Raw genomic sequence first — 72,089 nt, forward strand, 5'->3', positions numbered from 1 at the left:
CCCTTCTCTTCTGAAGGGCATCCATCATTTGCTTATACCACATGGAACCACTACAAGAGGATGTGGACAGGACACTCCCAGAATTCTGACTGGAACGAAGAAGAATTTAAGTGCAACCAGTAGCCATGGGCATGTAAAGTACAGCATAGGGAATATAGTCAGTAATCTGGTAACGAATATGTATGGTGACAGGTGGTTACTAGACCGATAGGGATGATCACTTTGTAAGTTATATAAATGTCTAATCATGATGTTGTGCACCTGAAACTAATATAATACTATGTGTCAATTGTAATTGAAAAATATATATAATAAAAACAAAGAAGTGTAAGCAGTAAAAGTTCCCATCTGAGACACTCCAGAGACAGTCTCTTCTGGGAAAGGGTGACTGGAGATTTAATGAAAGCACATTGATTGTACTGAATAAAGAAAGAGTTTTCAGGAGGATGAGTCAGCCTGGAGTCTACAAAAAGGGGAGTGGGGTCCTAGTTCTGTTCAGGGATAAGGTGCCAAAATCAGCCGGGAGCAATATGGTGGCTTTAGTGGGTAGAACCTGCATAAGCAAGCTAACAAGTTGGGCTTCTAGGACAGGAACCACAGGCCTCACAATGTGCAAACTCGCCTTGCCCCATATATGAGTTTCCTGTGGCTGCTGTGACAAATTATTATAAATGAGGGGCCTTAAAACAACAGAAATGCACTCTCTCACAGTCTGGAGGGGAGACATCAGAAATCAAGATGTGAGTAGGGCTGTGCTTCCTCTGAAGGCTCTAGGAGAGAATCCTTCCCTGTCTCTTCCAGTTTCTGGTGGCTTCAGGGTTCCTTGGCTTAGAGCTGCATCATGGCCATCTCTGCCTCCATCCTTACATGGTCTTCTTCTTTGAGTCTATTTCTCTTCTATCTCTCTGTGTGATCTCGCCTTGTCTTATAAAGATGCAAATATTGGATTTAGGCGTACTCTAGTCCAGTATGACCTCATTTTAACTTAATTACATCTGCAAAGACTCCACAGTATATCCACATTCTGAGGTTTTGGGCAGACATGAGTTGGAGGGGAGAAGGGAGGAGATACTATTTACTCTGATTCTACATTTACTGAGCAATGTTCTGATTTTATTTCTAGAGCTGACCACATCGATCTGTTATGTGGCAGTTGTGATTCTTGATACAACTTGACGTATCATGCTAGCTTTATACAATAGATGTGTTTTACTAACATCTCCAGTCATTCATTTCCGGAGCAGACTCTCTGCAGCTCCTCAATGGGAACGTGCACCCTTTGTATTTATCATTCCCTTGGCAGCATTAATATGAGCTTCCTGAAGACAAGCATGCCATATTGGTTTTATTTGCTGGTGTGTATCCTCACACCTGGCACAGTGCCTGGTTTACAGTAGCTGCTCAATTGTTTGGCTGGATAAATGAAAGTATAACAGGGGAGCATCTCTACCTCTCTTCATCTTTTGTACCACCTCCATTTTTCTCCATCGTTTCTTCCATCTTTAGGTTCGTTTTCCCTTCAGGCCACAACCATGTTCAAGTCTTCCCACCCTAAAATAAATTCTCTCCTTGATCCTGCTACTCTCTCCAGATGTCATTCCTTCTTTCTTTTTCCTGACAAAAAGAGTGCTGGTTGCTCTGTAAGCAGGGGGCAGCCCCCGTCTGCTGTGAGACATCATCTGTGTGATGGGAGAAGAGGCTGGGAAGATAGAACCCGAGAGGGAACACGCAGAGGGCAAGAGCACTCATTTAACACCTTCTGGCTCCACCCATATTTGGCTTTGACCCTGACTCCCATTTAGAATCATCCTCAGTGTGTGTGTGTGTGTGTGTGTGTGTGTGTGTGTGGAGAGGTATCCTAGAAACTAACATTTCCCATCCACTCACTCCTTTAGAGTCTGGCTTCTGCCCACACCAGTCTTCCATCAGTGTCATGACTGGTCTCATAAACTTTTTGTCCTCATGCTCATTGGCTACTAGCCACAGGATGGCTGCAGTTGCGCCAAGTATCACAGCTTCGCACTGCATTCAGAAGCAGGAAGCAGCCAGGAGGGAAGCAGGCAGAGAAGGATTCTCTTTCAGCAGGGGGGAAAACATCTTCACAGAAGTCGCCCAATGGTGTCATTAGCCAGAACAGAGGGATGGCCACTCTCTCAGCTTCATGCTTTTCTCTGGCTTCCTTCACACGAGCATTTCTCTTCTTTCTTTAGGCAAACTTCAACTTATAATTTGTATGATTATAAACTTTATAATCAACTTTACTTCCGTAATAAGATCGAGCCCTCTGGCCATCCAGCTCGTTCCAACATCCCGTATCAAGGTGTCAGAATGGCTGTGCTTCCTCTGAAGGCTCCAGGAGAGAATCTTTCCTGGTCTCTCCTAGTGTCTGAGGCCTCTTGGAGAAAATGCAGCTGGGGGTGGGGGGTGGAAACTGAGCATTTACTCAAGAGATCAAATCATCCTGAAAAGACTGAGATGCCACTCTTTTTTAAAAAATATTTTTAAAAAGTTGATTTTAGACAGAGAGGAAGAGAAAGAGAGAGAGGAACATCAATTCATTGTTCCACTTAATTACGCATTCATCGGTTGATTCTTGCATGTGCCCTGACAGAGGATGGAACCCACAACCTTGGTGCATGGGGATGATGCTCTAACCAAATGAGCTACCTGGCTGAGATGCAAGTTTAAAGTTCAGGTGTACTTTCCCTGTCACCAGGGGGTGAGTTCTCACTTGAAAATTCAGATTGGTTCTGTAGAAATAAAGAGAATATATTTTATTTACATACCAGCACAGGAATGTAAGTAAATTTGTGATGCTGCTTTTCTTACTCTTGATTTTCTTATTTCTCTTAATAGCATAACTACTCTCCTTCTCACCCAGATGGGAAACCTCAGAGTTATCTTTGCACCTTGCCCTCTCCTTCACACTTCTCAGCCAATCAGCTCTCAAGGCTTGTGGGTGTTACCTTCACAATGTCCTCATGTTTCCAGGGTAACAATCAGCAGGACCTCAAGGCTCTAACCATGTGGGCCCACGGGCTCCTTACCCCTGGGCTCCCAGGTGTAATTTTCAAAGGAAACACATTCTTTCTAGAGGCAACTCCATGAATATGCACACACATATACTCTTCTAACCAATTAATTTGAACCAATTAACTTTAGGAAGCAAAGTACATCAAACTCCCTTCATGGTCTCATCTGTTTATTATGCAGATGCTGGTATTGTTCGTTGTATGATTTTAGAACAAAACAGTGTGCCTTCTCCAGACTGGGGCCAGTCACAACTAAAAATCCAGTTTCTATGTCCTGCAGAAAGATCTCTCTTTAAACTAGTGTGTTTTATCTAGGGACATTTTTAGAATCTAACCATACTAACAGATTCTACTTCTAGATGTATTGCAAGAGGAATCTGCACACTAAAAGACATGTGCAAGAATGTTCATAACAGCTTTAGTCATAACTCCAAACTACAGACCACTCAAATGTCTATCATCGAGAGAATGGATAAGTAAATTGGAGTGTGTTCCTTCAATAAAATGCTACACAGCAATAAAGAGATCAGACTTTTGCTAAAGCAGCAGACACACACAAAAAAGAGTAAGTACTGCTTAGTCCCATTTTTATGAAGTTTGAGATAGTTCAGGACACCACTTGTGGTGATAAGATCAGAATAACAGTTATGGGAGAGGGTATCGTCTGGGAAGCAGCACTCAGGAACCTGCTGGGATGTTCTATATCTCCATCTGGGTGGCTGGTTATCTGAGCGTATAGCTATGCAGAAATTCATTGAGTTTTATATTTAAGATCTGTATGCTTTCCTTAATAAAAAATCTCAGAGAACATCCACTCCCAAATTCCCAAAGACAGTCAACTTCTCTAAAAGTCCCTGGTTCCCAAATATCTGGCACAGGAAAAGCACGAATGCCAGGCGTCGCAGATCTAAGTGTATTCTATGTGATGGTGCCCCCTGGAGCACAAAATTGATCTACATTTTACATTCCAGTTTGAAATGGAATTTCTCCGCCTTTTATGCCCTGTCTACCCCAGTCACCAAGTGAATGGGGGAAATCTGGCTCAATTGTTGGATCAGGATCATGATAGAGTGAGAGTGGAACTCCCATACAAGAAGACAGACATTCTCATGGCAAGCACACAGCTGGTTTCACAGGCAAGTGTCATCCTATGCATTATTTATCCTTCCAGCCCAAACACCGCCTTTCCTAAGCAGAGCAGAAAACCAGTGTAGCCCTGGCCGGTGTGGCTCAGTCAGTTGGAGCATTGTACTGTATGCCAGAAGGTGGCAGGTTCGATTCCCCAGGCAGGGCACATACCCAGGTTGCGGGTTCAGTCCCGGTTGGGGCATTGTATGGGAGGCAGCCGATTGATGTTTCTCTCTCACATCAATGTTTCTCTCTCTCTCTCTTTTCCTCTCTTTCTAAAAAATATCAATTAAAAAACATGTCCTTGGTGAGGATTTAAAAAAAAAGAAAGATGCCAGAACCGGTTTGGCTCAGGGGATAGAGCGTCGGCCTGCGTACTCAAGGGTCCTGGGTTCGATTCTGGTCAAGGGCATGTACCTTGGTTGCGGGCACATCCCCAGTGGGGAGTGTGCAGGAGGCAGCTGATCGGTGTTTCTCTCTCATCGATGTTTCTAACTTTCTATCCCTCTCCCTTCCTCTCTGTAGAAAAATCAATTTAAAAAAAACATATTTTTTAAAAGAAAGAAAGAAAGAAAGAAAGAAAATCAGTGTAGGTGGACAAATGGATGGATGGAGCCTTCCTTCCTCGGCAGCAGCTAGTCATGTTTCCTTTGTGGGAAGTCCTCCTGGGGGCTTCATGATGAGAACAAGCCTCTCTCATCGCCTCCCCTCCAATTCTATTGTGCCTTTGATGAAATATAATTATGTCTAAGTGGTATTCTTAGTGTTCTCCCTTGTTGAAATACATCCTGTTCTCATGATCTGTGTCCCATGGTAAAATTTTGCAGTGATAAGAGCTGACTTGTCGTCTCACATGTTCTTTCCATGGGAATTGGCAACATTAACAATGAGAGTCAAGTGAGTTTAAAATACACAGAATATGTGGATATTGGGATTTCTCAGCAAAGGCTTAATGTGGAAATGAAACTGTCGAGCCTTTCCACCTGAGAAAAAGGAATTCCTCTTTGAGAGCCAGTCCTGCCAGCCTGGGACCAGGGCGAGTCCAGGCCCTTCCACCCAGGGAAGGGGTGCGGGGTAACTGGGATGTTTTTCGGACGGATGGAGGCTCAACCTGGGACTCTAGAAGAGAATTGTGTGGTCCAAAGCTGCTGCTGTGTCTCTGCAGTTTGTTAGGATGGGAGTGTTTTTGAAGACACCTTTCTATTCCTACTTAAATGCTGTTGATCACCGTAAGCCCAGGAAGGAAGATCCATGGGTGCCTTCTCTTTGCCTCTTCCTAGAACATCTAGAACATTCTTTCCGCTTTACCCTACCCCCATCCTTATCCCTTCAGAGAACTGGCCTCCTGCTATACATTGGATTAGAGGCAGGACTGAACCTCAGCGCATTGATTGACACTGTGGGCAGGATAACCCCTACTGTGGGGTTCTCCTGTGCACTGTACGGTGTTCAGTAGCATCCCCAGCCTCTACCCATTGGATGCCAGTAGCACCCCTCTTCCTGGTGGGACAACCAGAATGTCTCCAGACATTGCCAAATGTCCTGTGGGAGACATAATGGCTTCCAGTCAAGAAACACTGGATTAAACTGAGCAGATATGAAGGCCAACACTAAAACCCAGGAACCCAGCTCCCACTTGTCTCTGCCCCATACATCTTCCAACATCCCTCCTGCTGTTAAGGGACTAGGGAGAAAAACATCCACTCCATGACTCCATGACCCCACTGGGTCGGGTAGGAATAGAAGCTATCTGATATTTTTAAAAAAGGAAAGTACCAACATGCAATATCTTTGTGACCAGGACATGTTCTGCCTGGAGGATTCACATAGGATTGCCGAGTTGGTGAGATCAAGGAGTACGTTCAACAAAACTTTCCGAATTGAATCTAAGAGCTTTAGTGTCTGCTTTGAGGTCACTGTGATGTAGAAAGAAGGGAACCTGGGAGCCCCTTAATTAAATGTTCTCTGGATCAGTTCTTGGATTTATAAGACTACCCAGTGTTTCTGCAAGGCCAGGGCAGCCAAAGAGCCACAGGGCGTGTGGTCGCAGTGAGCAGACGCACACAGGCCAGGGGTGGGCCTTCACCCTGGGTCAAAGGGCACGCCTCCTCGCCCAGGAGAGCACGCTCTCACCGCTGCGTCACATCCCTGAGCCTTATCTTGCCACAGTGACTGTGGTGACTTGATTTTGTCTGACACTGCGCCAGGATGATAGAAGTGGGGGCAGTTCGAAGGGATAGGTTTTGAAGATTGAGAAAATGGGACTTGGTGGTAGATTGGATGTGGGGTGGAGAACGAGAAGAATCAATGGGTGGAGGTTGAATAGATTCTTGGGAATGAATGAACGTCTTTTAAAACTGTTCCGTTCTTAAGTTTTCTTCATTTTTTCACTAGAGTCAGAAAGAGAAAAACAACAACAACACACTTTCTCAGGCTGAAGAACAGGAAACCGCTAGGATGGGTGATAATCTTTAGAAATCCGTGCAGGGTAGGTTTTACCCAAATGTGTACTTAATTATAACATGGCAGTTACTTGTATGTAGCAGGTGAAGTTACACACAAAACCCACACACATGAGCACACACCCAGGGCACCCTGAGCATGTCTCTTCTTTGTTTTTGTACTGATGTCAGAAGCAGGAGGGATGTGGAATGTGGCCCCACCATGAGGGATTTCCTGGGTCAGGGGACAGCCCTGGGTCAGCTGGGGTGGTTGGTCACCCTAGTTACAACAGAGACTCACAGAATCCCCAAACCCAGTGGAAATGTACAGTCCATCTAGTCTGTGATTTACATTCTGCCTACAGATTAGAACCAGCTGGAGAGTTTAAAAATATATATGATTCCTAGACCTCACAGTAGACCAATTAAAATCAGTAATACCCAGGCATTATTAGTATTTTTAACTATTTAGCTCCCCAAGGGAACATTGAGAACTGATCTAATCCAGCTCTACCCGACAGATAAGGAATCTGACGCCACAAAAGTTATTTGTCCGAGGTCACACCATTACTTAGGGCTCCTGACTCGCAGGCCAGTGCTCTTCCCACACACCGCCATCCTTTCATAGAGAATAATGACCAGGTAGGTACCTGCCATCCAGCCCCTGCCCAGTGCTGGCTGTTACCTAGGACAACTCGCCCGCACTCCCACCTGTCTGGTCCTCAATAAAACAGGCGCTTGAGCTGTAGCCCTGAGCTGTCTGGCCCACAGTTGAAATCCAGGGCTCCCCTTTCTTGCTCCTCTTCATCTTCTCCCGGTGCCATCTGCTCTGCTCCTAAGTTCCTCCAGCTCCTAAGAAATTCAGATTCAGCCCCTATTCCTTGCACAGGGATTCCCTTTGCTCCTGTTTACTGATTTGACCTCAACTGCTTTGACCCCAGCGCTCTCTCACTTCAGCTTCCGGTGGTCCCTTAGCGCATCTGCCCTGGACACCTGGGGTCACAAACCCATCTTGGCAGCAGTCTGCTTGGCCAGCACCCCCGCCAGGCGGGGCTAAGACGAACCTCCTTTCATTATAGAGATTGACCCTGTAACGTAAGCCCCTTCTTGTTTTCGATGCCAGGGCAAGTACGCCTGGCTGTCCAACCGCTTACTGTGTGGCACTAAACAAGCACCCCTGCTGAAGACGTAGAGTCCAGAATAAAATAAAATGCCCCTGAAAGGTCAGGGCTGGAAACTCAAGCCTCAGGCCTGGCAAACCTGACCGGGAATGGCTCAACAGTTACCCTGGCCAGGAAAAAAGTCCTGAAAAAATGGTGGCGATGATGACAACAGTAAAGGGAGTTTGTGTCATTCACATTGGACGAAGGAAAAGAAAAAGAACAGGTGAAGAATGAAATTAGAAGCATTGAAATACATTTCTAGGCCCAACACCCCTGCCTGGGGTGCCATGTCTGCAAACCAAAAACTTAGGTGACATTTGTGTCCCTAGAAAGGCTCCGCTTGACCAGAAACATAGACTATTCAGTCAGCTGATCGATCCCTATATGCCAAGCCAGCTCTGGGTCTTCTCACGCCAAAGGTGGCTGTGTGGCCCCAGCCAATCAGATATGTCCTACCGGCCTCTTTCTTGTCCTTGACTCTTTATCCTATAAAAGCCTCCTGCGTCCACCCCATTTTCAGTCCTCAGAAAGGAGTCGGTCCACTTCATGAGTGTTAAATCAAGTTTGTTTGGGTCACCTAACTCGTCTTCTTTAATCATATTTTTCAACAGAGGAACAATGAGCAACCTTTCCCCAACCAGGAGTCTGCATGCAGGGTGCATGGCCCCCTCCCTCCCAGGATCACAGATGTCTTCCTAAGGACAGTGTGGTCTTAGGGCCTTCTGGGGCTTTGGGCCCTGTGGTCCTGGCACCCTTGTGGCCTCTCCTCGTTGTCTGCAGTGGTTTAATGTGGTTTGCTCCACTGTCATTAGTGTTTTCTCCCAGTCCTTGTGGCTTGACTTGGAAGAGGATACCCCGCCAGTGGTCTGTGGGCTGTAAACTTGACCTCCCTTCAAAACCACACGGGCCCCGTTCCAGACCCATGGAACCCGAATTCCTGGGGAAGCCATCCAGGAATGTGTGCTTCTCAGAAGCTCCCCTCGATGATTGGGAAGCACAGGTAGTTTGGGAAATGCTGCTCTGGTGAGTTTAGAGACGACTTCTCTCTGTCCAAGCTCTCGTTCCTGCAGTAAACGCCAGGGTTCCCCAAGGTGGGCGCTTCCCGCTCCGTGGCTTGCCTGGTTCCGGAGCAGTCGGTGCAGCGTGGGCATCACGCATTCACCTAATAAGGTCTCCAGGCTGAGTCTGGGGCTACTGTGGCCTTGCACTTCCTTCCGTGAGCCCTGTGCGTGGCTGGGTGGAGCTTTAGGTCAACAGCCCCACTGTCCCTAGAGCTTAGTTTGAATGGTAGGCAGGCTGCTTTTATTTTGCTTTTTTAATTTTATTTAAAATTTAAGGAATGAGTAATATCAAACGCATGCATGCCTTTTAAAAAATGTATCTTTGCCGAAACCGGTTTGGCTCAGTGGATAGAGCGTCGGCCTGCGGACTGAAAGGTCCCAGGTTCGATTCCGGTCAAGGGCATGTACCTGGGTTGCGGGCACATCCCCAGTGGGAGATGTGCAGGAGGCAGCTGATCGATGTTTCTCTCTCATCGATGTTTCAAACTCTCTATCTCTCTCCCTTCCTCTCTGTAAAAAATCAATAAAATATATTAAAAATATATATATATCTTTATTGTTGGAAAGTGTTACAGATGTTCCTTTTTCCCCCATTGGCCCCTCCACGCCGCACCACCCCCGACGCCTGGCCTTCACCACACTATTGTCTGTGTCCATGGTTGTGCATAAATGCATTCAAGTTCTTTGGTTAATCTCCTCCCCTCCCCACCACCACCTTTTGAGATTCCATGCTTTAGTCTGTTTCATGCTTCTGTCTCTGGATCTATTTTGTTCATCAGTTTATTTTGTTCATTAGATTCCACATATGAGTGAGATCATGTGATGCTTGTCTTTCTCTGACTGGCTTATTTTGCTTAGCATAATATTCTCCAGGCTCCTTCATGCTGTCTCAAAGGGTAAGAGATCCTTCTTTTTTACAGCTGCATAGTATTCCATGGTATAAATGTACCACAGCTTTTAAAAAGTACATATTTTTTTATTGATTTCAGAGAGGAAGGGAGAGGGAGAGAGAGATAGAAACATCAATGATGAGAGAGAATCATTGATGGGCTGCCTCCTGCATGCCCCTTACTGGGGACCAAGCCTGCAGTCCTGGCATGTGCCCTTGACCGGAATCGAACCTGGGACCTTTCAGTCCACAGGCCGTCACTCTATCCACCAAGCCATACCAGCTAGGGCAACCACAGCTTTTTTATCCACTCATCTACTGACAGGCACTTGGGCTGTTTCCAGGTCTTGCTATTGTAAATTGAACTGCTATGAACATAGGAGTGCATATATTCTTTCTGATTGATTTTTTGGGATTCTTGGGATATAGTCCTACAAATGAGATCACTAGGTCAAATGGAAGTTCCCTATTTAATTTTTTGAGGAAACTCCATACTGTTGTCCACAGTGGCTGCAGCAGTCTGCATTCCTATCAGCAGTGAACTAGGGCTCCCTTTTCTCCACATCCTCGCCAGCACTTGTTTTTGATTTGGAGATGGACAGGTGTGAGGTGATACCTCATTGTCATTTTAACTTGCATCTCTCTGATGACTAGTGACTTTGAGCATTTTTTCATATGTCTCTTGGCCATCTTTATGCACTTTGGAAAAGTGTCTATTTAGGTCCTTTGCCCATTTTTTAATTGGATTGTTTGTCTTTATTTTGTTAAGTTGTATGAGTTGTTTATATACAGTGGGGCCTTGACTTACGAGTTTAATTCATTCGGAGACGGAGCTCGTTAAGGAGCTTGTTAAGGAGCTCATTAACTCAAATCACTCTATCAACTCAATGCAAAAAATTGGCCGAGAGACAGCTGGTATCTCAAAAAGCTCGTTAGTCGGGACACTCGTAAGTCAAGGCCCCACTGTATTTTGGAAATTAACCTTTTATCAGATATATCATTGGCAAATCTGTTCTCCCATGCAGTGGGCTCCCTGTTCACTTTGTTCATGGTTTCTTTTTCTTTTTTTAAATTTTTTTAATATATGTTATTAATTTGTTACAGAGAGGAAGGGAGAGGGAGGGATAGAGAACTAGAAACATCGATGAGAGAGAAACATCGGTCAGCTGCCTCCTGCACACTCCCCACTGGGGATGTGCCCACAGCCAAGGTACATGCCCTTGACCAGAATCGAACCTGGGACCCTTGAAGCCGCAGGCCGACGCTCTATCCACTGAGCCAAACCGGTTAGGGCCATGGTTTCTTTTGCTGTGCAGAAAACATTTAAAAAAATGAAACTAGACCAACTTACACCATACACAAGAATAAACTCAAATGGATAAAAGACTTAAATATAAGTCCTGAAACCATAAAAAAAAAAAATCCTAGAAGAAACCCTAGGCAGCGAAATCTCAGACACCTCTCGCAGCAATGTGTTTGCCAATACATCTCCTAGGGCAAGGTAAACAAAGGAGAAAATAAACAAATGGGACTGCATAAAAATAAAGCATATATCCTTTGAAAAGGAGCCCATCAGCATTAAGCCTGCAGTATGATCACCGATCCACCAGGGGGCTCCCAAGTCTAGAACTGCACCTTCAGCATCACAGGTCTTGTCTCTGTTCATGTCAAACCTGGGGAAACTGCAAAGCACTACCAGGAGTCCCTGGGCTTTCCTGGTTGGGTCTCAGGAGAGACTTTGACACTTATTAAGCCATGATTGCCATCTCTCCACGGATAATGAGAAACGTGACTCTTGGGAGGATGTCATCCGTGTGAACCATGCAGAGGAAGGAAAAGGATTGAGAGACTTTGGATTAAAGTGCTCCCTCTCCCAGGGTCTTTGGATTTAATAAGTTTTAAATCAAATTAAAGAATGAATTCATTACAATTAATTTAAATTAACTGATTAAAATAACTTTTAAACCAAATTAAGAATCATCTTCAGTGTGAAATGTTAGCCATCAAAGGATAGGAGATGATTTTGGAGGGCAGCAAGACTTTCAAATTCGGGCACTGAAATGCCAGACCTTCTGACTCCTGTGAACACTGATTCCTCCCACAAAACATACCCACTGGTGGGGAGAGGAAGATATGAGCATCTGAAACTCTAGGGGTGCCGGCTGGACATGGAGGCAGACAGGCTGCAGCAAGAATGACCGAGGTCAGACATACGGAAGGACCCAGAGAAGGGAGTTCATAAATCCCCGATGGGTGACTGAGGAGAGATGGAGTTGATGAGCCTTCAGAAGGCAGGGCGTGTGTTCTCTTCACTTGCATTTTCCTATGAATAAATACACTCTGGTTAGCGGGGCGACTTAATAAGAGCATGGCACATGACTCAGGCCCTGATTCTGCCGTGTAGCTGTGTGACATCGGACAACGACTCCATCTCCCTGTGTTCAGTTTCCTCGCTTGTAAAATGGTGTTCAAAGTATCACATGACCTCACTCATATGTGGAATCTAATGAACAAAATAAACTGAGGAACAAAATAGACCCAGAGACATGGATGCATGTCGCAGATGGCAGAACCTCAGAGGGAAGACAGGGGAGGGTGGGTGGGTGGGAAGTGATCAACCAAAGAACGTATATACATGCATAACCCATGGACACAGACGATAGGGTGGTGAAGGCCTGTGGCAGGGAGCGGGGGCGGGCTAGAAGGGGTCAAGGGGGGGACGGGGGACATGTTATACTTTCAATAATAATGATTTTTTTTTTTAATAAAATGAAATGAAATGGTGTTGATGTGGAGGGGTTGTCACATGCAAACGTTTCATAGCAAATAGGCAAAGTCCCTAAAACTTCTTTTTTCTAATCCAAACTCCATGCTCTTTAATCATTTCTCATAAAAAGCCTCCTTCCTAGACCCTGGGTTTCCTGACTCCCTCTGAATGAGCATCTTCAACTTCCTTCAAGCGTGTTGCCTTAACGAGGACGGTTTTCCCAGCGGCTCTGGCAGCGCAGAGCGGCTGCTCTCCATGCCATTCTTATGGTGACCAGGATACTCAGAGTAGAGTGTTTTGTTTTTTGGGGTTTTTTTGCAATAAAGGCAATTAGTTAAGTGGATACCCCAATATATGATTTAGTTTTTCTAATTTTGTTTGCTCAGAAATAAGATCATAAATAAGAAAGATATATTTTGTTCCAAGTTGCACAAATATGCTCACTTTAAGCTATTCTGTCTTCTGAGTATGGGACTAACATTCCAGCCTTTCAAGGTTATTCTGAATCTTGATTCTGTCACACACAGAGGTTGTATCGTTCAGTATTGGAAGGGACCTGGGGAATCAACTTGATCCTCTTATTTCTTCATTTTTTAAATCCTCACCAGAGGATATGTTTTTATTGATGAGAGAGAGAGAGAGAGAGAGAGAGAGAAAGAGAGAGAGAGAGAGAGAGAGAGAGAGAGAGAGAGAGAGATTAGTTGCCTCCTATACTTGCCCTGACCAGGATTGAACCGCAATCTAGGTGTGTGCCCTAACTGGGAATTGAACTCGCAACCTCTTGGTGTACAGGACAACACTCCAATCAACTGAGCCACCCGGCCAGGGCTAATCCTCTGTTTTGTGGCTGTAAAGAGAGATAGGCAAGGAATTCCCAGGGCTGGCTGACTCCTTCAGCAGCCAGGCTCACCCTTTGGAGGTAACCTCCTCCGGAGACAGCGGCTGCGTGAGGCTCAGAGAGAGGGATCCTATCACCAGACTCCCACTCCTGGCAGAGTGTGAGGCATTTGACCAGGCAAAGGGGAGCAAAACTGCACTTCAAGGGTCCCTGTAGGGCGGCCCCTGACCCAGCGCTGTGGTCAAGATGGACTGGAGGCCTACCTTGTATTTGAGGGGCCACAAAAGCCTTCCCACGGTTTGGTGTGTTTTTTTCTCTCTTAGGCAAGGGGATGGAGCTCCTGTAATGACTGAGACTGGATTTCCTGCCAGCTCAGTGGAATGGCAAGCTTGATTTTAATTGACTTATTGCAAGTGAAGGTGATACTTCCTGCACCCCTGTGTTAGTGGCTAATTTATTCCTGAGACGGGTTGTAAATTCCCAGCAGGCCTGGAGCACAATTCAGATGGATGGGAAATAAATGTCTGATTGTTTCCCTCCTCCTTTCATTCAAACAGCCGCCTTAGGCATTTGTATGTGATATAGGGATACAGAGATGAGAGGACGCAGCCCTGGCCTCGGGAGCCCCTGGTCCATAAGGGAGACAGGCAGGGCAGCAGCCAGGTGCTGTACCAGGTTCTCTGGGAGAGGAGGGTGGAGAGGTCGGCACAAGCAGGGGACAGAGTCCTGCCTCCTAGTCCAGGCCATTGTTATTACCTGTTGGTACCTGACTGAGCATCACCTGGTGTTTGGAAGGTGCTAATGGCACAGAGTGGGGGCTTGATGAGAGATCATGGAGACATTGTAAACCTGGGTTGAAGCGGTGTGACTAAAGTGGAGTTCATCAGAGCCCGGGAGTACATTGCTCCCACCTTCAGTCTCCATCCGGGCGACTGCTCCCACCGGGCCTCTCCTCTGTCTGGCCCTAGCTTTCAGTCGCTCATTCATTAAATTTGCATGGATTAGGAGTCTTCTGGGTACAGACAGCACTGAACTGGACGAGAATCAGATCAACTGTGAAGAGGGCGGATAAAATTAAAAGTGGCATTAAAAGCAAACACATACATACATGTAGACATCCATAGAGTAAAAGTGGCCTCAGCAGTCCCCAAGTCCCAGAAGGGAAACAAAACAAGACTGAACTCCCTGCACTGTCTCCCGCAGGAAGGGGAAGCCGGACCCCGTAGGATGGGAGCCACAGAGGATGCTTTGGCACGAAGATGCTTGAAACCATGAAACAAGGGAGCGAAAGGACACGCTCATTATTTTTTAACTGAGACAGAATTGACATACAACATTATATTAGTGTTAAACAAACAAGACAACGGGCCCAAAATGGAGTCACTTATGCTAAGCCCCATGTCACCGAACAGAGATTTAACTTAATTACAGTGTCAGCTCCCCAGAAATGGAATATTAAACTCATCCATCCGGAGCCCACTGATTGGCACTTGTTAAGTAACCTGCCTGAGAAAGCCCTGCCATCGCCTAAATGAAGGTGACCTTGTCACATCACTTCTGCTAGCACCACGTCCGTGTGCCGGCTCCCTCTGCCTTTAAGAGCATTTCATTTCATACCGCGTCTCGGAGCTCCTCTCTGTGCCACGTTGGATGCTGCCTGATTTTTTTTTTTAATATATTTTATTGATTTTTTACAGAGAGGAAGGGAGAGGGATAGAAAGTCAGAAACATCGATGAGAGAGAAACATCGATCAGCTGCCTCCTGCACATCCCCCAATGGGGAAGTGCCCGCAACCCAGGTACATGCCCTTGACCGGAATCGAACCCGGGACCCTTCAGTCCGCAGGCCGACGCTCTATCCACTGAGCCAAACCGGTTTCGGCTTGCTGCCTGATTTTTGAATCATTGAATAAAGCCAATAAGATCTTTAAAATGTGCTCAATTGAATTTTTTTAAAAAAATATATATTTTGTTGATTTTTTTCAGAGAGGAAGGGAGAGGGATAGAGAGTTAGAAACATCGATGAGAGAGAAACATCGGTCAGCTGCCTCCTGCACACCCCCTACTGAGGATGTGCCTACAACCAAGGTACATGCCCTTGACCGGAATCGAACCTGGGCCCCTTGAGTCCGCAGGCCGACGCTCTATCCACTGAGCCAAACCGGTTAGAGCTGAATTTTGTTTTTAACCTTAGTTTGGGGTGTACAAAGTAACGATTTGATACTTGTATATATTGCAAAACGATCGCCACAATTAGTCTAGTGAACATCCATCAGCGCAGTCACACACTTTTCCTCTTGTGATGAGAACTTTGAGGATTTGCTCTGTGAGCAGCTTTCGAGTGTGCAGTACAGTATTTGCTAGCCACGGCCACCACGCTGGGCTTGGCATCCCCAGGACTTGTTTGACAACAGGAACTCTGTGCCTTTTGACCCCCTCGGATTCATTCCTATTCTTAAGCTCCGAGACAACAGGGGAATAAGCACATAGGAGAAACTTTTCACCAGCTCCCAGGACACAGGTTATCAAATGCAGCGTTTCTCCTTTACACAGATCTCCAGCAGACTCTTCGGAAGTGGTCTCGCCCCATCCTTCCTCCACTGCCCTGCGTCTCTTTGCAGGAGAGTAAATTAATAAGTCAGGAGTTAGGACCCAGAGATCCGTTGTAGCCTCGCAGGACCTGACAGCTGACGGGAAATCAATGAAGTGTGCTTCAGGAACGTTACCCTGATGTGAGATGGATAGAGGCTGCTGTCTCCCACTTCAGGTGTCTGCGCTCCCCTTGGGTCAGGCTCGGAACCACTGCCCGCCCCTTCCAACACCCCTCTCCCGGTGGAAACGCTGTGTGATTGAAAAGGAAGAAATTTTCCTTCTAACATGACATCATGACGCCGGCAGGTTGCATCCTGGTGCTCGTCGTCCTGGGTGTCACTCCCTCAGGTAAGCTTAAGCTCCGGTTAAACTGAATGAAAACTTTATCACTGAGGAGTTATTCAAGCTAGGACGGTGGAACCATGGTGCTGAGAATGTTAGAATTACAAAGTGTCATGTATAGGTACCTGTAGGGTAACCGTTAGGATGTGGCTTCGATGAATAATTCTATAAAATCTGTAGATTGCTAAAGAAATCATACCCAGGAATCTCATAATGTTTATGCTTTGGTCATTTATCATGCTATTCCTTTGAATCATTATGAACTTGGTAGGAAGACATAAAAGCAGGGGAAATATTACCAGATGCACTGAATGTCACTCAGAGAATTGTTAAAATACTTGGCACAGGAATGTATTGGATTGACATTTTTATATCCTGCCTACTAATAATCATCATATCTGTGTATAGATACTTTTGTCCAATCTATCTTGTAGACTTATATAAATATTTTAATAATTTTGTGTATATGGGCATATTTAGTATGTTTGTACATCACAATCAAAGATGTATATCAAATGTCTGGGAATATGTGTGAGCCTTTTGTGACTATTGTCCACCTGAAAATTGAGACATTTTTAATAAAGAGGGAAAATAAAAGGAGAGAGGAAGAGAGAGGAAAGGAAAAGGGAAAGAAGCAGAAAACTGAAAACTTTAGGAGAAAGTGGTCATTGCACCTGCCGGTGTTCTGGGTTTTGAAATCATTTCACTTTGTATGTAACTTAGGAGCAGAAAACCCTTCCACTGCACCAGAAACCAGTGAGAGCCAGGAGCCAGATGGTGAGGAAACAGTGTCATTCATTCCCTTAGCAATTTGTATTTATTTGTCACTAGTATTTTTGCCACGTTTGATTATTGCAATTTTCAGATGGAGAACCAGAGGTTCTGACATAGATTTGCCTAAACCCCGAAATAAATCCTTGATGTAAAAGGCATAGGCCCACGAGGCACACACACACCTGGACACTATCATATCTTCAACACCGTAGCCTTTCCTCCTGCTGGGACTCAGAAACAGAGTGACTTCCAAGTGCAGAGAGCATGAAACCCACTCTCCAGTATCACTACATTTGGTCTCTGCAAAGCCCGAAATGCAATTTGCCAATCACAAAAATAGTAATCAACTTCGGTGTGTGTTAGCATCTAATTAGTGTGCATGCTTCTAATGGGTTTTTGCCTTAACTTACTATTCTATTTACTATGAAAAGATTGATTCTTATCATTTTTTCTCCAGGGAAATCATCTCACTGGTTAGCAAGGGCAGTGAGCACAAACCCTCTTGGTTCACCCATGCATCCTCCTCCCTGCACAGTGACAGTTCCATAAAAAATCTGATTTGGAGGAAAACCTGGCCCTCATCCCCATTGTGTAGGCTGCAGGCGTTTGAGAGTGTATACTGAGCTGTATACATCGATCATAGATCTATAATAAATCTATGTAATAACCCTAGGAACTCTCATATTTGTGAATATTTCTAGATCCACTGGAGTCTATTTCTATATTTAGACCTGTACACCTTTCCTTAAGTCCTTTACTACTCATTGTAAAGAAACCATTTCTTTTGGTCACACAAATTACAAGGAGGAACCCCTCCTTTTTATGTCTCTGGCTTCGGTGAAAAGGATAATCGTGCATGGCCACGTGACATTCCTTATATTGCTAAATCATGCTCTGTGTGTTTGTGTCTGCTCCCAGAAATAGGGACTGTATCTTATTTATCTCCCCAACACTCTTACCACCTGATGACGTGGGTTTATTCATTCAATAAATATTTACTGAGGATCTCCTGTATCCTAGGAATGGTTTTAGCATGTGGGATGCAAGAGGGAATAAAACACAACCATTCTAATAGCCTCTCCTGCTAGCAAGAATCCATTAAATACGTATATTGGCTTTCACTCTGCAGGCTAGCTCTATGTGTTAACAGAAAGGGCTACTGTGTTTGTGGTATGCCTTTTTGGGGGACAAGGTGATGATCATGGAAAGCAAAGCCAAAATATACCAAAAGGTGTCAAAACAAAAAAAAAAAAAGCACGTCTCTCAAACATACTTGCTGAAGTTTGAAATTCTTCAATTATTTCCTTACTCTCCCAGCTGAGAATAAACAATGAAGTGCTGTCTTCAATAAAACCGTAAGTAATCACGGGAAGTTTCATCTATCGAGTCTTATCAGTTATTCATACGTTGGTGGGAGTGAGTTTGTCAGGATGTTGCTGAAGTATGGATATGAGGGTGAGGAGGGAGCAGCAGGTCTGAGAGCCGGGAGGAAGGAGGGGAAAGGAGATCAAGAGACATAAAGAGAGCACAAGGTCACGCTGTAGCTTCCGAAGAAACAGTCCTCTGCCTCAAGCTGCTGCTGGGTGCCTCATCCAAATGAATCTCTTCCGATTCCGATTCCACTTGCTGGGGCGGAGAGAGCTCTCACCTCCTCACGGGGGTGCCTCCTGTCCAGTCCCTTGATAGCTTTAGGCACCTTTACCTGGACGCCTGCTCTGCTTCCGTAAGTGGCCGCCAGGGGTGAAGGTCTGTCCTCTAATCAATGGTGCATCTTCAACTTCGGCTCTCTTTCATTGCTTTGGGGCAGCAAACATCTGGCATTAATAGGTTACCTTGTGTGGCTGTTTCGTGAACGCAGAGATCCTAGAAGCAGGGGCGTGTGAGTGTATGTAGGGCCCTTACCGATCTCCAGCTCTGCATTTTTATTGGGCGAGGTTAAATGCTTTGCTTAAGATCCTGCGGCTTGGAGTCAGGACCAGAACTCATGTCTCCAGATCTGAGTGCAGGCCTCTCAGTGTTAAGTAAATATTTGTTGGATTCTCATTCTAATGAGTGACAGGTTTGGCCACCGGCTCAGCATCCTGAGCCAAGAGCAGCGCTCCCTCCTGGAGCGCTTTCCCAGCCCGGGCTCCCCTTGGAGGAAATACACAAGGGCTCCCATCCCTGCCTGTCCCAGTCCCCTGCATGTGCTCTCTCTCTGGTGCTGCCTCTCCCAGCCCCTGCTTGTCTAGTCCCAAGGGAAAATGAGACAAGACTAAGCAGGGCAAGGGCGAGGGCGAGGGCGAGGGAGAGGAGAAGAGAAAAAGGAGGGACTGGGGTTAAGGGAGAAACCAAACGCCTTTTTACCAAAAGAGTTGGTGAAAGGCTTTAACAGGCAAACAGGCAGCACACATCCTCTGAAGATGTGCGCTAGTCTAAGTGTGTGTGTTGGGGGAAGAGGGATGAGCATGCAAAGCAGAACTCAAAGCAAGGAAATGTGGGAGGACCATGGTTAAGTCTTCTTGGAGGACCACCTCCAAGAAGAGTGATCATAGAGCGAGGTGCCCGTTCTAGAGGTCCCGGGGAAAGCAGTCTGACGGTGCACCAGCAGATTCGAGGAGGATCACAGTCACCAGAGTTAAGCGTCTCCCTAAGACCAAACGAAGATGAACTGTGACCTGGTTTTAGAACATCATTCCTCCCGGCAACAGGTTGCTTTAAACAACACTAAAGTGTTTTTGGAAAATACAATGCTAACAACAACACAGCAACAAAAATAGCGTAACAATTAGCATCTGTTCATAGAGGTGAATTGTTGGAACAGTTTTTATGTGACAGTAAGGAGCCCATAGTGGCGGGAACGTCTTTTGCCTCCTCAATCTTCAGAGTCTCATAGGCTGGTGGAAAGACTGTGGACTTGGGAATCAGGAGCCACACCCACCACTTATTAACTGAACGGGGTGACCCTGGGCAAGTCACTCCCCCTCTGGGTACCCCCAAACCTTCACCTGTAAAATGAGGGCTTAGATCTTCTTGGAGGTCCTTCCCAGTTCTGTTGTCTTTGCTTCATTATCAGTTCACTTTTCCTTCTTCTTTAATTAATGCTGAAGTAGTTATGAATATAAATGCTCTCCCATCCTCCCGGTCAGGAAGCTGACTTGGTGGGGGGCAGTGGCGGGGGGGGGGGGGAAGCAGTGTCACCTTCTAAGAGAAGCTTCTTGATTTTGTCCATTTATCTTATTACTAGAGGCCTGGTGCACAAAAATTTGTGCACTCGGAGGGGAGGGGGTCCCTCAGCCCAGCCTGTGCCCTCTCACAGTCTGGGACCCCTCGGGAGATGTCCACCTACTGGCTTAGGCCTGCTCCCTGGGGGATCAGGCCTAAGCTGGCAGTCAGACATCCCTCTAGCAGCCCAGGAGCCCTTGGGGGATGTCCACTTGCCAGCGGGGACCAGGCCTAAGCTGCAGTCTGACATCCTTAGTGCTGCTGAGGAGGCAGGAGAAGCTCCCGCCATCACTGCTGTGCTGGCAGCCATCAGGGTGGGGGTTCTGCTGGGGTGCCTGGCCAGTCTGGGTGAGGGGCTGATGGCTGTTTGCAGGTTGGCCACAGCCCCCAGCCACCCAAGCTCCCTGTGGAGGCTGGCTGGAGGCAGGTATCTGGGATTTATTTATCTTCTATAATTGAAACTTTGTTGCCTTTAGCAGAGGCCACAGCCGGCCAGGGCAGGCGGGAAGCTTGGCTTCCTCCATAGCCAGGGCTACCAAGCCTCCTGCTTGCTCCAGGTCTGTGGCTGCCGGCTGCCATCTTGGTTGGGTTAATTTGCATATAGTCACTCTGATTGGCTGGTGGGTGTGGCTTGAGCATAGTGAAGGTACCGTCAATTTGCATGTGTCTCTTTTATTAGATTAGATATTGGCCTTGCCTAATTAATTTAAACTATATTCATTGGCAAAAATGTTGTTTACACACAGCTTTTCCGGAATGCATTTATTCCTTAACACAGGCAACACCTGTCCTGGTAGTCCTGAGCACATCTGTGATTCTGTATCCTTTAGCGCTGGGATCCCTCAGCCTCCTTCCCCTGTGCACAGAAAGCGCGATTAGGCCTTTTGTGCATTCATTCATTCATTCGTTCGTTCATTCACTAAACGTCATACAATATTTACTGAGGCCCTGGCCTCAAAAAAAAAATCAATGGTGGAAGCACTTTTTCTTCCTCATAATGTTCTAGTCTACAAAGCAGACAAACCAGAAACATTTCCAGGGCTGTGCTCTATACCTGCTCCAATAACATCAATGGCTCCAGCTTTTATTTTCAGAGAGTTCAGGAAGCTTGAAGATATTAGGCAAAAGCATGACACCTTTGGCCTGTCGGGTCTATTTTGGTCAATACAGACTGTAGGAGTCAGCTTGGGCTGCCATATCAAAATACTCTACTACAGACTGGTGGCTTAACAATTTATTCTCACAGTCCTGGAGGTTAGGAACCCATGATCAAGGTGCCAGGAATTCAGTTTCCGGTGAGAACTCTCTTTCTGGCTTGTAAACAGCTGCCTTCTGGCTGTGTCCTCACGTGGCTACTCCTCAGTGCTTGTGTGAAGGGAGATCCCTGGTCTTCCCTCCTCTTCTTATGAGGACATCAATCCTGAGGAGAAGTGAGGTCCCACCCTGATTACCTCACTTCTCCTTAATGACCTCCTGATAGGCCCTATCTCCACATACAGTCCCATTGGATATAACATGACTTCAACGTGAAGTTGAAGGGACACAAACATTCAGCCCATAGCAGCCAGTACAGATTTGTGCTTTCCCTCCCTTGATTCAGACAGCCACTCACCCTCTGACACTGGACACATGGATCAAAGCATATACAGGTCCCTGAAGGAGCAGACCTGCTCATCTCCCTTTGGACCCACCTATCCTCAAGGAGGGTATGGCTTCGGGGGTGACCAATGCCAGGAATGTCAAGATCCTAATTTTAGAAACCCCAACCCAACATGCAACCCCACCTCCCTTCAAAACAAGAGTAAAATTCTCCTGCCAGGAGAGAGATCTCTTTCATGTCCCAAATTATAATGGCTCAGGGTGGTCCAAGCTAAGAAGTGTGTGTGTGTGTGTGTGTGTGTGTGTGTGTGTGTGTGTGTGTGTATACGCATGAGTGTGTCTTGGTTCAGACATTACTCAGTGTCTCAGCTCCCTGGAGTGTCTCCATCTGTTGTGAGATGCTGTCTTATGTAATATTTACTCATCGGGCTGAGGTTGGTCACGAGGGCTCTCGGGGAAGGTCAGTACTCTGTCACTCTCAGAAGGTGGAACTGCTCTCAGATGCACGTGACAGCGGCCCCAGCAGCTTAGCTTTTCTCACACACCATGAAATTTGGAGGCAGGCAGTCCAGGGCTGCTGGGGCAATCCTGCCATGCCATCAGGGACCCAGGCTGCGTCAGGCTTTTCCGTTCTGCCCTCTTGTATGTGCAGCTTTCATCAGGCCCACTTGCATATTGGGTGGCTAATTCTCTAGACATCGTGTCCCAGTTCCAGAAAGGAAGAAGAAAGGGCAGAGGGTAAAAGATGAAAGGTGAAAAGGTGCAGGTTGGATTGAGTCCATCCCCTTGAGTGAACCTCACTCAGTGGCTTCTGTTTGTTTCTTACTTGGCCACAGGTGTCATACGGCCATTCCTAGCTGTAAGGGAGCCTGAGAGGGGAACGTTCTAACTGGGCACCATGCAATCCTGAATAAAGTAGCATCGGGTAGTAAGGAAGAAAGGGCAAATGACTGTTGGGCAGAGAACTAACAGTGTCTGCCACAAAAAACATTCTCCCCCTTGAAGGAGGGGCTGCCTGCGCAGGGGAAGCCACAGAAAGGGGAACAGCTGTGGCCCCCATGCCTCGCTCTTCTCCCTAGCAATTCACCTCTGGCCCAAACCCTCCAAAAACTGCTTGGCAAACAAAAGCCAAGCAGATAACTGCGTTGTCATTCAATGTTTGTTAGCTCGGCTGCCACTGTGTGCCAGGCAGTGCCCTAGGAGCTGGGGAGACAGCCCTGGAGCTGGCATTTCCTAGTGGGGCAGACAGACAATAAACAAATAAACATATAATATGATCAAGCCTCTGACATAAGAGAAATTTCCATAAAGGGATAGAAAGTGGGGAGAGATTTTTAGGTCCTGTAGCCTAGAATGACCTCCTTAAGGAGAAGGCATTTGAGCAAAGGGGAAAAGTGAAGGAATGAGTGTGGGGCAAGACCTTCCCAGAGTGGAACCACACTGGCCTGTTCTGGAAAGAGCAGATGGGCCTGAGGCACTAGAAGGCAGGGGGGTTGTAGGCAGAGGGGAGAGGGTAGCAGCCACAGAGGGCCTGGGAGACCATGGTAACAACTTGGGATGTTTTTCCTCAATTTGATGAGAAGCCCCTTGGTGGGTTGGAGCAGGGACCTGACATGCTTTTCAGCTTTGAAGCAATGTCTCTAGCTGCGGGGCAGGAAATGGACTGGGAAAGGAACAAGAGTGGGAGACGTTAGGAAGCGGAACTGGAATCAAAGAGAGAGAGATGATGGAGTTCGGGATCAGGGTGGTGATCCCCAGTGGAGACGGTGGGACGCAATCATTGTTGCGATGCATTCTGAAGGAAGTTAGACAGGACGTGGGGTAGGGAAATTCTGGAGGTTCAGCCTGAACAATGAACACCTCTCTCCTCGAAGGCTTCGGGGAATTTCAATTTCCTCCCTCCCGTCCCGTTTCCAGGAAGGTTCTAGGGCCTTTACAGAGTGCTGCCCTGGCAGCCGCCCAGCCTCGCTTGCTGAGAGTATTGAAGCATCCAAGTTTAAATAAATAAGCACAAATGTAAGGTTTTATCTCTCTCTGTCACTCATTTGCATTTTAATACACTTTCTAAAGCAAAGGAGAAAAGAGTGGAAGCAGTCACAGAGCCTGTCCTATCCATACCCTTGTTCACTCCAAGGAGCCGCAAGGATGCATTTCGAATTTCTACTCCCTTAATAAGCTGAAGGGAATGCACATATGGGGAATGCATACGATTGTGCTTTTCTTCCTACTAAGAACTCTGGGGTTTTGATCTGGTAAACTGGGGAGGGGGGGTGTCTTGCATGTGATCATTTCTCATAATGTGTATCTCTCAGTGGGAAAAAAGGTTTTCCATGGTAAAACATACCGTGCAGGATGAATTGCTGTAGGATATTAATAGGTTGCTGAATATATGAAGAGGGGGCTATACTTAAAGCAACAACAAAGAGCTTCCTTGTTTTAAACTTGATAGGATAACACTGAGAAGAGACAAAACATATCTCTAGACTGCATTCCTAAGCCATTTCTGCAACTGGAGGGTTAAAACTTGAAATTAGGGAGTTTCTCAGGTTCTCCCACCTTTAGGGGCAGAGAAGAGCCGCTGACCCTGGTTGTGGACCAGGGGAGGTCTTCATGAAGGAAGACGTTCTCAGGAAGAAGTGAGAAAACCATGCAGGGCACGAGGCGGGGTTGAGTGGATATGTGCTGGAGGGCTGGAAAGTGGTCCTGACACACTCCCTTCATCGGTCCACTCATTAAATGGATATAAAATGAGCACCTGCTATGGGCCAGGCACTGTTCTAGGTGCTGGATAAGCATCATCAAATAAAACGGATATTGTGCCCGCCATCATGGAGCTCAAGGGGAAGATGAATAATGACAAATATTGTAAACGACAAATTGTGATAAGATGTATGAAGGGGCCCAATGGGCAGTGATAAACAATAGCACATGGACAGAGCCCATGTCTGTAAGGAGGTGAATTGTGAGGTAGAGAGTAAGGGGATGACTATAGATGATCTTTTGGGGTCAAGGTGTTGACCTCATGATGTGAAGACCCCGTGAGAGTCAAGTTCTGGGTAAAGTTTACAGTCAACTTTTAGCTGTGTGTCGTGGGTGTGGAGAATGGTTAAAGAGAACCCTGCTGCCCTCAAAACTGTCTTTGCTGAATTAGGCCGTGTAGGAATACAAGGTGTCCCCCAAAAATGTGGACACACTTTAACAGCTGATAGCTCAATTTTGAAAATGAAAGGTATTTTAATAAACACCGCCTTTATAATTATTTAATGCGTGTATACATTTTTCGGGGACACCCTGTATGGGAAGGTTCAGCCATGGCATGCGAAAACAACCGGTATGCCTCTCCCATTAATTCAGGTTCCCTTATGATTCTTGCAGCAGCCGCAGAGTTCCGTTCAATAGCCGAAACTGAAGACGCCCTCCTCAGACATTTATTCCAAGGTTATCAGAAGTGGGTTCGCCCTGTATTAAACTCTAATGACACCATAAAAGTACACTTTGGACTGAAAATATCTCAACTTGTAGATGTGGTGAGTAATCCTTGACATGAACCCAAAAAGAACATGCATTCCTTAACCTCTTTGTGAGTCTGAGATTTTATTTTGCTTTCTTTCCCCATGGCTGCCATTTCGATTTTAAAAATAACTTACTGGGAGAGAAAATCTGCCCCAAGAAGCCAGTGAAATGACCCGAGGAAAGAATGAGGAGTGTCACAGGGTGCATTTTCACTGCGACACTGTTAGTGCGGGGCCTTTTTGCTGGAGGGGGTGGATATGGTTGCGAGGATGGATGGGCACTGCAGCTGATGGGTTTGCTGTGGGCACCCGGGGTGAGGAGGGGAGGCAGGAGAGTAGGAGAGCTGAACCCAGGCTAATCCAGAGTCCTCTCAGCTGAGGGAGGGCTGGCAGGGGCAACTGCAAGGAGTGAGGACAGATAGATGATGACAGCCAGAGCCAGTGCCTGGGCAACCCCACCACCCTCCTGGGGCCCCTCAGGCGCCCGCACCTTTCCCTGACCTCACCCACACTTTAGGATTCTTTGCTAATTTTCTTGCTGAGCTCATACTTCTGCCATGATTGCGTTCCTGGAAAATCGGCGAACTGTAACAACCCAAATCCTGCAAAATCATCCTGCTGTGGTCCCCAGAGTCCCAGAGTAATCCTCCCACGTTACCCAAGCCCCCACCTACCACACACTCACCCACCCCAGCTGACTCAACGCCCAGGAGTCCTTCTAGAAAATCGTGCACAGCCCACTCCAATTTAGCTAATATTTAATTCTACTTGGCATCCCGAAAGTGCTTCCTGGGTTATGCAATTACATACAAATACCACCACAATGAACCGCTACTTGCTTTAATTATTTTTTTTTCATTTTAAGCAAAATATGCATAATATTTTAGGGTCTCATGCATTTAAATTCTTAAGTTGAGAATTCTTTACATTTTGAACACCTCAAAGGTAAAATTCAGAGAGTTCATTCTGACAAAAAAAAAAAATCCAAAATGCACTTCACTTAAATTGAATTTACATCTTTTTATTTGTCATTTTCTTAGGATGAAAAGAACCAGCTGATGACAACAAATGTGTGGCTCAAACAGGTAAATGTTAACTCAAGAACTGTACTTGCCAACCTGATTATCTCCATTCTTTAGAAAGGCTCCTATTTGAAAAATAATTATTTTAAAGGGCATATTGGGTTCTTTAGGGAGATATTTGGGAGCAGGTGGGTTTCTTTTTTAAAAAATCTTTCTTAAATTTATTTTATTAAATATGTTTTTGTTGATTTTTTAGAAAGAGGGAAGGGGGAAGGGGGGGACATCGGTGGGTGCCTTCCGTATGACACCCCAACTGGGGATTGAACCCGCAACCTTTTGGTGTATGGGATGAATCTCCAACCAACTGAGGCACCCAGCCAGGGTGATTCTATTATTTTTTAATTTTCTTTTGCAAGAGTCAGAAAGCAGGTCTTGGGCACTCACAGGGGTGCCTTCTTCTGTTGCTGTTCCTTCTGTTGGACTGTCCACTGGGCGTGCGGTGGGAGGGTGACTGATCATGAGGCCTGGGCACTGGTCCCTGGGCTACTTGGAGAAAAGGGGGTAAAGGCTCCAGGGTGCAACTTTCCCCCATTTAAGGCACTGGACTTGGATGAGAAAACTGATGATGTTAAGTTCCCCCTCACTCCATCGGTCCTCCGTGGGAAAAACCTTTCCCCAGGAGTCTTGTTGCTCCCTACAGAGAAAAAGCAGGGAATGACAGGAGGAGTCCACCATGAATTTCAGAATAAAGTGACACCTCAAACAAAACGATGAATATGTTTTTCTGATGTAACTGAAAATGCGTTCGAATGGTCTTCAGCAGTGATGGCGAACCTTTTGAGCTCAGCGTGTCAGCATTTTGAAAAATCCTAACTTAACTCTGGTGCCGTGTCACATATAGAAATTTTTTGATATTTGCAACCATAGTAAAACAAAGATTTACATTTTTGATATTTATTTTATATATTTAATGCCATTTAACAAAGAAAAGTCAACCAAAAAAATGAGTTCATGTGTCACTTCTGACACGCGTGTCATAGGTTCGCCATCACTGGTCTTCAGCGCTCTGCCTCGGTGATTGCTTTAGCTCAACTGTGGCCTGTTTCCTAAAACAGAAGCATCTGTCCCCAGGAGCTCGGTCTCCAGTTGTCAGGAAATCATTACCTTTCAAAACCGGATGTTGCGCGTGTTATCTGAAAGAAGAAAATATTGGCACTTCCTTGAGGAGGCGAGAAGGCTGGTTTAATTGCTTATTTTTTGTTTTTGTTAAGCAATTACTCGTTAGCAATTACTCGTTTTTTTGTTTTGTTTTTTTAAATATATCTTATTGATTTTTCACAGAGAAGAAGGGAGAGAGATAGAGAGTCAGAAACATCGATGAGAGAGAAACATTGATCAGCTGCCTCTTGCACACCTCCCACTGGGTACGTGCCCGCAACCAAGGCACATGCCCTTGACCGGAATCGAACCTGGGACCTTTCAGTCCACAGGCCGACACTCTATCCACTGAGCCAAACCGGTTACAGCTCGTTTTTTAATGAATGTTCAGATATCACTTAATCTCCCACAGATTTAAAATCTTCTTGGTGGTGCTATCTTAAATATCTCGCTCAGTTTTAACATGCAAACATAATACTGTTGATTTCTTTATATTGAAATAAGTTAGTTATTTATTCCGGCTTAGTGGACATTGTTTAGATCTCTCTACTAATAGTTCATAAGGAACAATGGATAAAGGGAACTGTGAGGGGAACCCACAAGCTTCATTTAGGGTCATCAAGTTGCTTCTACCCAAAAACTTTGATCAGAGTGAGAGCATAGTTACTGCTTTCAGTTTCTCTGATTCTTTCATTGGCAGCTATGTTAGCAGCCTATGAAATAGATCTGCATTTTATTTTACTTGCAGATGAAGATCTTCAGGAGAAAATAATAAGCTGAGAATGTAGGTATAAAAACACAATCTAAATAATCCGTATTGTCCTATGTACTTACCTCTATCTTCAGAGACTTATCCCACTTCAGAGGCTGTGGAACTTGGAGGTATTTTGAGTTAATAAAAATCAAAAGGAAGTCCTGTATTTGAACTGGCAGGGGAGAGAAGAAAAACTTCTCTGTAAATAGGCTGAGGAAGAAAAACAACAAACAAATTTACTGCTTCACACACTCCTCCTTCTCCAACTGCTCCTCACGGTTAAGCTCTTACTGATCTGCCACATAAAACACTGGTCCAGGGACCCTTGTCCTGTGAAATTGAGATAGTAGGTGCCTTATACTTTCTTGAGGTTTTGAAAGCAAGAAAACATCAGCCAAAGAACAAGGTTAGATGTGAAGGGAAGAAGCCATGGGCTCTTGGGCCTTCACTGAAGCTTTGGAAATGACTCCCAGCAGTTAGGCCACCGGAATCAGGGACCTGGAGAATGCCTCCAGGTCAGGACAGAATCAAAATCTAAAACCTCCAACAAAACGGAGCAAGAGGGATCTGTAGGAGGGGGGCCATCTGACACTTGGAAAAGCCAGCCTGCTGACTTTGGGCCCGCTCCAGAGACGTGGGTTGCATTTAATGTGCAAAGGTTGTCTTATCTCTTATCTCATATGCGTTCTCGGCCACTCTTGATTAGCAAAGCAGGTATCCTTGTCCCCATTTTCAGAGATAGAATCTAAGAGCTCATCTGGCTGGAACCTGGGTTTCCCTGGTTTGGGCCTTCTCTGCCACACCCAGCCTTTGCCCTATAAACATCAAGATCTGTTTCTAAATCATAGGAGGAGTCGAAATAGCAAAACAACCGCACATTTCATAGAATTGCAAAGAAAATGATCAAAACTGCTCCACTCACACAAACTGGATTAGGAGTGAAATGTCACACAGGTATTAGTAAGTACTATCTTATGGCACAAACAATACGGGAGCAAAAAAGGATGAATTCTATGGCATGAGTGGCAGGCAGGGGAGGCTGCATGGAATAGGAGGCATTTGAACTCGGCCGTGATGTCACTTTATGGGGTTTAAAATTTTTTTTTTTTTAATATTTGTAAAGGTAAAAGAAAGATGAAGGGTACCAAAAAATGGACAATGAAAACAATAAAATGGATGTAAAAAGAAAAGCTATCACTGGTGTTTTACATGGATCTCAGTTTCAGAGCAGCTAATAACAATAATACCTAATATTTACTATTGCGTGCTAAGTGCTTAGGCACCAAGCTAGGTGTTTCATGAGAAAGAACTCAGTTAACTCTCACAGCCACCTTATAAATTAATTTCTTTTAGGATTCCCACTTTGCAGATGAGAAAACTGGGGGTTGGTGAATTGAAGTGTCCAATTTCCACACTGCTAAGTGAAGTCTGGCTTACACTAGTATAGAGAAATCACTCCCTTCCTCAGATGGGAAAGAGCTGGGATAGTTCTCACAGTGCTATCTATCTCTGTAAAGGCTAGTTTCTAACCCTGTCTTCAAAGGCATGGATTCCTCAATCTCTAGGACATCTCATGGACTTGGTCTAGAAAGACAGGAGAGAATGAAGTAAGGATTCATAGCATCTTTCATTCATTGCACAGGGTTTATTGAGAGCCTACTAAGTGCCAGATACTCTGTAGATCTTGGACACACAAAGAATAAAACAGCCCTGCCTTTAAGGAGAGAAGACAGTTTTAATTGTGTTAAAAAAAAAACAAAACCAACTACTGTAATATGATCAACACTATAAAGAAAGTACACATAAGGAACTGTGAAAATTAGACAGGGAGAGCTTCCAAGGGGAGGAGATATTTAAACTGGGTCTTACAGAATCGATAGTTATGTAAGCCAAAAAGGTGAAGAAGTTGTGAATCACCTGAATAGCATTCCCAGTAACAAGACTTCCCAAAGCTCTCACACTCCTCTCAGAAATCCTTTCCCTGTATAACTCTACTAAAATTACTCTCTAATTTATATCTATGGAGAGGATAAAATGCGATGTAATTGGAACAAGAGTATGTTCCATGGTAGCATACACAACTGAGATACCTGTTTTTTGTGCTGTTGTGGTTTTTATTGTTTTTTTTTACCCTATTCTTCTGTGTTAGCCTCTATTTCCACAGTTCTTGGTTATATTTAGACATTCCTCTTCTTTCCTCTCAAGCACAAATTTAGAGACAGCCTGAGAAAGTCCTTTATGTGGAGCTATTTTTACTTCACTTTATTGATTTTATTTTGCAAATTCATTTGTCTTCCTCCTTCGTGCTTCCAGAGAGAAGTCAAAACCCTGCAAATTATAAATAGATTATTAACATTGATTCACTGAAACTGTGTGAGAAGGCACGTAATGCCCTAGCCATTCAGATTCTGTTTTGTCATGTTCAGGGCAAAAAAAAAAAAAAAAAAACTGCATCGCAAGCACCTTAAGCGTAATGGAGATGAAACCAACCTTTCATTATGACCCAAGGGTCCGACCCTTTGCCGAGATGGTGTTATTTGAATAATCACAATGACGACGGATGTCAAATTTACTCACTCAACAAGCACTTACTGAGCACCTGCTCTGTGCTGGGCACTGGGCAAGGCACTGGACTAGGCTGTGGGGTAAACACCAATAAGACAATATGATTCTGAGTGAGCTGGCTCCGCTGTAGCTGAGAGCAGTTTCCTCTCCTCTCCCCAGGAGGGTCCGAGGAAAAGAGAGCTGCCTGAATGTCTGCCAAGGCCGACATCTTAAACTAGTGTTGTTCCTCCAACAACTGATTCCTGTTTTAGGTCAACAAAAAGTTCAGCAAACATAAGGAAGGTTTCTTTGGATAGATCCCTGGGGCTGGTCTTTGAGGAGAAAGATACAAATCTGCTGTAGAAGGGATCGCCGCGCTCTAAATGTCTGAGCGATCTCCTCAAAGCCTGATTACCTTGTACAACCTGCAGTGGCACTTCCAAGTCCCTGAATTCATCTCAGACCTTTACTTACTCACCATCTTATTTTCCTGCCTGTTCTACAGCCTCGCCCTGATCTTAGCAAAATAGGCCAGTTTGGTCTTCTGATTCAAGTGGACCCTGAAGAATAATCAAGCAGAAATTTAGGTGTCAAAAGGCCGGCGATATAAACCTGGGCAACTTATTTCACCTCTCTGACCCTCAATCTCTTCATCTATAAAATGGAAGCAATGCCTAGCTCACAGAGTCCTTGGGAGGTTACATGAGATCCTGTGTGTGAATGTGATACACACATTATCTGGCATGTAGCGGGGACTCAGTAAATATCATTTCCTTGTGCCACCTTTGTAGGCTTTCTCATCCTTTCTTTTTTGCTTTTTATTTAATTTGTTGGGGTGACACTAGTTAACAAAATTATATGGGTTTGGGGTGCACAATTCTACAACACATCATCTGTATGCTGTATTGTGTGTTCACCACCCAACTCAACTCTCCGGCCATTACCATTTATCCTCCCTAAACCTTCCTTTTCCTCCCCTCCCCTCCCACCCCACCTCCATCCACTGGCAATCCCCACACTGTTGTCTATGTCCATGAGTTTTTTCTCCTTTTTTTTTTCTTCTTTGCTTTCACTCATATGTGGAATCTAATGAACAAAACGAACTAACAAGCAAAATAGAGACAGACTCATAGATAGAGAGCAGGCTGACAGCTGCGGGGCGGGAGGCTGGGGTGGGTGGGTGGAGGGTTTTCTCATCCTTAATGACAAATCCCATCTGTTGGCAAAGACAATTCATGGATGTAATGGGAATATGAGACATATATGATATGGCATGTTGCTGTATTTAAGATTAAAATGAGTCAACATTAATTTGGTTTTAAGAAAATCTCATCTGATCTTGAGATAACTGAACTACCCAGGGATGTCCTATTCAGGCTGCAAATCACAGCAACAGCAAGGAATATTTGTCCCTGACTATCTAGTTGTCTTACTATTAAACTGAGAATAATTTGAAGAATTTATTTATGGTAAAAACAAACTCTTATGATTTAGGTTTCAATGAAATTTCATTCTGAATTGTGGTAACAGGTAGACATTTATGAGTGATATTTCAGGTAATACATGTAAGGAAAGACCAACTTTAAGGGGATATTCATGACAGGGATTTGAAATTGTACTTTTCCAAGTTAGGAAACCTAGACTTAGAGTATTTTTCCATTTTTTCTTAGTGGTAGATTAACTTTGTTATTTGGCCCCGACATGCCCCCTACTCTCCTGTTTCCTGCAATAACACAGCCCTCCACTGGGAGCCGTGGGAAGTGGAGCTGATATTTGTCAAGGGCTCTGAGAGTCATGGCTAGAACGTGCTCCACAGACACAGGATATTATTTGTAATCTCTTACTTTAAGAAGGGAAGAGGCAGGAAGTTAACCTCCAGATGCTCCTAGAGATTCCGGAGAGAACAGGCACCTGCCCAGAAAACCTCACAGCTCCTTAGAGGACAAGATAGAGGATTTGGGCTCTGGAGCCTCATCCTGACCCTGCGAGTCTAACACGACGTGGTCATTGGGGGCACGGGGCTCGGCCAGCGTGGCAGTGGACTCACATCGCGGTAGAAATTCGGTGAGGCCCTCTGATGGGCATGTCAGGGACAGCGTCCGATTCCCCAGGTCTGGCTACAGAAGGACACCGAGCTTGTGAGGGGTGACTCTCTCCACCTGCAACTAATAAAGGACAATCCACATGGGGAGCCCAGGGCTTCAGTGCCCTTTCTCTCCTGGGTGCACCCAAGTAAGCAGCCGTCACCAAAGTCAGCTAGCCCGTTGTCTTCACTGCTCAGGAACGCAGCCTGAATCCACTACAGATCTCTTTACATCCTCCTCAGGGCTCCCAACGCATCCCTCACACGGCTCCATCTACGGCAGATCTCTGCACCCACCGCCCACTGCTCCTTCTTACCCTTCAGGTCTCAGCTGGAGGGTCAACTCCTCAGAAGTCCCTTCCCTGCCCACAACTGCACCCCCTTCCCCTTCATAGCAAGGACCCCAGGTGTGGTCATCAGTTGTCTCGTTAGCTTACTTGTTTACTTTCTGAGGTAGCACCAGGCCGGAGTACACGGTGGTGGTGTGTGTTCCGCACACACAAGCCTGGCACGCTTGTGGAATGCGTTAATTCCCCCCAAACTGTGAGCCCCATAATATACCACTACCTCTCTGTGAACTCTGGCCACAGCTGTTCATAACGTGGTTCTAGGGCCAGTAAGCAGGGCAAAACTTTCTGGCTGAAAAATCCCTCGCCCTGGGTCTTGGCCCAGTTCTCTTAGGACAGCTGGTAGAGCCGGTGTTTGCTCCAAGGCAGGGGCCCCAGCATATCAGCCGTGCACCTTCCCCCTGTGCAGGGCAGAGCTGGGCATAGGTGAATACCGGCTGTGCCTGGAGTGGAGAGAAAGCTGGATCCAAGAAGCAGATGATTTCATTTCCAAAAATCTTTTGGTCCAAAGGGAGGAACTGTGGAGTTGGGCTCATTAGCTGTGCTCACTAACATTGTTTTCCAAGACTGAGCTAGAATGCAAGGGCTCAACTCCAGTCAGTCTGTCTGAGAACGTGTCTGTCTGCTGTGGGGCTCACTGCCTGTGTGCTTGCAGCATGCTGCCTGCTCAGGGTCCACTGGGATTCTCCCCAGGATCAGCCGAGAACGTTTTAGGTGCAGGTGACAGAAAGCCAGTGGCTTTATTTATGGTCATTAAAAACTGGAAAGAATACAAATATTTTACCTGGAGAATGGATAAATAACTTGTAGTATATTCAGAGTATTATGCTAAGCAAAATAAGCCAGTCAGAGAAAGACAAGAATCATATTATCTCACTCATATGTGGAATCTAATGAACAGAATAGATCCAGAGACATAGAAGCATGAAATAGACTGTCCAATCTCAGAAGGAAGGCAGGGGTGGGTGGATGGGTGGGTGGGTGGGAAGAGAGCAACCAAAAAATTTGTATGCATATATGCATAACCCGTGGACACTGACAATGGGGTGATGAAGGCCTAGGGCAGGGGTGGAGGTGGGCTAGAAGAGGTCAGTGGGGGTGAAAGGGAGCATATGTAATACTTTCAACAAAAAATATCTTTTACAATATTAAAAATTTTAAAAATTGTGGTATATTCATACAATGGGAGACTTCACTAATAAAAATGAACAAATTAATACAACATAGAAGAATCCAAAATCCATGTGATAAGTAAAAAATCAGGATCATAAGGCTACCTACTGCATGATTCCATTGATATGGCATTCTAGAAAATGCAAAATTATAGGATCAGAAAATAGACCAGCATGCCAGGGGCTGGGGATGTGGGAGGGGTTGATTACAAATGGGAAATTTATTGGGCAACAGAGTTGTTCTGGTATCCTGATGGTGTTAGTGATTATACAACTGTTTGCATATAGAACTATACACAAAAAAGGTGAGTTTTATTGTAAATAAATTTTGAAAACATAAGTGAGGTAAAAGTGAGACAGACAGAAAATGCGACTCTGTGTTTCCCTCAACATTGCTGAGATTCAGACCTGCTGCTGATGGTAAAAGTCTCCTCAGCAAGAAACAAATTATTCATGGGAATGAAATTATATTTGCTTTTCAAAATGGACAGAGGAAAGGGGGAAAAATAAGCCTGTGAATACCAAGTAAACATGGTAAATACTTTATTAGTTTGGCCTTTTAAACTGTCAGTTTTCATGGGCATGGTTTTTCCATAAATTGTCATGCAATTTTTATCCCTTAGAGTGTAGAATTTTTAAATTTTTTTAAATATATTTTTTATTGATTTCAGAGAGGAAAGAAGAGGGAGAGATAGAAACATCAATGATGAGAATCATTGATTGGCTGCCTGCTGCACGCCCCCTACTGGGGATCCAGCAGGCAACCCAGGCATGTGCCCTTGACTGGAATCAAACCTGGGACCCTTCAGTCCATAGGTTGACACTCTATCCACTGAGCCAAATCAGCTAGGGGGCATGTAGCTTTTTAAAGACTCATATTTTAAAAAATTTGTTTTTCAAGGATTGAGCCTCACAAACACTGTCTAAAATAGAAAATATCTCATCTAGAGTGTGTAGTTCTATCCTTTTCAGGCATCCTGCTTATTGTAATATTTTACCATCCAGTCAAGTCATCCATCTGCTGACTCCCCATTTTTTTAATGACGAAGCTGACATCACTGGGCTCCAGGAAGCCTTGCACTGGGCATACCCTTCTAGCGTTCTGAAATGTCGTTTAGCATTATCCTACATCATTACTCAACTGTCCACATGAGGGACAGTAGAATAGAAGAATTTAATTTTCAGGTCAGATTTCATAAGATTCTGGATCCAAAATCTTTTTAAGGAAGTCCATTTCTACTGTAATTGGGTCATCCATATGTCATCCGCTTAACCTTCATAATCAGATCAATTAATGGTCACGCTTGTTAATCTGGGTCCATCAGCCCCTGTAAAACATGCTATAATTTCATTCTATGATGAGAACAAATATGTAAGCATTGGAGGCTAACACTATTAGGAGTATAATTTGAAACTGTAATTGGGTGCTCATAAGATAAGTTCAGATTAAAACTTAAGAAAAAATATTCTTGGAAAATATTTTTTCCTTGGATAAAAGTTGTAATGTCATCAAGAGTAGTCAGCAGATCCTGGATGTTTCATAGGAACATACCGGGGGGATGTTTGTTCAGGACTCTTGAGTGACATTCAAAATTATTTGTACCCTTTACCGTGAGATTAAAATATCACTGGACCAAGTCTCCTAGAAGAAACTGAGTTAGATCTATCATTGCTTTTTGTTTCATAAGAGAAAATAGGTTGGAAAAAAAATGGATCATGAATCTGTGTTGTTTGTTGCTGAGCTTCTTCATTGAGAGGTAGATGTAGCAATTTTGGAAATCCCAGGTAGGATGGGTGTGTGGGCCTGGGCAAGACCAGAGACAGGCTGGCTCAAGCCCTATCTTTCCAACTGCCACAGATAGGGTCATAAGACCTAGTAATGCACTATGTAAGTAAAACACTGGGCTAGTAAATTAACATAAACTTGAAGATTCCAAAGTGAAAAGCACTGACTGTTCAGAATAAAATTACAGTGTGCTAATTGTATGCAGGAATGGACAGACCACAAATTACGCTGGAATCCTGACGAATACGGCGGAATTCATTCCATTAAAGTCCCATCAGAATCTCTCTGGCTCCCTGACATAGTTCTCTTTGAAAAGTAAGTATCAGAGAAGAAAGGGACACTGGGCAGGTTAGGACCAGAAATAGAAAAGCCTGATGTTGGTAAAATAATGAAGAGAAATGCACAACTTCAAGTAACGAGGGAACTGTTTCTTTTTGAGTTATTGTTTGACCCTATAGTAGGAAAGTAATAAAACACAAATAGTCCAGTGGTGGGCAAAAAAACAACACACACACACACACACACACACACACACACACACACACACACACACCAAACGAATAAGAGCCAGCTTACCATTAAAGTGAAACTACTTTTGCCACAGTGCTGATGGGCGTTTCGAAGGCTCCCTCATGACCAAAGCCATCGTGAAATCGAATGGAACCGTCACCTGGACCCCTCCTGCCAGTTACAAAAGCTCGTGCACCATGGACGTCACGTTTTTCCCATTTGACCGGCAGAACTGCTCCATGAAGTTTGGGTCCTGGACTTACGATGGTACCATGGTCGACCTCGTTTTGATGAACGAAAATGTCGACAGGAAAGACTTCTTCGATAATGGAGAATGGGAAATACTAAATGCCAAAGGGATGAAGGGACACAGGAGAGACGGTCTGTACTCGTACCCGTTCATCACCTATTCCTTCGTCCTGCGTCGCCTGCCTCTGTTCTACACCCTCTTCTTGATAATCCCCTGTCTAGGACTCTCTTTTCTGACGGTTCTGGTGTTCTATTTACCTTCTGACGAAGGGGAAAAACTTTCCTTGTCCACCTCTGTCCTGGTTTCCCTGACAGTTTTCCTTCTCGTGATTGAGGAAATAATCCCTTCCTCCTCCAAGGTCATCCCTCTCATTGGAGAGTACCTGTTGTTCATCATGATTTTCGTCACCCTGTCGATTATTGTCACCGTGTTCGTCATTAATGTTCACCACAGATCTTCGTCCACTCACCACCCCATGGCCCCCTGGGTTAAGAGGCTCTTTCTGCAAAGACTTCCTAAATTACTTTGCATGAAGCACCACGTGGATCGCTACTCTTCCCCAGAGAAAGAGGAGAGTAAACGGGTAGTGAAAGGTAAAGTCCTAGGAAAAAAGAAACAGAAGCAGATGGGGGACGGAGAGAAGGTTCTGGTTGCTTTCTTGGAAAAGGCTGCTGACTCCATTAGATACATCTCCAGGCACGTGAAGAAGGAGCATTTTATCAGCCAGGTGAGTCGACAGTGTTCAGAATAATGCTGCCTGCCACTGAGCTGCGCCAGAATGAATGTTCTCGCTTCGATTTACAACAAAATTGCTGTCGTTGTTTAAAATGTGGCATTATTAGCTATCTGCTTTACATGTACAAAATTTAAAACAAACCCTGACACAAATTATGGATTTGGGCATGGATTTTTAAGGAGTTCACAAAAACAGAATATGAAAGAGTGAAGCAAGTCTGGGTTAAGCGCTAGTCCTTATGATTAGGCTTAATTCTATTTAAAATAATTCAATTCTACATTTTAAATAGGCTATTCTGGTCTCTGGTAATTTCTCATTTTTTTTATGGGATGATGGATATTTCTATCCATAGTATTTGGAAGTAAAGGAACAGAAAGTGTTAGATTTTTAAACTAATATGAAAAATAGAGTGTTACCATGATCTCACTCATTTGTGGAATATAATGAACAACATAAACTGATGAACAAAAACAGATCCAGAGACAGAGAAGCATCAATCAGATCATCAAACATCAGAGGGAAGATAAGGGGAGGGTGGGAGTAAGGGGGAGAGGTCAACCAAAGCACTTGTATGCATGCATATAAGCCTAACCAATGGACACAGACACCAGGGTGGGGGTGAGGGCATGAGTGGGGGTGTGTGGGAGCGATGGGGGGATAAGGACACATATGTAATACCTTAATCAATAAAGAAAAAAATAAAAGAGGGATACAACCAATATTTTGGTGAGAGAAAAGAGTGTAGTTATTTAGCCTACAGATTTGAACAAAAAATGTGTGTCGAGGTTGTGAATTTCAGGCTCAAAACAGTCCTGGACTCAGATCTATGACTTGAGACATAGGACATAATCCTCATGTAGTAGAAATAGGGCATTTTTCCCCTTTAAAGATGATAACTGGCCTGTCCTCCAGCCTCGCTGCTTATTCCTGCTCTGACCTTGCCCTTAACAGCTTGTTGCCCATCCCTCCCGACTTCCCTTCCTCCAAAGGGCCTTGGTCTCCTCTCTCCCTCATGAATCCCTGCCATCTCCTGGCCAGGTCTCCCCCTTGGCAGTGTCCATCCTTCTGGAGCTGTAGCAGCCAAGCCCACATGTGGGGTTGAAGAAAGATAGGCTTGTGACGTTGAGCCACGAAAATTCTTAATTTATAAATTTGTGGTTCGTTTCATATGTAATATCAGGAAGCATCACACTGAGAGATATTGGCTTTTTATTTGTGTAAAAAAAAAGTGGGTTTCCCCCCGTTTTAATCAGCAATGCTTACAAATGCATCAACAATTCTGTGTTTCTATTGTACGTCTCCAATGTTGGTGACAGTGTTCACAGGCCGTTTGGCTTGGGCACCATTAGGGAAGTGACCGGGAAGAATCCAAGCCTATCGTACAGGCGATGTGTTAGGTGTGTTTTGAAAACTGCAAATCGGAATATTACCCTCTCTAAGTGCCGTGGAACAAATCCGGAATGGTTGCCCCGCCTCCTAAATGGAAGCTATCTTTTTGTCTCTTTCGCAGGTAGTACAAGACTGGAAATTCGTAGCGCAAGTGCTGGACCGCATCTTCCTGTGGCTCTTCCTGATAGTCTCGGTGACGGGCTCCATCCTGATTTTTACCCCCTCTTTGAAGATGTGGCTATGTAGCTACCACAAGGAACAAGTCTCCAGAGCGATCTAACATACCTACCATAGAGACCAAGTCACGCCATGGAACTGACATCCAGCTGGCACGTATACACAGCACCCAAATGCACATGCTTCTTGGAAGGGCCTGTGTCGTCCTCAAGGAAACTGAACCGTGGGAAACGTGCGTTTGCCCACAGTAAATTCGTGGTGGCCATTAGCGTGGGCCTGGGTCTAGTAAAACAGAACCTCTACAGGCCCCTGCCTTGGCTTCAGGGCGGAGTCCACACGCCGGCAGCACAAGGATGTCCCCAGGGACTGGACTGAGGCCTAACAAGACTGAGGCCCAAGAATTCAAGGAGGCCTCGGTGAAGGTATTTGTGTGGGCAGACTCGGGTCTCCTGCGCCCTGTTCTTGGTGGCTTTGCCTGAGATACATCTTGGCTGCGTGTTGTGGATGGACAAATTTCAACAACCATGATAGAACTTTGGGGCTCCGTGTGTAACCCACATATCCATATTTTTCTGCACGTTTTATTGGAATTTTTTAAAAAGGAGGCAGCATGGTGAAGTAGAAACTAGGGCACAAGGACTCTAGACCAGCCATTTCCCAGCTGTGAGCTGTGGGACCTCAGGCACATCATTTGCCCTCTCTGGTCAGTAAGAGGTTATGACTCATCACTTTTGACACTCTTTTCCACTCTAAAATTCTATTCTTTGGATATGTATACTGCAGCTTTCACAATTTTTAAACTACACAGTTTCTAATTATAACTTTGATCCTTTGGGAAAATGAATCTGCTTTCTCTCTACTGTAGGACAGAATTTACAGAAAAATATTGTGATGAAACCAAGGATTCGATGCCCTAAATCCCTGACAGGATTGTGAAATCAAAGGGCAAATCACTGTTCATTTTATTGAGAATGCTATTGACTTTAACTTTATTTAACTCATTAGTTTGCTAGGTAAATGGCAAAACTAATCTTAGAAAAATGCATTTTGATTAGAATCTAGTCTCAAATTTTGAAAAATACCACATGAAACACTCCCCAAGCCTCCTTCTGACCAGGCACAAATACAGCAAAGGTCAAACCTTTATACATGTGCGTACAGCTTATTCCTCGTTGCAGCTAAATTGGGAGGCAACACCCGCTTCCAATATGGAAAAGGATAAATATTTATATATCACAATAACCCTCAGAAAGTAAGTACAAAAGAGAACTTTAGAGCAAATAAATTTTTATTTCAAATGTATAGCAAGAAAAACCCTCTGTGGGCAATCTTGCCAGCTAATTCCAAGTGGACGCAGCAGGACCCACACAACTCTCCGCCACACGTGTGAGCATGTGGGACAGACACATGCCTGGGCACACACGTGCAGGCACACACACTCGTTGACACACTGGGCATGCACATAGGAGTGGGCACACACAGAGCTGTCCTAATTGTTCTCACTCTCCAGATCTTTGCTACCACTCCACCTCCTCATGAAGCCTTTATAGAGCACATGGGCCCCACTGAACTCCTTGTCTCTGAAAATCCATGGTGTTTTCAGTTTCTGCTATATGGTTTAGAAGGCAATTGTTCTTTAGTATTTCATTAAGTGAATTTTATGGCCTTGCCTATATCATAATATAACCCTCTGTTATATTCCCAACAGCATCTAGTAGAGCTGTGTACATAGTCAGGACTCAATTGATTAATTAAACCAGTACCAGCAAGTTTGCATTGGGGTTTTCATTTAAAATAAAGACAAATTTTTACTCTTGCTCAATCCTCCAATATTTCCAGCTCTCTGTGTGTGATCTTCAGCACATACCTTAAACTTTTTCTCAGATTAAAATGTTTTTAATGAATAATTCGTGGACACAGACAATGGGATGGTGAGAGCCTGGGGTGGATTGGGAGTGGATTGGAAGAGGTTAATTGGAGGAAAGGAGGACCTATATAATACTTTCAAAATTAAAGATTTTTTAAAAATTGTTTTAATTTTTTAAACAAGTTTTTAGCTTGGCCTGTGTGGCTCAGTAGTTGAGCATCGACTTATGAACCAGGAGGTCACTGTTTGTTTCTCAGTCAGGGCATATGCCCAGGTTGTGGGTTCAATCCCCAGTATGGGGCCTGCAGGAGGCAGCTGATCAATGATTCTCTCTCATCATTGATGTTTCTCTCTCTCTCTCCCCGTCTCCCTTCCACTCTAAAATAAATAAAAATATATATTTTAAAGTTTTAAAAATACTATTATCATACTTAGAAAAATTAATAATTCCATATTTAAGTTTCCATCTCTCAAGAACAACCAAAATTTATAGCCAGATTGTCTACAATAGGATTTAACCCATAGTGATGTGCCTTTTAAATCTATTTTAATTCTTGTCACTGACTTGTTGAAAAACTAGATCAGTTTCCCCCAAGAATGTCTCATGTTTCGTATTTGTCTGGTTGCTGGCTTCTGGTGTCATTTAGCTTGTTCTTCTGTCTCCTGTATGTTCTGAAAATTGGAAGTTACAACTGTAATTCCAGCATAATACTTTTGACAGAGTACACCAGAGATGATGATGCATAGTTTATGCTGTGTTGTACAAGGAGACATACTATCTGGCTTTCTAGTCCTCAGTGCTAAGAATAATCCCTGGGGTAAGATGATGACAGCTGATCTCTCCACCTGTCCAGGGATACATGTAGTGGGATCACCTGTGTCCATGAACCACAGCAGTTATAGACTCTTACCTTGGTCCCTTTAAAGATGGCCTCTAACCAGCGACACTAGAACCCTGTAATTCCCAAAGAGCAGTATCTCTATGCTGGGAAAGACCTTTCTGGTCGTGTCATAATTCTTTCATGGAAGCACCTCCTATTTTGTATTAAAGTGTATTTATTTCATTAATAGCCATGGTGACTCTCATTTGTGTTTAACCTGACACATATTCCTTCTTTGTATTAAGACTTTCTGCTCAGCGTGGCAATAAAATCATAGTGAAAATCGAAGTAACATGATTCCTTTGGTTCGTGGACAATCTTAGGTTTGGGAAAAGTAGCCGAGGGCGGCAACACATCCACGGATGCACACTGTCGCACCTCCGGGCAGTGTAAGCGCTTTGGGGCAAAGCAGCCTGGCCTGTCCTCAAGTGAGACATGGCCCTGAAGGCTCGAAGAGGGCTCCAGCTTTGGGCAACAAGAGGAGATCCGTGCAGGACAGAGGAACTGCAGTCTCCAAGGGGAGATCATAGAAAGAAGGCCATAAGTTGTGAAGATGAGCAGCCTCCTAACATCCTCTTCACCTGCAAAATTCCACCCTCGGAGGCTGGAGGAGTGGGGAGGGGTCAGCCTTATTGTTTCTCCTGCAGGAGGGATGCTCCTGCCACCCAGAAGGATCCAGTGAGAATGTGTGACTGCCCCTCAACACGCCTGCTAAGCATGTGCCTTCACAGGCCTGGCCTCCAAACTCATACCCTCAAGAGGGTTCTACTTTTTCATAGGGAGGTTTACAGGTGGTTTGATGGGGAAAATCCTACGTTGGTCTGTCCCACACATTATAGGATCCCTACCCCCAGGCCCTACATGACAACAGCCCTTTTAGACTTTTCCAAACACCAACTAGAAATATGCGTAGGTGTGTGTGTGTGTGTGTGTGTGTGTGTGTGTGTGTATGCGTGCATTTGTGTAAAACGCATGTAATAGCATCTCCAGAATGGCTGGTACGGCTGGAGGATTCAGATGATAGTTCCAGTCAAAAGGGGGGATGGGCAAGGGGCCATGCTCAGTTGGTGTGCTCCTGTTCTTACTTCCCAGCCCCTCACCACACGCAAGAGGCACACCCTAGCCTTGGGGAAGCTGGGTGGAGTGGGGACATCCCAATAAATGCTCTCTGGGCCCTCAGATGGTGCCTCTGTGTTACTCAAAGTCGACATCTTCCTTCTCCCACCGCTTGCACCTCCCTCCACCCGACTTTGCCCTGATGAATATGGTGAAATGTGTTCAATAGTGTTGGTGAGGGTGTGAAGAAAAGGAGACCCTGGTGAATTGTGAGTGGACATGTAAAACGATGCAGTCACAATGGCAATTCCTTAAAAAATTAAAATTAGAATTACAGCAAAACCCAGCCATTTCACCTCTAAGTACATACTCAAAAGAATTGAAATCAGGGACTCAAAGACATATTTGTGCATTCATATTCACAGCAGCATTATTCACAAAAGCCAAAAGCTGGAAGCAACCCAACCCAAGTGCCCACTGATAAATGAATGTATAAATAAAATATTGCATATACATACACAAAGCAAAGAAACTCTGACATGCTACAACATGGATGAAACTTGAAGACATTATGCTAAGTGAAATGTGCCAATTGTAAAATGAGAAATACGGTATTAACCTACCTATAAGAGATACAAGAATAGTCAAATTAATAGACACAAAGTGAAAAAGTAATTACCAGTGCAGGGAGGAGAAGCATGAAGAGTTGTTGTTTAATGGATGCAGTTCCAGTTTCGCAACATGAAAGAGTTCTTATGGATGAATGGTGGTGATGATTGTACTATATTATGAATGTTTTAATACTTATATGAATTTTATACTTAAAAATAGTTAAGATGATAAATTTATGCTATATGTATTTTACCATCACTAAAACTGTTTTTTTGGTTAATCCTCACCTGAGGATATTTTTTCCATTGCTTTTTAGAGAGAGCTTGGAAGGGAGGGGAGGAGGGAAAGAGAGAGAGAGAGAAACATTGATGTGAGAGAGACACATCAATTGGCTGCCTCCTGCAACCGCCCCAACTGGGGCCAGGGGTGAACCTGCAACCAGGTACATGCCCTTGACCGGAAATAAAATTCTTGACCTTTGGGTATGCTCTAACCACTGAGCAACATCATTCAGGGCCATTAAACCTTTTTTAAAATTAAATATTGAATTGGTTTGATAGTAAAAAAAAAAAAAAAAAGGATCAAGTAACAACCAATCCAATGTAAAGATAGAAAGATAAAATAATAGGTACTTCAATCACAAATATGAGAGGGAGTAAAAATACTTTAAAACAGAGTAATTCAAATTCAATACCTCTGCATGGTGTGCCACGTACTGCCTTATGCTCCAGCGTGAGACAGACAAGGAAGCATTAACATGGGGTAATAGAAACCATGGTGAATCAGCGCAATGAAGATTATGAAATCTTTGAAACTATACTTCAAGACTATATAACATCATGAAGGAATGTTGCTAATATAGTGTTTTGAGAAACCAGAAAAATACAAAATTGCAAGGTAAAATTGAAGTGTAAAAAATTATATGTGGCCCGGCCAGCATGGCTCAGTGGTTGAACATCATCTTATGAGCCAGGAGGTCATGGTTTGATTCCCAGTCAGGGCATATGCTTGGCTTGTGGCCTCAATCCCCAGCAGGGGACGTGCAGGAGGCAGGCGATCAATGATTCCCTCTTACTCTCTCTCTCTCTCTCTCTCTCTCTCTCTCTCTCTCTCTCTCTTCCTCCCTCTGCCCCCCTTCCTCTCTAAAATTAATAAAAATATATTTTTTTAAATAAAGAAAAAGTATAGATGCATATAGGCAAGGACTAGAAGGGAAAAGGCAAAAATAAAAGTAGTTCATTTGTTAGGGCAGATTTCTTTTTTCTGCTTTAAAATATGTCTTTTAAATTGTTCAGATACTATTTATACAACAAACAAGAAGGTAATAAATTTGAGTGGACTAAAACAGAGTTTCCAAAGGGTTCCCTCTCAGAAAAGGAATTGCTCCAAAAGGTACAGGTCACAATTTCTGACAGAAGAAATAAGTTTATTTTCAGTCTCAGCTACAATGAACAGAGGGAAAAGACAATGAAGGTTGCCTTGGGTTTGCCTGGCCACCCCCTCCATGTTTTCCTGTTTTGATTGCTCTAGTTCCTTCCCCAGGTGACACTTAGTCCTGGAGATCTGTGTGTCCGTGTTTCCCTAAAAAGCTGGGACTGCTGGGGGCAGCCTATTTCTGTCACCTTTGCGATGCCTAGCACAGTGCTGGGTTACCACTGGTTTCTGGCCGGATAAATGCTAATTAAATACAGCCTGCTGAGATCGACTGCGACCACCTGCCATTACTTTGTGCTAACTACTGTATGAAATCATGCTGGTGTGTGAGCTACATCACAGACACATGCACCAGAAAGCAAGCCCACAAGAGTTCACGAGCATTGCATACGTCAGCAAGGGCCACGCTCGAGTTTCGTGTCTGGCCTGTGTCATTCTGCTGATCAGCAGCATAAACTGGAGGGACCGCAGAACCCCTCTGTGGTGTGGCTTGATGCCGATGACGTGGTTCGCTGTGTAATGACTCATTATGGCCCTGGAAGCTGAACATGTCCAGACGAGAGAGGCCTGGGGGTGCTGCCAGCTCTGGGCTCCAGCATCATGCTACAGAGGAGGGCACCCCGGCTCCTCCTTTTCAATCAAGTGCTCTTTTTCCGTCCAGTCATCAGCTTCAGTAGATGGGGCGCTTAGATGGGAAGCTTTCTGTCCCTTTCTTTGTGGTAGGGAACACACAGCACATAGAGCATCTGCAAATTTCAAAAGATCGAATCCTTAAGATTTTCCCGTGTTCCCCAGCAGCGGCTGGAGAAATAGCCCTGCAGTTCCAAACACGCAGACAATGACAAAGATCCAAAGAAATACTCTGTCCACCACCATGGCCACATATTTCCAGCCATCTTCTACCTGAAAGCCAAACAAAACAAACAAACAAAAAAATCAAATCAATTTTAAAAAAATCAAAACCATAGGAAATGTGCTCTGTTTCACAAATAAGCTTCTTCCTTTTCAAAGAAAATGCTCCTGGCAAATTCTAAAGCAAATATTGGTATTATTTTGGTTAACTCTACAGAGCACGCAGAAGAGCTTTTGTTTTGCCTGAAGAGGGTGGATCCTCACACCCCATTAGTGCTTTGGGCAGCTGGCCACAGAGCAGGCAGATCTCAATAAGCCAGGATCCCGTGGGCCAAAGGACCGTTCTGGACTGCAAGGAGCACTCCCAAGAAATAGCTGCTCAGAAAGTGCGGTTCTCGTCATTGGCATCAGTGGATACCTGTCCCCTTGGCAAGTCTTGGGAAACGGGTTTGAGGCAGGGAGGGTAGGACATGCAGCATGAAGGAGGACGCCCTTATCAGGAGCAGGCAGCCCTCTAGGCCTCGGGATCATGCTGCTGATGGAGAGTTCATTGCCTTTCTCGCAGCCTTCCAGTGTTTGACCTCCTAACCCAGTGATGGCGAACCTTTTGAGCTCGGCATGTCAGCATTTTGAAAAACCCTAACCTGACTCTGGTGCCGTGTCACATATAGAAATTTTTTGATATTTGCAACCATAGTAAAACAAAGACTTATATTTTTGATATTTATTTTATATATTTAAATGCCATTTAACAAAGAAAAATCAACCAGAAAAATGAGTTCGCGTGTCACTGTGACCTAACTTCTGCCAAAATCTCCGTTTGTGTCTTGAGAGCCCTCCCTGGTGGTGATTAAGTCAACAGCAACTCTCCCCTAGATTTTACGAAGGTGTCACCATGGAGGGGAGTTCTGGGCTCACTTGTCCTGTGATGCACCCCACCCCCACCTGAGTGACACGCAGTCACAGTATCGTCCCCCGCACCCCCAGGACAGACTTTAGATCTTGAGCTATCCTTTCGCTAGGAGATACGATGCTGGTAATTGCAATATGAGGTCAAAATCAGGCACCCAGCATGAGTTTTCAGATGCCCTCAACTAGTCACCCTTATGGTATGGAAAGTGGGTGTGATTTTCTTGATCTCTTTCTTTGGAGGATGGAGGATGCCCATGGTACTATAGTTAGACTCTAGGCACCGGGAGCAGAATACGTTGATGCTAAAAATATCCCTGGAGCTCATTCAATCAGCAACTAAATCCTTCTGAAGTAGAATAAGCAGGATTGAGCTGTGAAGGATTCACCCCCACTTTCCCCCCACTGCCGTCAGATTGCAAGCTGCTCTATAGTCATTTCTCTTTCCCCTCCGTGGGCAGCGTTCCCCTCTCCACCTCTTGCCTGACACTTTCTTGTGCAAGAGCTTCATTAGTTTCATTAACCAAGGTGGCCCTGAATGTTTATTTTAACCGGATTTCACTTGAGTTAACATTGCTGGAGGTGGAGATTTGCTCTAGGGCTGCCTGGCCCCAGGTCAGTCCACCCATAACTGTGTAATAACAGAACTGGGTCTTAGAGTAATGCTGCCTGACCCTCTGGTAAACAGAGCTAACTCTGACCATGTCTATAAAGTGTCCCTAGTCCTGCTGCGGGTGGACAGGCTAGAGGAGACATGCATTTACCTCCTTTGTTTCATTTTGGTTCTTCATGTTTTCTGCTATGAATTGAACACTGTTAATCACATCTTCGACTTCAGGTGAGTGCTCCGTATTTCCTGTCATCCACTGTAAAGGCTGATGACTTAATCTTCTCTTGCTGGTGGCAAGCTGATGTGATTTATGGCAGCGGCAGCATTCTTTCAGAAGTTTGGGTTCTCTGCGATTATCAAACTTGACTTTGGTAGGCCTACTGGAAATGCTTTTGGGGTTTTTATCAGAACTTGTCTTCCTGGTCTTATCCAGAGGTCTCTTCATCATCAGGATCTGGGGCAACAGCTGGAGGAAAACCATCTTCACCCAGCTGGGCATGGTGTGTGTTGTTGGAGTGCGATAGTGTATGTTCAACACAAATACAGTCACCGCGATGGACAGGGTGACAAAGATCATGGTGAACAGGAGGTATTCACCCACCAGGGGGATCACAAGAGATGTAGATGGGATGGTTTCTGTGATTACCAGCAAAAACACGGTCAGAGAGAGCAGAACTGAAATGCAAAGTGTCACTTTTTCACCACAGTCAGAAGGAAGGTAAAAGACCAACACAGTTAGAAATGAAATAAAGAGACAGGGGATGATCAGGTTAATGGTGTAAAACATTGGCAACCTTCTAATGTAAAAAGAATAGGTTATATCTGTGTATATCTCTTCACAACAGTTGTATTTTATGTCATGCTTATAGCCAGAAGCATCAACAATTTCCCATTCACTGTTTTCCCAAAACTCATTCATATCCACTTTAGATCCAATGATCAGAAGATCAATTTCAGCTTTGTCATATGTCCAGGAACCAAATTTCAGGGAACAATTTTGATGATCAAAAGGAAAAAAAGTGATATCCATAGGACAGGAACTCTTAAAAATAGCTGGTGGAGTCCAGGTTATCATGCCATCGTATTTAAGAAGAGCTTTTGTCTTGCCTTTGACTTGGAAGTCACCAACAGCACTGCAAAATAAATCAGACCATTAGTAATATCCCCTTTGCTATGTATGAGTCAGCATGTACCAAAGGCAACTTTAGAGACTCCTGCTGTCCACTCCCGTACTTGTTATAGAGAACAATGTCAGGCTTCCAGATCTTATCTGCAGGAACACGAATAGTCTCAATGCCATCAAATTCCATTGGGTCCCAGCGCAATTTGTAATCATTCCAGATCTAAAGGAAATAGAAGTCAGCTTTAAAAAAAATTTTCTTAGCAAATTTCTTCCAATGTTAATTCTATGTTTGTTCAGCAGTACTTTTGAAAAATTAAGTTCTTAACTGAAGAGTACATTGGGTTCTATCAAAAATTGGGAAATTAAATCAACGAAATAGGGGGATAAGTAGCTGAGCTAATTTTGGAAAATATAAATTATCTAATAAATAGTGATTATTAATTAGCTGGCCATGGTTCTAGGCTCAACTTCCATGTTCCATGTACTATATTCACACTGGAGTACAACTCATTTCTGAGACTGGAAAGGTTGTTCAAGTGTGCGATGATGAGTTTGTTACAAAATCTGAGTGAAAGATTAATACAAGGGAAAAAGCAAAATGGTATAACCTAAAACCAGCTGGTGGAACCCTAACCCATATGCTGTCATGCTCAGCTACTGACTTCTCCAGGATTAGTTGAGCAGGTTCAAAGAGAGGGCAGACACCTGACTCTGGAGCTCAAGCTACAGATGAAAACAGAAGATTTGTGAGCAGAAACGAGAAAGGACAGAGTTTCTGTCTCAGAGAACCTTGTCACTAGGTTCCTGCACCTGTGGAGCTTGCATCAAGCCAGCTATTCACAGAGCTGAACTTCAGGCTTTGGAGAAAGGTGATATTGTATGCTCTCTCACAAGGTGGAGATGGAAAGAGGGGATGCTACTGGATGATTATCCATCGGGCATTGTTAGGCTGACCCATGAGTAACACAGGTCCAAGAAGACATGTGATGTAGATACATACATGACGTAGCCACAGGTTGGTTTCCATGATCTGGTTTACTTCATCCTGGGAAGAAGAAACAATATATTTAGCCTCAAATGTATTGTTAATAGAGGTGGATCTTAGAACAAGAATTACTACTAAAAAGAGCCAAATCTGAGTTATTCATGTTAATAGAGGGAAACAAAGAAGATTGAAAAGTCAACTTATAAAAAGCAGCCAGAAATATGATATTCCACTTCTGACCTCAACCCTGTTGACTTTGAAAGAAAATGTGGCTGAAAGACTGTCTTTCAAATGTGATTTAAGACTCGCCACTTCTGTGAAGCCTTTCTGTTCACCATAGCCTATAAAGGTTTCTGAGCCCATGAAAGGAAAGAAGGGAGAGCAGAGGGAGAGTGGGAAAGAGGGAGGAAAAATACCACAGAAGGTGATAGGTATCTGAACCTGGTTCATTGTTTTGATGGTCTTCTCAATTTCCTGAAAAACCTCCCTTCCTCAACACTCTACAGCAAGCATGTCAAACTCAAAGACTAACACAGACCAAATAAAGGAGTCATGCAGCCCGCGGGCCGGGAGTTTGACATGCTTGCACAGGCTCTGAGTCCTGAGCCCAATTGCCCTTTGAAATGTCAGCCTCAGCTCAGCATAGAGTTTTCCAGCAGCAACCTGCCACTCCTTCACAGCACATCACCCAAGCCCTGCGAACCACAGAGGGGTGGGGGGGCAGGGGGGGAGTGGACATACTCATACACCAAAAGGTCATCCACCCAGTAAACCTGTGGCCAAGTCATTCTGTAGAACAGCAAATACACTCCATGTAGAAATCTCTAAGGCCAACCTGGCAGCTCAGACAGTAACAGAGGGTGTAGATTAGAACCTTCTAGAAGAGAGTTGGTGACTGTGCATCCTGGCTGTACTGCATCACTGAGCTATCTCCAGAGCTCACCATGGCTCAGTGACAACAATGAATATGGTCCACAGGGACTTCTGGTGCCTCACATAAGAACAGATAGCCTTCAACACACCAAGAAGAATGGTTATATTGTCCAGCCGGTGTGGCTCAGTGGTTGAGTGTCAACCTATGAACCGGAGGTCACCAGTTCAATGTTCAATTCCCAGTCAGGGCACCTTCCCTGGTTGCGGGCTCAATCGCCAGTGGCTAGTGTGCAGGAAGCAGTGGATCAATGATTCTCTCTCATCATTGATGTTTCTTTCTCTCTCCCTCTCCTTTCCTCTCTGAAATCAATAAAAATATTTTTTAAAAAAGAACAGTTATATTAATATCTGGCAAAGTCTTACTTCTGAAGAGGAAAAACAATTATTAAAGACAAAGAGGGACATTAACATAATGGTAAAGGATTAGTCCACCAGGATGTTAGAATGATCCTGACTGCACACACATCAAACAACAGAATCTCAAAATACATGAAATAAAAACTGATAAAGCTGAAAGAAGAAACAGACAAGCCCCCAATGATAGCTGGAGATTTCAGTCCCCCTCTCAGCAACCAACAGAACTACTAGAAAATAGCGTAAATATAGAAGATCTGAAAAAATAATCAACCATAAGATTGACATATATAGAACACTCCACTCAAAATAGCAGCAGACACATTTTTTTCATATTATGTGCCATAATATAAACCTCAACAATTTTAAAATAATTGAAATTATGCAGTGTGCTTTCTGACCATCTGAAATCAAACTAGAAATCTGTAACAATTGCTTCTTGGCCTTTTGGCTAAGATCAAGTATAGAAATCAATAACAAAAAGATATGGGAAAACCTCTAAATCCACGAATATTAAACAAGTCACTTCTAAATAATCAGTGATCAAAGACAATGTCTCAAAGAAAATTTTTTAAAATACATGTAAGTGAAAACATATCAAAATATGAGGGAAGTAACTAAAAACAATGCAGAGAAGACATTTTATAGCATTAAATTCTTACATAAGAAATGAGAAATGGTCTCAAATCAATAACCCAAAGTTTCTATTTCAATAAATTAGAAAAAGAAGCATAACATAAACCTAAAGCAAGCATAAGGAAGAAAAAAATAAATGTAAGCGCAGAAATGAAATTGAAATGGAAAACAATAAAGAAAAGTAATAAAACAAGCTAATTCTTTGTGGGGACAGCAAAATAGATAAACTTCTAGCAAGGTTGACAAAAATAAAAAGAGAGAAGACACAAATCACCAATATCAGGAATAAAATAGTTATCACCACAGATCCTGGAGCCATTAAAAAGAATAGAGAAAACAGTACTAAGAATAATTTTATCATACATTCAACAGCTTAAAAAAGAGACCAATTCTTCAAAAGCCACAAACTATATAAATTCAAAGATGAAGTCAATCATCTGAATAACCTATATCTATTTAAAAATGAATGGCTCATTTAAAACCTCCCAGAAAAGAAATGTCCAGTTCCAATAGGATTTCCTGGAGAATTCTACCAATACGTAAGGTAGAATTAATACCTTGGACCATGAGGCAACACTGAGGGAAGAAACCACAGGCTAAGGACGGTGAAATAGGAAGATAGAATGAACCTTGGCCAATGTCACCATGCATGGTTTATGTTTTTAGCATCACAGTCCATGTGATTGACATCCCCTGGAGCTGTGTAGTGCATGACCTGAGCAACTACAACATGTGGGGCAACTGCTGACACCACGGAGTCACCTGGTGTGAGCCTCCTGGACTGTTAACCTTTGGATTTCTGTTACACAAGAAAGAAAGAAACTTTTTTATTTAAGCTGTGGTTTCTGTTCAGTCTCTGATAGCAGCCAAATGCAAATGTCAGAATCTCTATTCAGCGGTCCCCTACCCCGCATCTTCAGAACAATGTCCTGAAAGGATCTATCAGCCAGAGGTTTGAAGTGATGCTGTGTACACTGAGGCGGGCCTCCTCACAGAGTCTAGGTGAATCTCAGTTCAGCGTTCCATTCCTAAGAACCCAATCCATACAAATATGGCTTCCAGTCCAGTACTAAGCTATCTGGGGGAGGGCAAGAGTAGGGGGGAGGAATCAGAATAGGAACTAAATAAAAACTTATTAAAGGAATGAGTGGTCCCCTCCAGGTGAGAGTTAACATCTATTTCCTTCCTTCCTTCCTTCCTCCCTCCCTCCCTCCCTCTCTCGCTCTTTCTCCTTTCTTTCTCTCTTTCTTTTTCTTTCTTTCTTTCTTTCTTTCTTTCTTTCTTTCTTTCTTTCTTTCCTTTCTTCCTTCCTTCCTTCCTTCCTTCCTTCCTTCCTTCCCTCCCTCCCTCCCTCCCTCCCTCCCTCCCTCCCTCCCTCCCTCCCTTCTTTCTTTCTTTCTTTCTTTCTTTCTTTCTTTCTTTCTTTCTTTCTTTCTTTCTTTCTTTCTTTCTTTCTTTCTTTCTTTCTTTCTACAGTATACACACACTTCCAACCTGGGCCAAAAACTAGAGGACCAGGCCAGGGTCAGCCTAGGCCACAGGGAAGCATGGGTTGGAGAAACACGGTGGGGCCTGACTTCACTTCTGTCATGAAGGTCTTTCCCCAGGTATACCTAGAGAGACACCACTGTTCCACCCAGAGCCTAGTCTAGGAGAAGGAGGCCTCCTTCCCATCCATGGGCTGGGACCGATGTGGTGAAGGTGGCTCCCTCCTTCTGTGCACTGTTGTCTCAGGAACTCTCTCTAACACCACTCTCTGGAAATGCTTCAAACGTCCCTTACTTCCCAAGCCTGCCTATTCATGGAATTTGGTCCAAATCCTGCACCTCAGGCCGGACCTACCTCCCCGCCCGTCCCCCGCCCCCGCTCCGCCATGCCTTGGAGCCCAGAACCCACCTCTGTGTTAGAGTACCAACCACCACTGCCTCCTTTTCCAGCAAGTAGGGCATGAAGAGTAATTAGTCAAAAGAAAGGACTCTAGTCCTATTTGCCCTTGAACATGGTAGCAATAAATTAAAATAAGAACTCCAAATTCCCATCTGGTTTTCCAGGTCTGGATGGAATCCTATAAGTAAGAAGATGATTTTTTTCTTCTTATGTCACATAGAAGCCATAAAGCAACTTTGTGTATGGAGTAGAAGAGCATGAGCTTTGGAGTTAAACGGGGCTGATTCAAACAACACTTCCACCGCAATTGCAGGAGCTTGGGAAGAGCTGCTTAACTGAGCTCCTAGCTCCTCAGCCGTCAAATGCAGCAGATGGCCGCCGCGCAGACAGCCCCTGGTGCATCACAGGGGCACAGTGAGGGAAGCTCCCTCTGCCTGCTCCCTTCAACTTCCCCTTCACCTCTTTGTTTCACAAACTGCCTCTAAAAACACTTCCAGAACGATCCTGTGTTAATGTGAATAATTATAGCATCGGTGGGGAAAGTCTCTCCCACAACCGGACGGCTGCGCAGGGCCAGCAGCCATGAAGATTCTTGTCCGTCTGTATTTTTATAATTCCCGTGTCTCCCATGTGCAGGAAGTAGAAGAATGGTTGGGGACTCTGACCCCTCAGAGTCGGGGCTCCTTGAAGCACAAGTGGTGAACCTGAGGCACTTACCACGTTGGCCAGCTGTGTGATGGCCACTTCAAAATGCACCCTGACGGGCTCAGAAACATTTTCCACGGGCCTGATGAGCTGGTTATAATGCGAAAACAGTTTGTGAAAGAGTCTCTCCTCCGAGGCACAGCCTGCGCCATCTGCATGCCAAACAGAGGGGGAAAGTAGAGAAGCAGAGAGGATGCTGGGGAGTCTCTGGCGGCTTCCGTCACTGGGGGGTCAGGCAGTGAGGAGTCCAAGACAAAAACAGGAATGCTTACCTCTCAGGACTATCGCCAAGGAAATGATGTTAGTAAACGCACTTTTCAAAGTCTGAGGCACCACAAACATAACGAGAGACATAGCTCTCATCTTTGCGTATGTCACTGAAAGCAGCTCACAGTCTTACTGATCCAGTAACTAAGGGATAGTCCTGCCCTTTCCTGTCAAAATAGTGACCCCCCCCCCCCACACACACACACCTGTTTCTTCACCTAGCAAGGTAGCTAGCTGCAAACTGAAATAGCTAGTAAGATCATTAAGGTCTTCACAAGCCATACTCTTTCTTAAAATCAACTTTGAAATTTAATTATTGTGGGGATTTGTGAGAATGCAAGGCTTTTAAGGCAAAATTACTTGAACTGTTTTTTAAAATAATGCAAAATTGGTTCTTAAATAGCATTTTCAGTTGCTTAATTTTAGACACTAGTTTAATGCCTACCTCTTTGTGTTTTTCTAAGAATGCATTGAAAGTAGGTTACTTGCTTTCATTTGCCATAATTCACTTCATTAATACCCTCTATATTTTCCTTTATAGATTTCAAATTTGACAGCTGAAATATTATTCTATCAATTTGTTGACAATATTGACACCCTGAAAGAAAAAATCATTAAAGAAACTGAAAAATTAATTAGGTAAAAATGAACAGAAGGACAGGTGTTATAATATTGAATAAAAAGAGTCGTTTGACAAAAGCTTTTGGAAACACTGAAATTTCAGCAGAAAAGAACAATTTTAAATGTAAAACATCATTCTTGACATCATAATAAATAATGGTAGAAATATGTTTGTATAAAACAGACAATCAAAAATCCTCCCCATTACCCATTTCCCCCGTGAGGCATTCTTTTCCCTTTGAGACATTTTAGAGAAACCCGCCGTGAGTCTTGAAGAGCAAATCCCTGCACAGCCGGCAGCACATGGCCGTGCGGCTTTGTCCAGGCAGAGCAGCTGTTGTCCGTTTCTAAGTCTCAACTTTTAAAATGAATGATCTTACTCTCAGGACACATGTCAGCATCGTAATATGACATGTTTCCCAAAACAAAGATGCCTACCTACCAAACGGAAGAGTTCATACTCCGAGTAATAGTAGCCGCTAACAAATAGATCCATTTTGAAAAAGTATTAAGTACAAATACAAATAAATAAGTTGCATACATCCGTGGCACAGGTGGGTAGAAAACTGCGTCATTATTATTATTACCATGTTTTAATTGGGAAAATAAAATAAAATAGGGTTTAAAATGCTTCACCATCCTCCTCATCCCACCCCCAAAATCCTATTTTCCACGTTAAACTTAACCAATAAAAAATAGGTTAACAGCTGTAACAACAGTAACTCCTGTGCAGACACTCCATATTTCCCCGTAGAATATTTCATCTCTCTGCTCAACCAAGCACAACTAGAAGAGTAAATATATGTAACTAAGAAGAGATTATGAGATAAAACAGAAACAAAACCTACCTTTAAAGAAAGGTATGAATACATACAACCAGAGACACAAACCACAGCGAAGGCACCCCTGGCCCTTGCTGGTGGTCAGCATGAGTAAAACACACTGTGATTGCTGTTTCTAGCCGAAGGATTGTGGAAAGCAAAGAGCTGTCTGACAGCCACGCGCATCAGACCTCAAAATCGTCAGAGTCGCACTGCAGTCCATGTGTGTCTTCTGCAAAATAAAAACATCCACAGACAACACGGTGGTTCCCAGTCGCCGAGACTGAGGCCAATGAAAAGGACAAATCAAAAGAGCTGTCTGATGTCGGATGAGTCACCCCATTTCCTGTCACCCTAGATCACTTTTCATGCGAGAACTGTGAGGAAAAGCAGGGAGGGAACGCTAAGCAGACAGGACAGAGGGAGGATGGAAAACATTGCCTCGGCTCAGGAGGTATTTTTGTAGCACAGTCTTAACCTTAATTCTTAGGGGTATAAACACACATTTACTGAGCTCTGACCACAGGTAAAATGTATGCTAGGTCCCCAAAAAATGTAAACTGATTCACTGAGTTCTCTAACTAAGGCTTAACCTTGTTATTAGAAAACTTTCTAAAATATGAGTCACTCTTTCTGTCTTAATAAGAGTGTCTTATAGAATTTTGTCTGACTGCAGGGCTTCTAGGTTAGTGATCATCAATCAGATGAAATGCCTGAAAGCGAGAGGAATGATCTGAACGCAGGATGCCACCTGGACAGTTCTGTTTATTTAAACATCCTTGTCATCAAGATAGATGATAGATAGATAGATAGATAGATAGATAGATAGATAATTATTCAGCCATGAGTAAAGGAAATCCTGCCATTTGAGATAATATGAATAAAACTAAAGGACATTACTAAGTGAAATAAACCAAACAGAGAAAGACAAACACTATATGGCCTCATTTATATGTGGAATCTAAAAAAGTCAGACTCACAGAAACAGTGATTGCTCAGAACTGGGGGGTGAAAGTAAGGAGGTTGGTCAAACGGTATGAACTTTCAGTTATAAAATGAGTAAGTTCTGGTGATCTGATATACAGCATGATGGCTACTGTATACTTGAAATTTACTGAGACTAGATCTTAAGTGTTTTCATCTCACACACACACACACACACACACACTCACACACAAATGATATCTGTTGCCATGTGTGCAAGAGGTCCTTTTGTGGCGACGTTAGGAAAGAATTACAAATGCACACGTGTGGAGAAGTTTAAACGTGATGGTAAGATTTTATTGTGAATTAAGAATTAACACAGCTTTGGTGACCTAGAGGGTGGGCAGGCTCTAGACGCATGGCCCCAAGGCTTTTGTTAATTCTCCTTCTATCTTCTTGGTTTAGGCCAGTGGTCGGCAAACTCATTAGTCAACAGAGCCAAATATCAACAATACAACAATTGAAATTTCTTTTGAGAGCCAAATTTTTTAAACTTAAACTATGTAGGTAGGTACATTGTTATTAACTTAATTAGAGTACTCCTAAGGCTTAGGAAGAGCCACACTCAAGGGGCCAAAAAGCCGCGTGTGGCTCGGGAGCCGCAGTTTGCCGATCACGGGTTTAGGCCATATAAGGTCCTGCCAAGGCATTAGGGGTGAGTTAATTAAATGTTTGACCAAATATAGCACGCTAATTTTTAAGTTGATAATTTTGTATGGCCCTTGAATGATGCTATAAATACCCCCATGTCCCTTGGCAGAAAAAAGGTTCACAACCCCTGGTTTCGGAAAAGGACAAGAACCATTGAAATTACCCAACCCAAACTTTTACTTTTCACGGCCTTGGATTGGGTTCTCCTCCCAGTAAATGAATTCTATTGGGGTTTCATCCCTCTATCCAATCCAGTTACCTTTCCAATCGTTCCCACACGAGGCCCTGCCCCTCTGTTTCATCACCCTGACTCCCATTTCACTTGTTCAGTTCATTGCCAAGCAGAGGAATTTCCTCCCCCACTTCCCTTACCAGGCTTTTAGCATTTCTAAGGAGGATTCCTGTCCCATTCTGTGGCCTGTGGCAGCACCCTTGGAGTGTGTTAATGGGTCTGTTTACCGGTACGCTAGATGGAGATTCTGTTATTATTTGTTGCTGCTTCCCAGTTTATTAAAATTATTTTTTTTTTTTTTGCTTTTCCCCTTATATTAGTAACTATAACTGCCTACACTGACATAACTAAGTGAGATGATGGATATGCTAATTAGTTTGATTATGGTGATCACTTCATAATGTGTGTGTGTGTGTGTGTGTGTGTGTGTGTATAATCATCACATTGTACACCTTAAATATATACAATTTTGTCAACTAGAGGCCTGGTGCATGAAATTCATGCACTCAGGGAGGTCCCTCAGCCCAGCCTCTGGGAGCCCTCAGGGGATGTCTGACTGCCATGGAGGCAGGAGAGGCTCCCGCCACTATTGCTGTGCTCACCAGCCCTGAGCCTGGCTTCTGGCTGAGTGGCACTTCCCCTGTGGGAGCGCACTGACCCCCTGGTGGTCAGTGCTCATCATAGCGACCGGTTATTCCACCATTCAGTCTATTTGCATATTAGCCTTTTATTATATAGGATTATACCTAAATTAAGCTGGGGGAAAGAAAAGGAGTTAGCCCTGAAGATGATCCTTCAGCCCTTCCCAGTCAAACATTCTGTGACATCATCACAAATATAGCATACTTTGCAATTGTACAGAGTTCAGACTAATGACTTCCCTCAAAATTCTATTAGTCTCATATGTCTTAAGGGCACAAAACAAGAACTAACATTTATTAGCACCACATTTAGACCAGACGCTGGGCTAGGTGCTTCAGCTATGTCATCTTAAGATGTTACTCAAGTTCTCCCCTTAGCAGATGGTCCTTGGCTGAAGTGTCCTGAGGAGTTTGGAGAGAACCTATGATGATAAAGAGAAAAATTCTGGACAACACTTTACCATGATGGTTAAAATGCCACCTCACACCCCAAATTGGGCAACGCCTCACTAGTTTTCAGGGTAAATCCCAAATCCAGTTGGCTGTTTATCCAAATCACCAACATTACCCTCAACCGTTTCTATTGGTCAGGCTTTCACTGACATTTTCTTCATACTTTCTAACTGTTGTTTTGTGTCTTTGCTTTATCCAGCAATCCCTCTCTATAACTGTCACCTGTCAGCTTAAAGAACGACTCTAGTGGGCTGTCTTCGGGACTGTTGCTGGATACTGTTTCATGTTCAGATTCTAGTGATTAGTTTTTTAGGATATAGTTGAACTGTTGCAGATAAGCTTCCAGGCGGCACAGAAGAATTAATCAGCCAGGCACTCAGAGGGTATTCAGAAGAGTAGCCTTTATTTGCAGATGCACTAGTGCCGTGACTCAGGGAAGTCAGTCTCCAAATCCTGAGCGATGAATATGGACGAAGCTTTCCCTTTATACCCTTAGTTCCTTTGTCCCCCAAATATGGATCAGGCTTCTGGACTTTTCACGGGCTTTGCAGCCCACCGTGAGTTGGGATAGGGGAAGTGAGATTACACTCAGAGGCCTGTCTGATGCCAGCTCTGCCAACCCACTCGGGGGTTGTATATGGTTCATTGTTTATAGCCTCTGTGAAATGGGAATGTTCCTGGAAACAGGTTCTGCAAGGCAGGCCAGGCATCACAGATAAGAATGGAGCTTATTGGCTAGCAAGAGTGTGCGTCAGAAGGCAGGTTACTGGCACAGATTCAGATAACTAGCCCCCCAAATGTCTTATTTTCCCTTTCAGAACCAGCCAACATTTAGTGTTCCTTGTGGTTTACGGAAGTAGAAAGGTTGAAGGGAGGTAAGAAGTTAATGACCATCAGAAGAACTTCAGTTTCTCCCTTCCCTTCACCCTCACCCCCATGCCTTTGACCTCCTCACTCCTCTTTGCCAGTTCCTAAAGGAAAAAGGAAGGAGCAGTGGATGTGAATTTTTTTCCAGGCCATAAATCTGATTAAAACAATAGATCATATGCCTTTCCCCCAAACCCATCCATATGCATATAAAACAAAACTTGACCTGTAATTTCTGGCCCTCCATGGGTCTGCCCTATGGGTCTGCCCTCCAGACACATGGAGGGCAACCCTGGGTGGAAAATAACCACAACCGGTTTCATAGTTTTCCAATTTCTGTCCCTAGTCACTTCATGCCACCCCTTTTTAGAACAACATATCCTGAAGACCTAATGCAGTGATGGTGAACCTATGACACGCGTGTCAGAGGTGACACGTGAACTCATTTTTTTGGTTGATTTTTCTTTGTAAATGGCATTTAAATATATAAAATAAATATCACAAATATAAGTCTTTGTTTTACTATGGTTGCAAATATCAAAAAATTTCTATATGTGACACGGCACCAGAGTTAAGGTAGGGTTTTTCAAAATGCTGACACGCCGAGCTCAAAAGGTTCGCCATCACTGCCCTAATGTGTCCGATAATTGATGGGCTTCTGAGAGTAACTGATGGGTTCCTTTCTTGTTTTTGTTCACAGAATCTAACTTCAGTTTGGAGGTTTTCTAAGAAAAAAAGTAATACTGTTTAATATGAAGCTTCTCTCATTATTTCAAGCTCCCCTCCCACCCAACCCCAACCCATTGCTCAATTAAATCTATTGCCAAGTTCTGCTCTAAAAATAAGGGAGACTATTTGGTGTGATTATATAAAATAATCTTTATTTGAAGTTTAAGAGGGTTTTGGCATAGAAACTGCATGAATGAACATTTTGTTGACCTTTCTCCAACTGTCAGTTCTCTTTAAACTCAAACGAGAATACTCTTTAGTTTCCCTAAAGAAACGTAAAGGAAATAACCCTTTAAACATGTATTATTTATAAATCCACTGCAGCAAAAACATCATCAATAATTTAATGATCCCATATGCTTGATTTTGTAGGAGTTTTTTTAAAGCCACTGTCATTAAAACTCTCACATGTTCAATATCCCCAGTCAGGATTATTTCACATCCACCCCACTTGACATTTCTCAGGCAGGAAAAACAAACAGCAGTAGGGTAAGTATTCAAATTAAATGCTAATTGTAGACCACAAAGAAACCTTAAATCTATAGTTCACAAGAGGCTAAATTTAACCCTATAGTGGCCACATTTTGTCCACCTAAATTTTAAGGATCAGGGAACCTGGGTTGGGGAAATGCAGTAAAAGAAAGTCAAAACTATGTTGAAATGTTAAGACTTTGAAGACTAATTATAGCTACCTTCCAGCACTCTCTAACCCTAACCCTAAGCCAACCATGGCAAGCCCTTTACATTCTCTCTTTTAATCCTCACAGCAACCCCATGAAGTGAGATTCACTTTTGTAAGTGAGGACGCTGACACTTAAAGATCCCCATCTGTCATAGCTGTTAAATGGCTGAGTTAGGTCCTCTCTAGGTCTGTCTGAATCTAAAGTTAATGCTTTAACCTTAAAGCTATCCTCAAGTGCTTTCAGATCCATGGATACTTTATATGCTTAATATCTTTTTAGAGGGTTGTTATTGAAATGGGCCATGGCTAGCACTAACTTGGTTATCATTCGCTGTGGATCCCTCACATGAGCTGCGGAAACCAAGACTAACTTGTAAAGGGAGTTGAAATAGTGGACATAATGCCAGACGACAGAAGTCAAAGGCCAGGAGACCGCCCTGCTTAAGGACAGGCTGACATAGGCAAGCTCCCAACTCTGGGACAGTGGGGTTACAGCCACAGCCATGTCCTTGGGGTTGCTGGTGTGGCTGTGCCATGAAGCCACTAGGCTAAGTACCAGTGAAGGGCATGCTGGGCCATCCTCTTCCAGCCAAAATAATTCCTACACAGACTTCTGGGAATTCTGTAACTTCTCTCCAGCCTTTTCACTTCACTAAATGGGCAGTAGTTACCTCTGGGTCCATCAAGTTGAAATAAGAGACTTATTTCTTAGATCATAAATTCCCTAAAAGGAAGAATCAATTCAAAGTTACCATTTTCCTAGGACCTAGAGGCTATTATATAAACACTAAAGGCCCAATGCATGAAATTCATGCAAGGGGCTTGGCCCTCCCAGCCATGGCTTCGACAGGAAGGTGGTCTGGAAGGTTGTTCAGATGTCCGTTCCAATTAGCATATTACGCTTTTATTATTATAGATGCATTGCACTGCAGTGGGCCCAGCTGTGCGATTGTGAATGGGAATAACAATACCAGTCTGTATTAGTTTCTTTAGGCTGCTATAACATGTAGCACAAACTTAGTGGCTTAAAACAACAGAGTTGTTGTTGTTTAAATGTTCTAGAGACCGGATCCAAAATGGAGGTGTTGGCAGGGCCATATTCCCTCAGAAGCCTGTAGTGGGGTGAATCTTTCCTCGCCTCTTCCAGCTTCTGGTGGTACAAGGCATTCCTTGGTTTGTGGCAGCATCACTCCAATCTCTGCTTCTGTCAATCATCAATCCATACGAGGCCTTCTTGTCTCTGCCTGTGCCTTCTCTTTTGTCTCTTATGAGGAAGCTGGTCATTCAATTTAGGTCCTACTGGGTAACCCAGGATGAATTCATCTCAATATCTTTAACTTAATTACATCTTCAGAGACCCTTTTCCAAAGAAGGAAACATTCACTCATATCACAGTGCTGCGGTCAGGATTTAATTAGGACATGTATATAACAGCAGCTACTGACGTGCTGTAGGGACAATGTACATTGGTATTGTTCTTCCAGAGAGAGCAGCATTTCAACGGTACAACAGACTCTGAATACCAGTGAGGAGGCCCCAAACGTATGACCGTTTTTACATAAAATGATACGGATTTCATGTTCTTTCAAAGAAGAAACGCTGAAAAGTCTCTTATATGATGTTCCTGATTAGTGTGCATAAGAATCAAGGGTAGGAGATGGTCTTAAAAGAAATCCTTAGAAATTCTGATTGAGTAGGTCTGGTTAGAGACCTGGAAAACTGCCTCCCAAGGTGATCCTGATACAGGTGGTCAGCATACCACATCAGAGGAGCATTCCAGGGGCTTCAGGAAGATCTGTTGTGATGTATACAGTTAGACATTTCTGGGACATAACGTATCCCCACAAAATTCTATGTCACAAAACAAAAATGTTATAGGGATTCTGAAGTTGCTATACAAGCACTGTGTTTCATCTGAGGAAGCTAATTCAACATTGGTAGTTATGAAGTCCTACCATGTTCTGGGCATACTGATCAATTCTGAAGTATAGCTGTAAGAAAATACACCTTTATTTTTCAAGAACCCATGCAACATTTGCAAAAATTGACTTATTAAGGACTCCAAAAAAGTCGCAACAAGTAACAAAGAATCTATACAATACAGAACATTCTCTGTTCACAAAGAAGAAATATTAAAATAAATTCCAAAATAATGTCCCAAACTTTCCATTCTTGCCAGTCTCAAATGTTAGCTCAGCCTTATATTTTTTTAAGGGGCAGGGAGGTAAAGATAATAATGGACAGAACTCACGTGGGTTAAGTTTCACCAGTCTGAATATAACTGAGATCAAAGTAATCAAAAGTCCTGATCAACCAGTTGTGAACCCCTCTAATGCAGCCCCCTCCAACGCTGCCCTGGTATTCAGGCTGCTATGGGAGCTTGTCTGCCCCAGGCTCTCTTGGTACTTTGCTGAGCATGGCTGTCTTCCCAAAACCACAGCTGCCCTGAGTCAGAGGTAGCAGGAGAGGGATCCGGGCAGAGGGGTGCCAGAAAATCCACCCTGCCCCCGACCTTGCAATGTGCTGAAGCAGGGCTGCTTGTGTCCAAAGCCTTACCCAGACTTTCATAAACCTGCTGGCAGGGGCGCCCACTGAGCACTCTCTTCTCTGGAGTCCAGGCACCAGAATACTTCCTTCTTCCCCAAACCATAAAGGCAGCAGCCTGTGCCGCTCTCTGAATGGTTGCTGGCCTTTTTGCAACATTGTTCTCTTTCACTTCCAAGAAAAAAAAATCCTGTTTCCTGCAAAACACATTCTTTGTTTGTTTCAACTAGTTCCAGGATTCCTCCTTCTTCTACCCCTCACCCTAACTTTAACTTCTTTCAATACTAATTTGCCTGCAATGTGACCCTGAAACTACAAGAACCTTAAACTACCCATCCCAGAGTTCCTTGAGAACTGTGCTCACTCTTGTAATGACCAGCTGAAAAAGAAGAATTTACAGTCTACCAGTGAATCAACCAGAGGCCTGAACTCAGAATCTCACCTTATTTGGTGTACCTCCTTTATGTCCTATATTTAGCCATTTCAACTTCTGCTGGGGGAGACTCACTGCTTCTTGTTTTGTTTTGTGTTTTTAAATGATGTCGTTCTCTCTTACCCAGGAAGCAATGAACTCAGATTTGGTTTTCTTCATCACTGGTGGTATTTTGATTTGACAAATTCAAAGGAAGAGTTTTTGAAAAATAAAACTTGACAAACACTGCATATCTACCGTAAAACTAAATATTTAATGTACACTGACAAAGTGATATTGTGTAGATCGTTTTAGTGAAGTTGTATGTCAATTCTCTCTGTTCAGTTCCTCACTCTACAGAAGGAAATTTGTGTTTGTATAATAGCTTTTTAGAACGTTTTAACTTTGTATAATGCACTATGTTGCAAGGAAAGAAAACTGTAATATTATCAAATAAATTATCCAGCAGGCTTAGTTAGAAAGTACAGATATTTCCCAATCCAAAATTTTATTTTCTCTTCAAAACACTTTTTAAAATACATATATATTTTTATTGACTTCCGGGAGGGGAAGAGAGAGGGAGAGAGAGATAGAAACATCAATGATTAGGAAGAATCATTGATCGGCTGCCTCCTGCACGCCCCTTACTGGGGATCCAGTGCGCAACCTGGGCATGTGCCCTTGACTGGAATCAAACCTGGGACCCTTCAGTCTTCAGGATGATGCTCTACACACTAAGCCAAACCAGCTAGGGCTCTTCAAAAACACTTTTACACTCTTTCATCTGTACCCAGACTTCTAAGAGAAAATTGTGGCAATGTATTCATTCATTCCTAGGGCTGGAGTAACAAATTCCCATAAACTAAGTGGCTTAAAACAACAGAAATTTATTCTCTCACAGCTCTGGAGGTTAGACGTAGATCTGAAAGAGAATCTGTCCCACGCCTCTCTTCTAAATCTGATGGCTGCCAGCCGTCTTTGGTTTGTGCCAGCATAACTCCAATCTCTGCCTCTCTCTTCACAGGACCTTCTTCCCTCTGTCTCTGTCTATTCAAATCTCCCTTTCCTTCCTCTTATAAGAACACCAGTCATTTTATTTAGGGCCCACCCTAAATCTTGGCTGCATAATTTATATGTGTATGTGTATCTAAAATCCTCCTATTGTGTTGAAGGTTGAGGAGAGAGTGACAGAAAAAATATCTAAAGAAATAATTCGTAAAGTTTTTCCAAGTTTGATAAAAAAAATATAAATACAGAAATTCAAGAAGTGTAAGAAATACCAAGCACAAGAAACATGAAGAAAAACATATTAAAGTACAACAAAATGATATTGCTTAAAACCATTGATGAAAAAATAAGTTGTTATACAGAGAAAAAAGGCACATTATATACAAGGCAACAAAGTAAGATTAACAATAGACTCCTTGTCACAAATAATGCAAGCCAGAAGATAATGGAGCTTTAAAGTACTAAAAGAAAGAAAAATGCTGTCAACATAGAATTTTATTTCCAGCAAAAATATGTTTCACAAGTAAAAAGGAAATAAATATTTTTGCAGACACATAAAAGCAAGAAAACTGTCATCACCAGCAAACTTATGCCACAATAAATTTTAAAGAACATTATTCAAGCAGAAGGAAAATAGTACCAGACAGAAATGGAATCTACACAAACAAACAAATAACTTGGTAAATAGTAAATATGTGGGTAAATGGAAATAATATTTTTCTTATTTTTAAAATATCTTTAAAAGATAATAACTTTTTTAAAGCATAAATTAAAAAATCTATTGTGGCCTTAGTTGGTTTGACTCAGTGGGTAGAGCATCAGCTTGAGAACTGAGGGGTCCCAAGGTTCAATTCCAGTCAAGAGTACATGCCGGGGTTGCAGGCTCAATCCCCAGTAGGGGACATGCAAGAGGCAGAAAATCAATGATTCTCTCTCATCATTGTTTCTATCTCTCTATCTTTTCCTCTCTGAAATCAATGAAAATAAATATATTTTTTAAAAATCTATTGTGGGGGTTATAACATGTGACTATGAAATGTATGACAATAATATCACAAAGGTCAGGAAAGGAAAAATGGAAATACTGTTATATATTCTGATACCATATGTGAAATTTAATAATATTATTTGAAGATAGACTGTGATAAATTAAAGATGTATACTATAAACTCTAAAGCAACTGATAGAAGAGCATTCTAGGCAGAAGAAAAACAAAGAAGTGAGGAAGAAGATGGTAAGTAGACCAATTTGGCAACTTGCTTTGAGGAGTCAAGATGGCACATTGACTAGATAGCTTAGAGTGAGATTTTGAAGGAATTCGAATGATAAATTAACAAAATTGGTCTTTGGGTAATAGGAACCACTAAAAAGCTAGTATAAGGGATCAACAAGATGGAAACTGTATTTAAGAACATTAACTTCCACCTTCTTCTGTGTTTGGGTCGATTTATTAGACTTTTCTTTTTATAATTTGTGAGTGGTTTCTATAGAATATTTTAAGAACGTGAAAAAGATTAAAGTGCATTCAATTAATTCACTTAAGACATTTGAAGATGTAAAAATCCAGTGCTCTCTTTGAGTCCAATGCTTTCATGACTTATAATAAAAATTTTAGAACCTTCTGCAAGCTCATATTATGCTATTAATTTTTATAGTTTAGTTTAGAGTTAAGGAATTTATAACTTAAGACTTGAATTATATGTTTAGTTTCCATATGCTCTCCAGAAAATTCAAAACCAAGAGGGCTAATTTATTTGACATCTTATAGTTCAGTTGAGACCATTGGCAAGACTATTTTTCACTTTCCCTAACAAATATTAGGTTGAACCAAAGAAATAACTGCTATTCAACTGTTTTGACCTACAAAAATAATTTTGCATGGTCCAGCCTAATGTATTATTGTGTGTTTTGAACTATACATTTAATGTTCTATTTTTATTTAAAAGCATTCCCAGAGTATATGCTACATATAAGGTATTGGGATAGAGAGAGAGGTTATTGAGATGAATAATAGTGATTCTTGTCCACATATACATTAAAATTCTAGAAGGTTCTCAAACATGCAGGAGTATAATTTTTATCTGGGATTTTTTATTTTTAATATATTTTTATTGATTTCAGAGAGGAAGGGAGAGGGAGAGAGAGATAGAAACATCAATGACAAGAGGGAATAATTGATCAGTTGTCTCCTGCACACCCCACACTGGGGATAGCACCTGCAACCCAGGCATGTGCCCTGACCAGGATTTGAACCATGACCTCCTGGTTCTTAGGTCAATGCTCAACCACTGAGAAACACAGGCTGGGAACATTCTTTTTTTCTCAAAAGTAGTCCAAAAATACATCATTAAGCTGACTAGTTCTGCTGGGTAAAATTATTTCAAGTGGCCAAACTTCTATTTTCTAAGTAAACAGTTCAGATGGTAACTTCTAATTCATCACAGTACAAAACACGTGCTTGTTCTGAGGCCAGGCATTGGCCTTTCACAATGTAACAAATTGTCTCTTTGTTATTGTTTTAATTAGCTAGTTATTAATAATAGGAAAGGAGCAAAAGGGAGGCCAGACATTATAAGTACGCATGGCCATCTGGGTATATGGTCACCAGGAAGCTGCAACTTCATACTCCCCAAGGAACCACTAGTTCATTCCCTGCAAATCACTGGGGGGAAGGGTCCACAAAGGGGAGATGGGGGCATGCAGAGTGAAGTCAGGGTGACAAAGGGAAGATGCCTGTCAGTCTAACCTAGAAACAAAGATAATTGGATGTGTGGCAGGGCCACTGCAAGGGTACAAAACTTCGAAGGATAAAATCCCCAGACAAAGGAATTCTCTCTCTTGGCTCTCCCATTTCTCTCTTGTTCCTCTGGTTGTGCTCCTGCTCCCTTGCATTTGCCCATATTCCTGGAAGCTGCATTGCCCATGGGCCATGCAGACCCACACACAATGGACTGATGACTGCAGCTGGGAACACAGCTAAGCTTTCCTGATTCTGGACTGGACTGTGAATAGTTCAGGTAGAAAATAAAAGTAATGGAGAAAACTCCTTTACCTCCCTCTAATTTTCCCACAAGCCCTTTTAATGAAGAACTGTGATATCAGTCAGTGGGAAAACAGAAAACTAGTAGATGTAGATAAACTTTCTTGGCTTCAAGACACTGGCACATTCATTAGCAACGTTCCCTGGAGCTTTTGTCAGTTTTTCATGGTGGTCATTCTGCTTGGCCTTCCCATTTTCTTCAGTATTACTATATTCCTAGAATGGTCTTTATTGGATGAATTCTCCACTTGCAGAGACCATGTTTCACACTTCAGTTCCTAGCTGACTAAATCACCTGATTTTGTAGAACAATCAGTTTTTCGCTGGGAACAGGTGACAGATCTTTTCATTTTCAACAAAAGATTAAAGAATTTCACTTTGGTGGTGCTGAATAGCGTGGCAGAATTTATGTGCAAATATAAACTATCATAAAATCTGTTTTGAGTACATCATTCCCTCTCTTTTGTTAGGCATTTGTTAGAGAACAGGGTGGTAGTTCAGATTTGGTCAGAGATTCTGGTCAGATATTTTTCCCCCAAAAGTATTCCTTTCAAAAATAATGTCTTATTACATGTTGTTCAAATTAGGTACCACAAAGATAAACATGAAATTTAATAGTGCAGTCCTGAACCTTTTCAAAGAATGCTTTTAAAACAAGCATGTTACTCCCCAATATTGATTGCATTTATGCTATGTAAAAAGGGGAGGTGAGAAAGCACATGATTTAATATTGCACTGACTCGGTAATGTAATAGTGATTGTTCACTTAAGCATGTAATAAAGACTACGCTTGTGAAAAAGGACAGAAACCCGCCCACAATGAAAATGCAGAACACTAAAGAAAAAAATTTCAAAAACAAGAAGAGAGATAAGACAGATCATGTGCAAAAACATGACATTTAGACTGAACATAAATGAGTCAGAAGGTGGTGGAATAATATCTTCAAAGTGCTTAGAGAAAACTAGCCAACTAGAATTGTGAGCCCTGTAGCATTAGCATTAGCATTCAAAATCAGGGTAAAATAAAGACACTCTCAACAAAAAGATAACAAAACCTAGGAGTTAACTAAGAAACCCTCACTATAGTAACTTCTAAACGATGCACTTAAGAAGGAAAGTGATAACATAAGATCAGAGATGATTTAGTGAGCAAAGGAAATCATAAAAATGTGGATTGACGTAAATAAATGTTACCTTGATTTCTGAGTTTTCTGGCACTCCCTTAAATTTTATGCCCAGGGCAAGTGCCTCATTCACTTTACCATGCCTTGGGGAAAGGTGTCATCATTTAATGTAATTCTTACTCCAGATGTCACATGGCAGCCTCCGCCTATCCCCATCCTTAGAAGGGGGCAGAGTCCTTTTGTTTTAATATCTCAAGAGAATGAAACTCTAGTTATAACCATGCAGAAACCTTCTTTTCTTTAATCTGGCCTTTTATTTTGATTCCCCCCCCCCTTTATGACTCAAACTGACCTCACGCTGCACCCTGACTCACCCACCACTCTCTCCCTTGCTTAATCATCAAGCCCTCGGCACAGTGAGGTTCTGGTCAGCATCCTGTAGTCTTAGGAACAAGCTCTTGGGTCTATTAAATACAGAGACAGAGTTTTCAAACTAAAAATAATATCTCAGTTGTGTTTTAGCTCTGGACCCAGGAAAGCAGAATGATCCCATCAAAAACATCCTTGCAAAATCAGAATGACTCCATGGCTCACATCAAAACCAGATACAATGATCAATTACCCCTTTAGTCACCATGATTAATGTTGTCTTTCCCCTATATAACCCATCCCTGGAAGCCATCAGGGAGCCAGGTCTTTGAGCATTAGTTCACCTGTGCCATGTCCTTAATTAATAAACCCTTACTTTTTTGGCTGCAAACTCCTGTTTGTGTCTCACTGGGCTTTGGTGGGTGCGGACAAATGGACCCCTTCAGTCAAGAAATACAGTCTTTTGCTTAGAGGAGGAAAAGAAACCTGGTGTCTAGTACTTGTTATACTGACGTTACAAAGTTTCCCTGCTGTTATCCTTACATGCACCCCTCATTTCATTAGTGTCCAGTGCCTTCAACTTCTGGCATTTCTGGTGTTCTGCAGTGCCGATCGACTGAGGGCTTTCTCCACTGCTGGCTTAGGTTTCTGCTTTCTTGGGTTCATTAAGTCAGTTATCACTCATCTATCTCTCTCCTGCCTTCCAAAATTTGTCTTTCTTCTCATAATTTTGCCCTTATGAATGTATACTGTTTTTAATCCCTCTTCTAGCATTTTATTTTACCTTTTTAAAATGTATTTTTATTGATTTCAGAGAGGAAGAGAGAAAAGCACCAATGATGAGAAAGAATCATTGATCGGCTGCCTCCTGCACGCCTTCTACTGGGGATCGAGCCCGTGACCTGGGCATGTGCCCTGATCAGGAATCGAACCATGACCTCCTAGTTAGTTCATAGGTCAACCATAGAGGCAAACTAGCTGGACAAACCACACTGGATGGGCAAGCCACACTGGCTGGGCAAGCCACACTGGCTGGGTGAGCCACACTGGCTGGGTGAGCCACACTGGCCAGGCCTTCTAAGCATTTTAATGAAGTTTCAGTTGGCTAAGAGGCATTTTTCCAATCTACCACATTTAACCAGAAGTCTGTCTCCTGTGACTCTCTCTTAGGGGAAAGAAGAACTTTCCCAGAGTTCCCCTTTCATCTCAAGTGTGAGAACTAAGTCACACTCCCAGGCCTAAGCTAATCACAGGCAACGAGTCTGGAACTGCCAGTGGATTCAGAGCCTAATCATCGGAGGTGGAATGGATGTTTAGGATCAACCTCAGCATTTACCCCCAAGAACCTTAATTGGGCTTTGGAAATCCAAACTCCAAACGACTTACCCAAACCAGAAGATAACCTCCTAACGGAAGTAATCATATTTGTTAACTCTTTACACCTTTAGCAGTAATTCATTTATTTGACTGAGAGAATGATCTATTATGTAAATACAACATGTAGAGATTATATTTATGCCTAGAACCATGAGAGGGTGAAGGCAAGATAACAATGAAGATTATCCACTGAGTCAACACCTGGAATCATGGGAGGAGAAAAGCTTTGGCGCCTGTGCTTACGCTGCCTGAATCCTGCTGGGCTAACCCGTGTCCCTTTCTCTCTGTGTGAAGAGGCATTTTAAATGTCAGGGAGCTAAAAGATAGGATTATGATAGCTCTCAAGCTAAACACTAAATCAAATTACTTCAAGGACTTCAGTGTTAAGGTCATATTTATATAACAGTGGCCAAATGGGACTGAACCGAAAAGTTCAGGCTGTTTTGCCTACTGTGGCTTATATTACATTTGAGACACGTCTTTGGAAACCCCAGTTCTGTCCTGCAAGGCAGTAGGGAGTTTCTAACAAATTTAATCAAGTGAAGTTTTGGTCTGAAATTTGTCATAATTATATAAGGTTTAGGTTTAGCATAAAATTTTAAGAGAAAGTCAGTTTATTAAAAGAGAATAAAAGGTATGGTCACCCTAGCTGGTTTGGCTCAGTGGATAGAGCATTGGCCTGAGGACTGAAGGGTCCCAGGTTCAATTCCTCTCAAGGGTACATACTTGGTTGCAGGCTCTTCCCCGGCCCAGGCCTGAGTGTGGGAGGCAAACGATGTGCTTCTCTCACATCACTGTTTCTCTCTGTCTTTCCCTCTCTCTAAAAACAAATCAATGGGAAAATATTCTCAGGTGAGGATTAAGAGAAAAAAAAAGGTGTGGTCATATTGGTTGCCTAAAAGAAATAAACCCTCAGAAACATAAGAGGGCATGTTTTCTCATCATTGAGAACCAAACAAGCAACAGCCAAGGGTGATCTGCGTAGGTTCCTTCCGGAGATGCCAGCGGCCTGCTCTGCTCCAATGGTATTGCCAGAATTTCTGATTTTTCAAAAGAAATGTAAGATTTCAATTTTCTGTGATCTCTCTCTCTCTTATTGATTGATTTTAAATCCTCACCAAAGGACGTGCTTTTATTGATTTTAGAGAAAGAA

General features: G+C 43.3%; 2 protein-coding genes across 2 annotated transcripts; one reads left to right on the forward strand and one right to left on the reverse strand.

The window, feature by feature from the left end:
- Positions 1–16,204: 16,204 nt before the first annotated feature.
- CHRNB3 (cholinergic receptor nicotinic beta 3 subunit) lies at positions 16,205–39,373 on the forward strand (the record flags this gene model as incomplete). The annotated part of the gene is made up of 6 exons (XM_081085200.1): positions 16,205–16,259; positions 25,206–25,357; positions 26,383–26,427; positions 36,414–36,523; positions 36,813–37,695; positions 39,215–39,373. The coding sequence occupies 6 exons, from the start codon at positions 16,205–16,207 to the stop codon at positions 39,371–39,373; spliced, it is 1,404 nt and encodes a 467-aa protein (XP_080941326.1).
- Positions 39,374–45,034: 5,661 nt separating this feature from the next.
- On the reverse strand, positions 45,035–55,956 carry CHRNA6 (cholinergic receptor nicotinic alpha 6 subunit). Its single transcript, XM_081084927.1, has 6 exons — positions 55,851–55,956; positions 54,127–54,266; positions 49,615–49,659; positions 48,725–48,834; positions 47,646–48,624; positions 45,035–46,023 (listed from the first exon to the last, which is right to left on the reverse strand). Exons 1-6 carry the CDS (start codon positions 55,930–55,932, stop codon positions 45,892–45,894), a joined length of 1,488 nt encoding a protein of 495 aa, XP_080941053.1. The 5' UTR covers positions 55,933–55,956; the 3' UTR covers positions 45,035–45,891.
- Between the last annotated feature and the right edge of the window lie 16,133 nt (positions 55,957–72,089).

The sequence above is a fragment of the Myotis nattereri genome (genome assembly GCF_964212035.1).
Source record: "Myotis nattereri genome assembly, chromosome: 2".
In the NCBI taxonomy this organism is placed as follows: Eukaryota; Metazoa; Chordata; class Mammalia; order Chiroptera; family Vespertilionidae; genus Myotis; species Myotis nattereri.

Bases quoted from the DNA above. Each gene is read 5' to 3' on its own strand.
- CHRNA6 (XM_081084927.1), bottom strand. From the start codon at position 55,932: ATGCTGACCACCAGCAAGGGCCAGGGGTGCCTTCGCTGTGGTTTGTGT. The intron at 54,267-55,850 runs GTAGGTTTTGTT...TTTGGCATGCAG, and splicing joins ATTCATACCTTTCTTTAAAG to ATGGCGCAGGCTGTGCCTCG. The intron at 46,024-47,645 runs GTAAATGCATGT...TTTGGCTTTCAG, and splicing joins ACCAAAATGAAACAAAGGAG to GTAGAAGATGGCTGGAAATA.